We start from the raw sequence: 72,089 nt of genomic DNA on the forward strand, positions 1-72,089 counted from the left end.
ATTAGCATGTTTAAAGTGATTTTCATGCTTCCAGGGGCACGGGAAGTTAATTAAATACCATTTGGAGGCATTTAATGTTCAAGCAAAAACAGGTGATTTTTGACAAAAGAGATAACACCCCCCATTACGTCATGCTTCAGAAAGGTGAAAAATGGTCAGTTTTCAAATGTTTTATTTTTGAACGTCAGTTCACATTTGTAGGTAGATCATCAGTTTAAGAGCTAAAATTAGCATGTTTAAAGTGATTTTCATGCTTCCAGGGGCCCTAAACACAAGATTTGTGGAACAGTTAAAAGTGCATGAAAATGGCCAATTTACTCACTCTGAGGTCTCAAAAAGGGTTTCTTCACCCCGGGAAGTGAATTAAATACCATTTGGAGGCATTTAATGTTCAAGCAAAAACAGGTGATTTTTGACAAAAGAGATAACACCCCCCCATTACGTCATGCTTCAGAAAGGTGAAAAATGGTCCGTTTTCAAATGTATTATTTTTGAACGTCAGTTCACATTTGTAGGTAGATCATCAGTTTAAGAGCTAAAATAAGCATGTTTAAAGTGATTTTCATGCTTCCAGGGGCCCAGGAAGTCAATTAAATACCATTTGGAGGCATTTAATGTTCAAGCAAAAACAGGTGATTTTTGACAAAAGAGATAACACCCCCCCATTACGTCATGCTTCAGAAAGGTGAAAAATGGTCCGTTTTCAAATGTTTTATTTTTGAACGTCAGTTTACATTTGTAGGTAGATCATCAGTTTAAGAGCTAAAATTAGCATGTTTAAAGTGATTTTCATGCTTCCAGGGCCCCTAAACACAAGATTTGTGGAACAGTTAAAAGTGCATGAAAATGACCAATATACTCACCCTGAGGTCTCAAAAAGGGTTTCTTCACCCCGGGAAGTGAATTAAATACAATTTGGAGGCATTTAATGTTCAAGCAAAAACAGGTGATTTTTGACAAAAGAGATAACACCCCCCCATTACGTCATGCTTCAGAAAGGTGAAAAATGGTCCGTTTTCAAATGTATTATTTTTGAACGTCAGTTCACATTTGTAGGTAGATCATCAGTTTAAGAGCTAAAATTAGCATGTTTAAAGTGATTTTCATGCTTCCAGGGGCCCAGGAAGTCAATTAAATACCATTTGGAGGCATTTAATGTTCAAGCAAAAACAGGTGATTTTTGACAAAAGAGATAACACCCCCCCATTACGTCATGCTTCAGAAAGGTGAAAAATGGTCCGTTTTCAAATGTTTTATTTTTGAACGTCAGTTCACATTTGTAGGTAGATCATCAGTTTAAGAGCTAAAATTAGCATGTTTAAAGTGATTATCATGCTTCCAGGGGCCTGGGAAGTGAATTAAATACCATTTGGAGGCATTTAATGTTCAAGCAAAAACAGGTGATTTTTGACAAAAGAGATAACACCCCCCCATTACGTCATGCTTCAGAAAGGTGAAAAATGGTCCGTTTTCAAATGTTTTATTTTTGAACGTCAGTTCACATTTGTAGGTAGATCATCAGTTTAAGAGCTAAAATTAGCATGTTTAAAGTGATTATCATGCTTCCAGGGGCCTGGGAAGTGAATTAAATACCATTTGGAGGCATTTAATGTTCAAGCAAAAACAGGTGATTTTTGACAAAAGAGATAACACCCCCCATTACGTCATGCTTCAGAAAGGTGAAAAATGGTCCGTTTTCAAATGTTTTATTTTTGAACGTCAGTTCACATTTGTATGTAGATCATCAGTTTAAGAGCTAAAATTAGCATGTTTAAAGTGATTATCATGCTTCCAGGGGCCTGGGAAGTGAATTAAATACCATTTGGAGGCATTTAATGTTCAAGCAAAAACAGGTGATTTTTGACAAAAGAGATAACACCCCCCCATTACGTCATGCTTCAGAAAGGTGAAAAATGGTCCGTTTTCAAATGTTTTATTTTTGAACGTCAGTTCACATTTGTAGGTAGATCATCAGTTTAAGAGCTAAAATTAGCATGTTTAAAGTGATTATCATGCTTCCAGGGGCCTGGGAAGTGAATTAAATACCATTTGGAGGCATTTAATGTTCAAGCAAAAACAGGTGATTTTTGACAAAAGAGATAACACCCCCCATTACGTCATGCTTCAGAAAGGTGAAAAATGGTCCGTTTTCAAATGTATTATTTTTGAACGTCAGTTCACATTTGTAGGTAGATCATCAGTTTAAGAGCTAAAATTAGCATGTTTAAAGTGATTTTCATGCTTCCAGGGGCCCAGGAAGTCAATTAAATACCATTTGGAGGCATTTAATGTTCAAGCAAAAACAGGTGATTTGTGACAAAAGAGATAACACCCCCCATTACGTCATGCTTCAGAAAGGTGAAAAATGGTCCGTTTTCAAATGTTTTATTTTTGAACGTCAGTTCACATTTGTAGGTAGATCATCAGTTTAAGAGCTAAAATTAGCATGTTTAAAGTGATTATCATGCTTCCAGGGGCCTGGGAATTGAATGAAATACCATTTGGAGGCATTTAATGTTCAAGCAAAAACAGGTGATTTTTGACAAAAGAGATAACACCCCCCCATTACGTCATGCTTCAGAAAGGTGAAAAATGGTCCGTTTTCAAATGTTTTATTTTTGAACGTCAGTTCACATTTGTAGGTAGATCATCAGTTTAAGAGCTAAAATTAGCATGTTTAAAGCGATTATCATGCTTCCAGGGGCCTGGGAAGTGAATTAAATACCATTTGGAGGCATTTAATGTTCAAGCAAAAACAGGTGATTTTTGACAAAAGAGATAACACCCCCCCATTACGTCATGCTTCAGAAAGGTGAAAAATGGTCCGTTTTCAAATGTTTTATTTTTGAACGTCAGTTCACATTTGTAGGTAGATCATCAGTTTAACCGCATGCGTGCGGGCGGAATTCCGCCCGTACGCTGGGTTTTAGGGATTCGCACTTTACATGACGAGCTGGGCTCGTCATGAGCGTGCGAGGAGGCTACCTCATGACGAGCCCAGCTCGTCATGAGCGTCGAAGGGGTTAAGAGCTAAAATTAGCATGTTTAAAGTGATTTTCATGCTTCCAGGGGCACGGGAAGTGAATTAAATACCATTTGGAGGCATTTAATGTTCAAGCAAAAACAAGTGATTTTTGACAAAAGAGATAACACCCCCCATTACGTCATGCTTCAGAAAGGTGAAAAATGGTCAGTTTTCAAATGTTTTATTTTTGAACGTCAGTTCACATTTGTAGGTAGATCATCAGTTTAAGAGCTAAAATTAGCATGTTTAAAGTGATTTTCATGCTTCCAGGGGCCCTAAACACAAGATTTGTGGAACAGTTAAAAGTGCATGAAAATGGCCAATTTACTCACTCTGAGGTCTCAAAAAGGGTTTCTTCACCCCGGGAAGTGAATTAAATACCATTTGGAGGCATTTAATGTTCAAGCAAAAACAGGTGATTTTTGACAAAAGAGATAACACCCCCCCATTACGTCATGCTTCAGAAATGTGAAAAATGGTCCGTTTTCAAATGTATTATTTTTGAACGTCAGTTCACATTTGTAGGTAGATCATCAGTTTAAGAGCTAAAATAAGCATGTTTAAAGTGATTTTCATGCTTCCAGGGGCCCAGGAAGTCAATTAAATACCATTTGGAGGCATTTAATGTTCAAGCAAAAACAGGTGATTTTTGACAAAAGAGATAACACCCCCCCATTACGTCATGCTTCAGAAAGGTGAAAAATGGTCCGTTTTCAAATGTTTTATTTTTGAACGTCAGTTTACATTTGTAGGTAGATCATCAGTTTAAGAGCTAAAATTAGCATGTTTAAAGTGATTTTCATGCTTCCAGGGCCCCTAAACACAAGATTTGTGGAACAGTTAAAAGTGCATGAAAATGGCCAATATACTCACCCTGAGGTCTCAAAAAGGGTTTCTTCACCCCGGGAAGTGAATTAAATACAATTTGGAGGCATTTAATGTTCAAGCAAAAACAGGTGATTTTTGACAAAAGAGATAACACCCCCCCATTACGTCATGCTTCAGAAAGGTGAAAAATGGTCCGTTTTCAAATGTTTTATTTTTGAACGTCAGTTCACATTTGTAGGTAGATCATCAGTTTAAGAGCTAAAATTAGCATGTTTAAAGTGATTTTCATGCTTCCAGGGCCCCTAAACACAAGATTTGTGGAACAGTTAAAAGTGCATGAAAATGGCCAATTTACTCACTCTGAGGTCTCAAAAAGGGTTTCTTCACCCCGGGAAGTGAATTAAATACAATTTGGAGGCATTTAATGTTCAAGCAAAAACAGGTGATTTTTGACAAAAGAGATAACACCCCCCCATTACGTCATGCTTCAGAAAGGTGAAAAATGGTCCGTTTTCAAATGTTTTATTTTTGAACGTCAGTTCACATTTGTAGGTAGATCATCAGTTTAAGAGCTAAAATTAGCATGTTTAAAGTGATTATCATGCTTCCAGGGGCCTGGGAAGTGAATTAAATACCATTTGGAGGCATTTAATGTTCAAGCAAAAACAGGTGATTTTTGACAAAAGAGATAACACCCCCCCATTACGTCATGCTTCAGAAAGGTGAAAAATGGTCCGTTTTCAAATGTATTATTTTTGAACGTCAGTTCACATTTGTAGGTAGATCATCAGTTTAAGAGCTAAAATTAGCATGTTTAAAGTGATTTTCATGCTTCCAGGGCCCCTAAACACAAGATTTGTGGAACAGTTAAAAGTGCATGAAAATGACCAATATACTCACCCTGAGGTCTCAAAAAGGGTTTCTTCACCCCGGGAAGTGAATTAAATACAATTTGGAGGCATTTAATGTTCAAGCAAAAACAGGTGATTTTTGACAAAAGAGATAACACCCCCCCATTACGTCATGCTTCAGAAAGGTGAAAAATGGTCCGTTTTCAAATGTATTATTTTTGAACGTCAGTTCACATTTGTAGGTAGATCATCAGTTTAAGAGCTAAAATTAGCATGTTTAAAGTGATTTTCATGCTTCCAGGGGCCCAGGAAGTCAATTAAATACCATTTGGAGGCATTTAATGTTCAAGCAAAAACAGGTGATTTTTGACAAAAGAGATAACACCCCCCCATTACGTCATGCTTCAGAAAGGTGAAAAATGGTCCGTTTTCAAATGTTTTATTTTTGAACGTCAGTTCACATTTGTAGGTAGATCATCAGTTTAAGAGCTAAAATTAGCATGTTTAAAGTGATTATCATGCTTCCAGGGGCCTGGGAAGTGAATTAAATACCATTTGGAGGCATTTAATGTTCAAGCAAAAACAGGTGATTTTTGACAAAAGAGATAACACCCCCCCATTACGTCATGCTTCAGAAAGGTGAAAAATGGTCCGTTTTCAAATGTTTTATTTTTGAACGTCAGTTCACATTTGTAGGTAGATCATCAGTTTAAGAGCTAAAATTAGCATGTTTAAAGTGATTATCATGCTTCCAGGGGCCTGGGAAGTGAATTAAATACCATTTGGAGGCATTTAATGTTCAAGCAAAAACAGGTGCTTTTTGACAAAAGAGATAACACCCCCCATTACGTCATGCTTCAGAAAGGTGAAAAATGGTCCGTTTTCAAATGTTTTATTTTTGAACGTCAGTTCACATTTGTATGTAGATCATCAGTTTAAGAGCTAAAATTAGCATGTTTAAAGTGATTATCATGCTTCCAGGGGCCTGGGAAGTGAATTAAATACCATTTGGAGGCATTTAATGTTCAAGCAAAAACAGGTGATTTTTGACAAAAGAGATAACACCCCCCCATTACGTCATGCTTCAGAAAGGTGAAAAATGGTCCGTTTTCAAATGTTTTATTTTTGAACGTCAGTTCACATTTGTAGGTAGATCATCAGTTTAAGAGCTAAAATTAGCATGTTTAAAGTGATTATCATGCTTCCAGGGGCCTGGGAAATGAATTAAATACCATTTGGAGGCATTTAATGTTCAAGCAAAAACAGGTGATTTTTGACAAAAGAGATAACACCCCCATTACGTCATGCTTCAGAAAGGTGAAAAATGGTCCGTTTTCAAATGTATTATTTTTGAACGTCAGTTCACATTTGTAGGTAGATCATCAGTTTAAGAGCTAAAATTAGCATGTTTAAAGTGATTTTCATGCTTCCAGGGGCCCAGGAAGTCAATTAAATACCATTTGGAGGCATTTAATGTTCAAGCAAAAACAGTTGATTTTTGACAAAAGAGATAACACCCCCCATTACGTCATGCTTCAGAAAGGTGAAAAATGGTCCATTTTCAAATGTTTTATTTTTGAACGTCAGTTCACATTTGTAGGTAGATCATCAGTTTAAGAGCTAAAATTAGCATGTTTAAAGTGATTATCATGCTTCCAGGGGCCTGGGAAGTGAATTAAATACCATTTGGAGGCATTTAATGTTCAAGCAAAAACAGGTGATTTTTGACAAAAGAGATAACACCCCCCCATTACGTCATGCTTCAGTAAGGTGAAAAATGGTCCGTTTTCAAATGTTTTATTTTTGAACGTCAGTTCACATTTGTAGGTAGATCATCAGTTTAAGAGCTAAAATTAGCATGTTTAAAGTGATTATCATGCTTCCAGGGGCCTGGGAAGTGAATTAAATACCATTTGGAGGCATTTAATGTTCAAGCAAAAACAGGTGATTTTTGACAAAAGAGATAACACCCCCCCATTACGTCATGCTTCAGAAAGGTGAAAAATGGTCCGTTTTCAAATGTTTTATTTTTGAACGTCAGTTCACATTTGTAGGTAGATCATCAGTTTAACCGCATGCGTGCGGGCGGAATTCCGCCCGTACGCTGGGTTTTAGGGATTCGCACTTTACATGACGAGCTGGGCTCGTCATGAGCGTGCGAGGAGGCTACCTCATGACGAGCCCAGCTCGTCATGAGCGTCGAAGGGGTTAAGAGCTAAAATTAGCATGTTTAAAGTGATTTTCATGCTTCCAGGGGCACGGGAAGTGAATTAAATACCATTTGGAGGCATTTAATGTTCAAGCAAAAACAGGTGATTTTTGACAAAAGAGATAACACCCCCCATTACGTCATGCTTCAGAAAGGTGAAAAATGGTCAGTTTTCAAATGTTTTATTTTTGAACGTCAGTTCACATTTGTAGGTAGATCATCAGTTTAAGAGCTAAAATTAGCATGTTTAAAGTGGTTTTCATGCTTCCAGGGGCCCTAAACACAAGATTTGTGGAACAGTTAAAAGTGCATGAAAATGGCCAATTTACTCACTCTGAGGTCTCAAAAAGGGTTTCTTCACCCCGGGAAGTGAATTAAAAACCATTTGGAGGCATTTAATGTTCAAGCAAAAACAGGTGATTTTTGACAAAAGAGATAACACCCCCCCATTACGTCATGCTTCAGAAAGGTGAAAAATGGTCCGTTTTCAAATGTATTATTTTTGAACGTCAGTTCACATTTGTAGGTAGATCATCAGTTTAAGAGCTAAAATAAGCATGTTTAAAGTGATTTTCATGCTTCCAGGGGCCCAGGAAGTCAATTAACTACCATTTGGAGGCATTTAATGTTCAAGCAAAAACAGGTGATTTTTGACAAAAGAGATAACACCCCCCCATTACGTCATGCTTCAGAAAGGTGAAAAATGGTCCGTTTTAAATTGTTTTATTTTTGAACGTCAGTTTACATTTGTAGGTAGATCATCAGTTTAAGAGCTAAAATTAGCATGTTTAAAGTGATTTTCATGCTTCCAGGGCCCCTAAAGACAAGATTTGTGGAACAGTTAAAAGTGCATGAAAATGGCCAATATACTCACCCTGAGGTCTCAAAAAGGGTTTCTTCACCCCGGGAAGTGAATTAAATACAATTTGGAGGCATTTAATGTTCAAGCAAAAACAGGTGATTTTTGACAAAAGAGATAACACCCCCCCATTACGTCATGCTTCAGAAAGGTGAAAAATGGTCCGTTTTCAAATGTATTATTTTTGAACGCCAGTTCACATTTGTAGGTAGATCATCAGTTTAAGAGCTAAAATTAGCATGTTTAAAGTGATTTTCATGCTTCCAGGGGCCCAGGAAGTCAATTAAATACCATTTGGAGGCATTTAATGTTCAAGCAAAAACCGGTGATTTTTGACAAAAGAGATAACACCCCCCCATTACGTCATGCTTCAGAAAGGTGAAAAATGGTCCATTTTCAAATATTTTATTTTTGAACGTCAGTTCACATTTGTAGGTAGATCATCAGTTTAAGAGCTAAAATTAGCATGTTTAAAGTGATTATCATGCTTCCAGGGGCCTGGGAAGTGAATTAAATACCATTTGGAGGCATTTAATGTTCAAGCAAAAACAGGTGATTTTTGACAAAAGAGATAACACCCCCCCATTACGTCATGCTTCAGAAAGGTGAAAAATGGTCCGTTTTCAAATGTTTTATTTTTGAACGTCAGTTCACATTTGTAGGTAGATCATCAGTTTAAGAGCTAAAATTAGGATGTTTAAAGTGATTATCATGCTTCCAGGGGCCTGGGAAGTTAATTAAATACCATTTGGAGGCATTTAATGTTCAAGCAAAAACAGGTGATTTTTGACAAAAGAGATAACACCCCCCATTACGTCATGCTTCAGAAAGGTGAAAAATGGTCCGTTTTCAAATGTTTTATTTTTGAACGTCAGTTCACATTTGTATGTAGATCATCAGTTTAAGAGCTAAAATTAGCAAGTTTAAAGTGATTATCATGCTTCCAGGGGCCTGGGAAGTGAATTAAATACCATTTGGAGGCATTTAATGTTCAAGCAAAAACAGGTGATTTTTGACAAAAGAGATAACACCCCCCCATTACGTCATGCTTCAGAAAGGTGAAAAATGGTCCGTTTTCAAATGTTTTATTTTTGAACGTCAGTTCACATTTGTAGGTAGATCATCAGTTTAAGAGCTAAAATTAGCATGTTTAAAGTGATTATCATGCTTCCAGGGGCCTGGGAAGTGAATTAAATACCATTTGGAGGCATTTAATGTTCAAGCAAAAACAGGTGATTTTTGACAAGAGAGATAACACCCCCCCATTACGTCATGCTTCAGAAAGGTGAAAAATGGTCCATTTTCAAATGTTTTATTTTTGAACGTCAGTTCACATTTGTAGATAAATCATCAGTTTAAGAGCTAAAATTTGCATGTTTAAAGTGATTTTCATGCTTCCAGGGCCCCTAAACACAAGATTTGTGGAACAGTTAAAAGTGCATGAAAATGGCCAATTTACTCACTCTGAGGTCTAAAAAAGGGTTTCTTCACCCCGGGAAGTCAATTAAATACCATTTGGAGGCATTTAATGTTCAAGCAAAAACTGGTGATTTTTGACAAAAGAGATAACACCCCACCATTACGTCATGCTTCAGAAAGGTGAAAAATGGTCCGTTTTCAAATGTTTTATTTTTGAACGTCAGTTCACATTTGTAGGTAGATCATCAGTTTAAGAGCTAAAATTAGCATGTTTAAAGTGATTTTCATGCTTCCAGGGGCCCTAAACACAAGATTTGTGGAACAGTTAAAAGTGCATGAAAATGGCCAATTTACTCACTCTGAGGTCTAAAAAAGGGTTTCTTCACCCCGGGAAGTCAATTAAATACCATTTGGAGGCATTTAATGTTCAAGCAAAAACTGGTGATTTTTGACAAAAGAGATAACACCCCACCATTACGTCATGCTTCAGAAAGGTGAAAAATGGTCCGTTTTCAAATGTTTTATTTTTGAACGTCAGTTCACATTTGTAGGTAGATCATCAGTTTAAGAGCTAAAATTAGCATGTTTAAAGTGATTATCATGCTTCCAGGGGCCTGGGAAGTGAATTAAATACCATTTGGAGGCATTTAATGTTCAAGCAAAAACAGGTGATTTTTGACAAAAGAAATAACACCCCCCCATTACGTCATGCTTCAGAAAGGTGAAAAATGGTCCGTTTTCAAATGTATTATTTTTGAACGTCAGTTCACATTTGTAGGTAGATCATCAGTTTAAGAGCTAAAATTAGCATGTTTAAAGTGATTATCATGCTTCCAGGGGCCTGGGAAGTGAATTAAATACCATTTGGAGGCATTTAATGTTCAAGCAAAAACAGGTGATTTTTGACAAAAGAGATAACACCCCCCCATTACGTCATGCTTCAGAAAGGTGAAAAATTGTCCATTTTCAAATGTTTTATTTTTATTTTATTTTTTTTAAATTTTTATTTTATTTTGAGGTACATAGGAAAATAAACAAAGGGCTGCGGGAGAACCGCACAGTACCCAAAAGCAAGGTAAAAGCCTTGTATGCACATCAGCAATGACCCAAGCATATTAAACGCATATCCAGTCCAGGCTCAGGACAACATAACAATGAGGATCACTGAACATAGTGTGCTATCAGCTCATCAGTAGGCCGGGCCAACTAAGACGACCAGTGCCGCAATGTGCCGGACCCCAGACCTCCAGGTTCCATACAGGCGATGCAGATAGTCAATTTGTGGATCCTCCACAGCCCAAAAACCCCAAACAGCCAACATTCCCCTTCCACCCCCTCCCTCCCCCCCGGTGGTGACGCCATTCACTCAACACTCATACAGATCCACTTCACACTTGAAAGAGGTGCATCGATCTCACAGAGGCCGGACATACGGCCGAGGGCAATCCCTTAGAGAGAAACGTAACCAGAGGTCCCCACTGATATCGGAAATTCCTATACTGGCCCAAGAAGATGTCCGCCACTCTCTCCAGACTGAGCAACCTCCACAGCCGCGCATGCCACAACGAGATCGCCGGAGCCTCCCTCTTCTTCCAGGCCGCAGCCAGTGTAAGCTTCGCTGCGCCGAGGCACAGCCACAAAATATTTTTATCTGCCCTGGTCTGATAGACGAGGCCAGGATCACGCAGCCCTAGCAGGACACAAGCCATAGAGTCATCAATGGGATAAGTCAATATGTCCTTCATATGGGAAAGGATTTCCTCCCAATACGGACGGATCACCGGGCAGTCCCACCAGATATGGCGGAAATCCCCCAGAAGTCCGCAACCCCTCCAGCACTTATCCGAGGTCCCCGGGAAAATGCGGTGAAGCCTAGTCGGGCACATATACCATTGCATGACCGTTTTGAGGTGGGCTTCCCTCAAATGCAAGGAATGGTTAAAGGACGTCAAGTCGCGCCACAGCGCCGACCATTCCGCGTCCGAGACATCTCGCCCCAACATTTCCTCCCATTGCCCCATGTAGCGAGGTCGAGGAGTGATCGTCGATTGAAGTAACAGCTGGTAAATGAAGGAGATGGCCCCTTTCATGGCAGACGTCCGTAAAATAAAGGCTTCAAAAGGCGTCGGCGGTCTCGTAGCCGCCTCCATCACTCCAGGTGACGTAGCCCAGTGTAGCAGCTGAACATGCCGGAATCGCTCAGTCTGGGGGACCCCATAATCTCTCATACAATTAGCGAAAGTGAGGGTGTCCCGGCCGTGGAACAAATGGGTCAACGCCCGACACCCCCCCTCCCTCCACACCGCAAACGGTCCCTCGTGTAGCGCCAGCGGGAAAGCTGGGTTGTAATGCAAGGGCGTAAACGGCGAAGGGAATGTGGTCCAACGGTCATCTCCCGCCAGTGAGTCCCACACCTTCAATACCGTGCTGGTGGGGGTGCTGATATATGCATTGAGGGGGCGGTCCTTCTTTGGTTTCCAGGCCAGGTCCCAAATTGACCTACCGGCAACGCATCGGTCCATATGGAGCCAGTGTTTCTCGGAGGTCTGTTGCGACCACTCTACCAAAACTCTCAATTGCGCCGCTTTGTAATATAACTGCAGGTCCGGGAGCCCAACCCCACCCTCTGATCTCGGTCGACGGAGAACTGCATATGACACCCGTGCCTGACCCCCCTGCCACACGAAACGCAGTAAGGAAGTCTTGAGGTGCCGAAAGAAATCGCTGCCCATGGGGATAGGCAAGGCTTGGAACAAATATAAGAACTTAGGGAGGAGGACCATCTTCACGGCATGGATTCTGCCCAGCCACGACAGAAACTTCGGCTTCCACCTGTCCAATTCGGCCCGAGATTTCGCCAGCAAGGATGGGAAATTGGCCTGGAACAGCCCGCCCACCGTCGGAGTCAGATGGACCCCCAAATGTTTTATTTTTGAACGTCAGTTCACATTTGTAGGTAGATCATCAGTTTAAGAGCTAAAATTAGCATGTTTAAAGTGATTTTCATGCTTCCAGGGGCACGGGAAGTGAATTAAATACCATTTGGAGGCATTTAATGTTCAAGCAAAAACAGGTGATTTTTGACAAAAGAGATAACACCCCCCCATTACGTCATGCTTCAGAAAGGTGAAAAATGGTCCGTTTTCAAATGTTTTATTTTTGAACGTCAGTTCACATTTGTATGTAGATCATCAGTTTAAGAGCTAAAATTAGCATGTTTAAAGTGATTATCATGCTTCCAGGGGCCTGGGAAGTGAATTAAATACCATTTGGAGGCATTTAATGTTCAAGCAAAAACAGGTGATTTTTGACAAAAGAGATAACACCCCCCCATTACGTCATGCTTCAGAAAGGTGAAAAATGGTCCGTTTTCAAATGTTTTATTTTTGAACGTCAGTTCACATTTGTAGGTAGATCATCAGTTTAAGAGCTAAAATTAGCATGTTTAAAGTGATTATCATGCTTCCAGGGGCCTGGGAAGTGAATTAAATACCATTTGGAGGCATTTAATGTTCAAGCAAAAACAGGTGATTTTTGACAAAAGAGATAACACCCCCCATTACGTCATGCTTCAGAAAGGTGAAAAATGGTCCGTTTTCAAATGTATTATTTTTGAACGTCAGTTCACATTTGTAGGTAGATCATCAGTTTAAGAGCTAAAATTAGCATGTTTAAAGTGATTTTCATGCTTCCAGGGGCCCAGGAAGTCAATTAAATACCATTTGGAGGCATTTAATGTTCAAGCAAAAACAGGTGATTTTTGACAAAAGAGATAACACCCCCCATTACGTCATGCTTCAGAAAGGTGAAAAATGGTCCGTTTTCAAATGTTTTATTTTTGAACGTCAGTTCACATTTGTAGGTAGATCATCAGTTTAAGAGCTAAAATTAGCATGTTTAAAGTGATTATCATGCTTCCAGGGGCCTGGGAAGTGAATTAAATACCATTTGGAGGCATTTAATGTTCAAGCAAAAACAGGTGATTTTTGACAAAAGAGATAACACCCCCCCATTACGTCATGCTTCAGAAAGGTGAAAAATGGTCCGTTTTCAAATGTTTTATTTTTGAACGTCAGTTCACATTTGTAGGTAGATCATCAGTTTAAGAGCTAAAATTAGCATGTTTAAAGTGATTATCATGCTTCCAGGGGCCTGGGAAGTGAATTAAATACCATTTGGAGGCATTTAATGTTCAAGCAAAAACAGGTGATTTTTGACAAAAGAGATAACACCCCCCCATTACGTCATGCTTCAGAAAGGTGAAAAATGGTCCGTTTTCAAATGTTTTATTTTTGAACGTCAGTTCACATTTGTAGGTAGATCATCAGTTTAACCGCATGCGTGCGGGCGGAATTCCGCCCGTACGCTGGGTTTTAGGGATTCGCACTTTACATGACGAGCTGGGCTCGTCATGAGCGTGCGAGGAGGCTACCTCATGACGAGCCCAGCTCGTCATGAGCGTCGAAGGGGTTAAGAGCTAAAATTAGCATGTTTAAAGTGATTTTCATGCTTCCAGGGGCACGGGAAGTGAATTAAATACCATTTGGAGGCATTTAATGTTCAAGCAAAAACAGGTGATTTTTGACAAAAGAGATAACACCCCCCATTACGTCATGCTTCAGAAAGGTGAAAAATGGTCAGTTTTCAAATGTTTTATTTTTGAACGTCAGTTCACATTTGTAGGTAGATCATCAGTTTAAGAGCTAAAATTAGCATGTTTAAAGTGATTTTCATGCTTCCAGGGGCCCTAAACACAAGATTTGTGGAACAGTTAAAAGTGCATGAAAGTGGCCAATTTACTCACTCTGAGGTCTCAAAAAGGGTTTCTTCACCCCGGGAAGTGAATTAAATACCATTTGGAGGCATTTAATGTTCAAGCAAAAACAGGTGATTTTTGACAAAAGAGATAACACCCCCCCATTACGTCATGCTTCAGAAAGGTGAAAAATGGTCCGTTTTCAAATGTATTATTTTTGAACGTCAGTTCACATTTGTAGGTAGATCATCAGTTTAAGAGCTAAAATAAGCATGTTTAAAGTGATTTTCATGCTTCCAGGGGCCCAGGAAGTCAATTAAATACCATTTGGAGGCATTTAATGTTCAAGCAAAAACAGGTGATTTTTGACAAAAGAGATAACACCCCCCCATTACGTCATGCTTCAGAAAGGTGAAAAATGGTCCGTTTTCAAATGTTTTATTTTTGAACGTCAGTTTACATTTGTAGGTAGATCATCAGTTTAAGAGCTAAAATTAGCATGTTTAAAGTGATTTTCATGCTTCCAGGGCCCCTAAACACAAGATTTGTGGAACAGTTAAAAGTGCATGAAAATGGCCAATATACTCACCCTGAGGTCTCAAAAAGGGTTTCTTCACCCCGGGAAGTGAATTAAATACAATTTGGAGGCATTTAATGTTCAAGCAAAAACAGGTGATTTTTGACAAAAGAGATAACACCCCCCCATTACGTCATGCTTCAGAAAGGTGAAAAATGGTCCGTTTTCAAATGTATTATTTTTGAACGTCAGTTCACATTTGTAGGTAGATCATCAGTTTAAGAGCTAAAATTAGCATGTTTAAAGTGATTTTCATGCTTCCAGGGGCCCAGGAAGTCAATTAAATACCATTTGGAGGCATTTAATGTTCAAGCAAAAACAGGTGATTTTTGACAAAAGAGATAACACCCCCCATTACGTCATGCTTCAGAAAGGTGAAAAATGGTCCGTTTTCAAATGTTTTATTTTTGAACGTCAGTTCACATTTGTAGGTAGATCATCAGTTTAAGAGCTAAAATTAGCATGTTTAAAGTGATTATCATGCTTCCAGGGGCCTGGGAAGTGAATTAAATACCATTTGGAGGCATTTAATGTTCAAGCAAAAACAGGTGATTTTTGACAAAAGAGATAACACCCCCCCATTACGTCATGCTTCAGAAAGGTGAAAAATGGTCCGTTTTCAAATGTTTTATTTTTGAACGTCAGTTCACATTTGTAGGTAGATCATCAGTTTAAGAGCTAAAATTAGCATGTTTAAAGTGATTATCATGCTTCCAGGGGCCTGGGAAGTGAATTAAATACCATTTGGAGGCATTTAATGTTCAAGCAAAAACAGGTGATTTTTGACAAAAGAGATAACACCCCCCCATTACGTCATGCTTCAGAAAGGTGAAAAATGGTCCGTTTTCAAATGTTTTATTTTTGAACGTCAGTTCACTTTTGTAGGTAGATCATCAGTTTAACCGCATGCGTGCGGGCGGAATTCCGCCCGTACGCTGGGTTTTAGGGATTCGCACTTTACATGACGAGCTGGGCTCGTCATGAGCGTGCGAGGAGGCTACCTCATGACGAGCCCAGCTCGTCATGAGCGTCGAAGGGGTTAAGAGCTAAAATTAGCATGTTTAAAGTGATTTTCATGCTTCCAGGGGCACGGGAAGTGAATTAAATACCATTTGGAGGCATTTAATGTTCAAGCAAAAACAGGTGATTTTTGACAAAAGAGATAACACCCCCCATTACGTCATGCTTCAGAAAGGTGAAAAATGGTCAGTTTTCAAATGTTTTATTTTTGAACGTCAGTTCACATTTGTAGGTAGATCATCAGTTTAAGAGCTAAAATTAGCATGTTTAAAGTGATTTTCATGCTTCCAGGGGCCCTAAACACAAGATTTGTGGAACAGTTAAAAGTGCATGAAAGTGGCCAATTTACTCACTCTGAGGTCTCAAAAAGGGTTTCTTCACCCCGGGAAGTGAATTAAATACCATTTGGAGGCATTTAATGTTCAAGCAAAAACAGGTGATTTTTGACAAAAGAGATAACACCCCCCCATTACGTCATGCTTCAGAAAGGTGAAAAATGGTCCGTTTTCAAATGTATTATTTTTGAACGTCAGTTCACATTTGTAGGTAGATCATCAGTTTAAGAGCTAAAATAAGCATGTTTAAAGTGATTTTCATGCTTCCAGGGGCCCAGGAAGTCAATTAAATACCATTTGGAGGCATTTAATGTTCAAGCAAAAACAGGTGATTTTTGACAAAAGAGATAACACCCCCCCATTACGTCATGCTTCAGAAAGGTGAAAAATGGTCCGTTTTCAAATGTTTTATTTTTGAACGTCAGTTTACATTTGTAGGTAGATCATCAGTTTAAGAGCTAAAATTAGCATGTTTAAAGTGATTTTCATGCTTCCAGGGCCCCTAAACACAAGATTTGTGGAACAGTTAAAAGTGCATGAAAATGGCCAATATACTCACCCTGAGGTCTCAAAAAGGGTTTCTTCACCCCGGGAAGTGAATTAAATACAATTTGGAGGCATTTAATGTTCAAGCAAAAACAGGTGATTTTTGACAAAAGAGATAACACCCCCCCATTACGTCATGCTTCAGAAAGGTGAAAAATGGTCCGTTTTCAAATGTATTATTTTTGAACGTCAGTTCACATTTGTAGGTAGATCATCAGTTTAAGAGCTAAAATTAGCATGTTTAAAGTGATTTTCATGCTTCCAGGGGCCCAGGAAGTCAATTAAATACCATTTGGAGGCATTTAATGTTCAAGCAAAAACAGGTGATTTTTGACAAAAGAGATAACACCCCCCCATTACGTCATGCTTCAGAAAGGTGAAAAATGGTCCGTTTTCAAATGTTTTATTTTTGAACGTCAGTTCACATTTGTAGGTAGATCATCAGTTTAAGAGCTAAAATTAGCATGTTTAAAGTGATTATCATGCTTCCAGGGGCCTGGGAAGTGAATTAAATACCATTTGGAGGCATTTAATGTTCAAGCAAAAACAGGTGATTTTTGACAAAAGAGATAACACCCCCCCATTACGTCATGCTTCAGAAAGGTGAAAAATGGTCCGTTTTCAAATGTATTATTTTTGAACGTCAGTTCACATTTGTAGGTAGATCATCAGTTTAAGAGCTAAAATTAGCATGTTTAAAGTGATTATCATGCTTCCAGGGGCCTGGGAAGTGAATTAAATACCATTTGGAGGCATTTAATGTTCAAGCAAAAACAGGTGATTTTTGACAAAAGAGATAACACCCCCCATTACGTCATGCTTCAGAAAGGTGAAAAATGGTCCGTTTTCAAATGTTTTATTTTTGAACGTCAGTTCACATTTGTAGGTAGATCATCAGTTTAAGAGCTAAAATTAGCATGTTTAAAGTGATTTTCATGCTTCCAGGGGCACGGGAAGTGAATTAAATACCATTTGGAGGCATTTAATGTTCAAGCAAAAACAGGTGATTTTTGACAAAAGAGATAACACCCCCCATTACGTCATGCTTCAGAAAGGTGAAAAATGGTCCGTTTTCAAATGTTTTATTTTTGAACGTCAGTTCACATTTGTAGGTAGATCATCAGTTTAAGAGCTAAAATTAGCATGTTTAAAGTGATTTTCATGCTTCCAGGGGCATGGGAAGTGAATTTAATACCATTTGGAGGCATTTAATGTTCAAGCAAAAACAGGTGATTTTTGACAAAAGAGATAACACCCCCCATTACGTCATGCTTCAGAAAGGTGAAAAATGATCCGTTTTCAAATGTTTTATTTTTGAACGTCAGTTCACATTTGTAGGTAGATCATCAGTTTAAGAGCTAAAATTAGCATGTTTAAAGTGATTTTCATGCTTCCAGGGGCCCTAAACACAAGATTTGTGGAACAGTTAAAAGTGCATGAAAATGGCCAATTTACTCACTCTGAGGTCTCAAAAAGGGTTTCTTCACCCCGGGAAGTGAATTAAATACCATTTGGAGGCATTTAATGTTCAAGCAAAAACAGGTGATTTTTGACAAAAGAGATAACACCCCCCCATTACGTCATGCTTCAGAAAGGTGAAAAATGGTCCGTTTTCAAATGTTTTATTTTTGAACGTCAGTTCACATTTGTAGGTAGATCATCAGTTTAAGAGCTAAAATTAGCATGTTTAAAGTGATTATCATGCTTCCTGGGGCCTGGGAAGTTAATTAAATACCATTTGGAGGCATTTAATGTTCAAGCAAAAACAGGTGATTTTTGACAAAAGAGATAACACCCCCCCATTACGTCATGCTTCAGAAAGGTGAAAAATGGTCCGTTTTCAAATGTTTTATTTTTGAACGTCAGTTCACATTTGTAGGTAGATCATCAGTTTAAGAGCTAAAATTAGCATGTTTAAAGTGATTTTCATGCTTCCAGGGCCCCTAAACACAAGATTTGTGGAACAGTTAAAAGTGCATGAAAATGGCCAATTTACTCACTCTGAGGTCTCAAAAAGGGTTTCTTCACCCCGGGAAGTGAATTAAATACAATTTGGAGGCATTTAATGTTCAAGCAAAAACAGGTGATTTTTGACAAAAGAGATAACACCCCCCCATTACGTCATGCTTCAGAAAGGTGAAAAATGGTCCGTTTTCAAATGTATTATTTTTGAACGTCAGTTCACATTTGTAGGTAGATCATCAGTTTAAGAGCTAAAATTAGCATGTTTAAAGTGATTTTCATGCTTCCAGGGGCCCAGGAAGTCAATTAAATACCATTTGGAGGCATTTAATGTTCAAGCAAAAACAGGTGATTTTTGACAAAAGAGATAACACCCCCCCATTACGTCATGCTTCAGAAAGGTGAAAAATGGTCCGTTTTCAAATGTTTTATTTTTGAACGTCAGTTCACATTTGTAGGTAGATCATCAGTTTAAGAGCTAAAATTAGCATGTTTAAAGTGATTATCATGCTTCCAGCGGCCTGGGAAGTGAATTAAATACCATTTGGAGGCATTTAATGTTCAAGCAAAAACAGGTGATTTTTGACAAAAGAGATAACACCCCCCCATTACGTCATGCTTCAGAAAGGTGAAAAATGGTCCGTTTTCAAATGTTTTATTTTTAAACGTCAGTTCACATTTGTAGGTAGATCATCAGTTTAAGAGCTAAAATTAGCATGTTTAAAGTGATTATCATGCTTCCAGGGGCCTGGGAAGTGAATTAAATACCATTTGGAGGCATTTAATGTTCAAGCAAAAACAGGTGATTTTTGACAAAAGAGATAACACCCCCCATTACGTCATGCTTCAGAAAGGTGAAAAATGGTCCGTTTTCAAATGTTTTATTTTTGAACGTCAGTTCACATTTGTATGTAGATCATCAGTTTAAGAGCTAAAATTAGCAAGTTTAAAGTGATTTTCATGCTTCCAGGGCCCCTAAACACAAGATTTGTGGAACAGTTAAAAGTGCATGAAAATGGCCAATTTACTCACTCTGAGGTCTCAAAAAGGGTTTCTTCACCCCGGGAAGTGAATTAAATACAATTTGGAGGCATTTAATGTTCAAGCAAAAACAGGTGATTTTTTACAAAAGAGATAACACCCCCCCATTACGTCATGCTTCAGAAAGGTGAAAAATGGTCCGTTTTCAAATGTTTTATTTTTGAACGTCAGTTCACATTTGTAGGTAGATCATCAGTTTAAGAGCTAAAATTAGCATGTTTAAAGTGATTTTCATGCTTCCAGGGGCCCTAAACACAAGATTTGTGGAACAGTTAAAAGTGCATGAAAATGGCCAATTTACTCACTCTGAGGTCTAAAAAAGGGTTTCTTCACCCCGGGAAGTCAATTAAATACCATTTGGAGGCATTTAATGTTCAAGCAAAAACTGGTGATTTTTGACAAAAGAGATAACACCCCACCATTACGTCATGCTTCAGAAAGGTGAAAAATGGTCCGTTTTCAAATGTTTTATTTTTGAACGTCAGTTCACATTTGTAGGTAGATCATCAGTTTAAGAGCTAAAATTAGCATGTTTAAAGTGATTATCATGCTTCCAGGGGCCTGGGAAGTGAATTAAATACCATTTGGAGGCATTTAATGTTCAAGCAAAAACAGGTGATTTTTGACAAAAGAAATAACACCCCCCCATTACGTCATGCTTCAGAAAGGTGAAAAATGGTCCGTTTTCAAATGTATTATTTTTGAACGTCAGTTCACATTTGTAGGTAGATCATCAGTTTAAGAGCTAAAATTAGCATGTTTAAAGTGATTATCATGCTTCCAGGGGCCTGGGAAGTGAATTAAATACCATTTGGAGGCATTTAATGTTCAAGCAAAATCAGGTGATTTTTGACAAAAGAGATAACACCCCCCCATTACGTCATGCTTCAGAAAGGTGAAAAATGGTCCGTTTTCAAATGTTTTATTTTTGAACGTCAGTTCACATTTGTAGGTAGATCATCAGTTTAAGAGCTAAAATTAGCATGTTTAAAGTGATTTTCATGCTTCCAAGGGCACGGGAAGTGAATTAAATACCATTTGGAGGCATTTAATGTTCAAGCAAAAACAGGTGATTTTTGACAAAAGATAACACCCCCCCATTACGTCATGCTTCAGAAAGGTGAAAAATGGTCCGTTTTCAAATGTTTTATTTTTGAACGTCAGTTCACATTTGTAGGTAGATCATCAGTTTAAGAGCTAAAATTAGCATGTTTAAAGTGATTTTCATGCTTCCAGGGGCATGGGAAGTGAATTTAATACCATTTGGAGGCATTTAATGTTCAAGCAAAAACAGGTGATTTTTGACAAAAGAGATAACACCCCCCATTACGTCATGCTTCAGAAAGGTGAAAAATGGTCCGTTTTCAAATGTTTTATTTTTGAACGTCAGTTCACTTTTGTAGGTAGATCATCAGTTTAAGAGCTAAAATTAGCATGTTTAAAGTGATTTTCATGCTTCCAGGGGCCCTAAACACAAGATTTGTGGAACAGTTAAAAGTGCATGAAAATGGCCAATTTACTCACTCTGAGGTCTCAAAAAGGGTTTCTTCACCCCGGGAAGTGAATTAAATACCATTTGGAGGCATTTAATGTTCAAGCAAAAACAGGTGATTTTTGACAAAAGAGATAACACCCCCCCATTACGTCATGCTTCAGAAAGGTGAAAAATGGTCCGTTTTCAAATGTTTTATTTTTGAACGTCAGTTCACATTTGTAGGTAGATCATCAGTTTAAGAGCTAAAATTAGCATGTTTAAAGTGATTATCATGCTTCCTGGGGGCTGGGAAGTTAATTAAATACCATTTGGAGGCATTTAATGTTCAAGCAAAAACAGGTGATTTTTGACAAAAGAGATAACACCCCCCCATTACGTCATGCTTCAGAAAGGTGAAAAATGGTCCGTTTTCAAATGTTTTATTTTTGAACGTCAGTTCACATTTGTAGGTAGATCATCAGTTTAAGAGCTAAAATTAGCATGTTTAAAGTGATTTTCATGCTTCCAGGGCCCCTAAACACAAGATTTGTGGAACAGTTAAAAGTGCATGAAAATGGCCAATTTACTCACTCTGAGGTCTCAAAAAGGGTTTCTTCACCCCGGGAAGTGAATTAAATACAATTTGGAGGCATTTAATGTTCAAGCAAAAACAGGTGATTTTTGACAAAAGAGATAACACCCCCCCATTACGTCATGCTTCAGAAAGGTGAAAAATGGTCCGTTTTCAAATGTATTATTTTTGAACGTCAGTTCACATTTGTAGGTAGATCATCAGTTTAAGAGCTAAAATTAGCATGTTTAAAGTGATTTTCATGCTTCCAGGGGCCCAGGAAGTCAATTAAATACCATTTGGAGGCATTTAATGTTCAAGCAAAAACAGGTGATTTTTGACAAAAGAGATAACACCCCCCATTACGTCATGCTTCAGAAAGGTGAAAAATGGTCCGTTTTCAAATGTTTTATTTTTGAACGTCAGTTCACATTTGTAGGTAGATCATCAGTTTAAGAGCTAAAATTAGCATGTTTAAAGTGATTATCATGCTTCCAGGGGCCTGGGAAGTGAATTAAATACCATTTGGAGGCATTTAATGTTCAAGCAAAAACAGGTGATTTTTGACAAAAGAGATAACACCCCCCCATTACGTCATGCTTCAGAAAGGTGAAAAATGGTCCGTTTTCAAATGTTTTATTTTTGAACGTCAGTTCACATTTGTAGGTAGATCATCAGTTTAAGAGCTAAAATTAGCATGTTTAAAGTGATTTTCATGCTTCCAGGGCCCCTAAACACAAGATTTGTGGAACAGTTAAAAGTGCATGAAAATGGCCAATTTACTCACTCTGAGGTCTCAAAAAGGGTTTCTTCACCCCGGGAAGTGAATTAAATACAATTTGGAGGCATTTAATGTTCAAGCAAAAACAGGTGATTTTTGACAAAAGAGATAACACCCCCCCATTACGTCATGCTTCAGAAAGGTGAAAAATGGTCCGTTTTCAAATGTATTATTTTTGAACGTCAGTTCACATTTGTAGGTAGATCATCAGTTTAAGAGCTAGAATTAGCATGTTTAAAGTGATTATCATGCTTCCAGGGGCCTGGGAAGTGAATTAAATACCATTTGGAGGCATTTAATGTTCAAGCAAAAACAGGTGATTTTTGACAAAAGAGATAACACCCCCCCATTACATAATGCTTCAGAAAGGTGAAAAATGGTCCGTTTTCAAATGTTTTATTTTTGAACGTCAGTTCACATTTGTAGGTAGATCATCAGTTTAAGAGCTAAAATTAGCATGTTTAAAGTGATTTTCATGCTTCCAGGGGCACGGGAAGTGAATTAAATACCATTTGGAGGCATTTAATGTTCAAGCAAAAACAGGTGATTTTTGACAAAAGAGATAACACCCCCCATTACGTCATGCTTCAGAAAGGTGAAAAATGTTCAGTTTTCAAATGTTTTATTTTTGAACGTCAGTTCACATTTGTAGGTAGATCATCAGTTTAAGAGCTAAAATTAGCATGTTTAAAGTGATTTTCATGCTTCCAGGGGCCCTAAACACAAGATTTGTGGAACAGTGAAAAGTGCATGAAAATGGCCAATTTACTCACTCTGAGGTCTCAAAAAGGGTTTCTTCACCCCGGGAAGTGAATTAAATACCATTTGGAGGCATTTAATGTTCAAGCAAAAACAGGTGATTTTTGACAAAAGAGATAACACCCCCCCATTACGTCATGCTTCAGAAAGGTGAAAAATGGTCCGTTTTCAAATGTTTTATTTTTGAACGTCAGTTCACATTTGTAGGTAGATCATCAGTTTAAGAGCTAAAATTAGCATGTTTAAAGTGATTTTCATGCTTCCAGGGCCCCTAAACACAAGATTTGTGGAACAGTTAAAAGTGCATGAAAATGGCCAATTTACTCACTCTGAGGTCTCAAAAAGGGTTTCTTCACCCCGGGAAGTGAATTAAATACAATTTGGAGGCATTTAATGTTCAAGCAAAAACAGGTGATTTTTGACAAAAGAGATAACACCCCCCATTACGTCATGCTTCAGAAAGGTGAAAAATGGTCCGTTTTCAAATGTATTATTTTTGAACGTCAGTTCACATTTGTAGGTAGATCATCAGTTTAAGAGCTAGAATTAGCATGTTTAAAGTGATTATCATGCTTCCAGGGGCCTGGGAAGTGAATTAAATACCATTTGGAGGCATTTAATGTTCAAGCAAAAACAGGTGATTTTTGACAAAAGAGATAACACCCCCCCATTACATAATGCTTCAGAAAGGTGAAAAATGGTCCGTTTTCAAATGTTTTATTTTTGAACGTCAGTTCACATTTGTAGGTAGATCATCAGTTTAAGAGCTAAAATTAGCATGTTTAAAGTGATTTTCATGCTTCCAGGGGCACGGGAAGTGAATTAAATACCATTTGGAGGCATTTAATGTTCAAGCAAAAACAGGTGATTTTTGACAAAAGAGATAACACCCCCCATTACGTCATGCTTCAGAAAGGTGAAAAATGTTCAGTTTTCAAATGTTTTATTTTTTAACGTCAGTTCACATTTGTAGGTAGATCATCAGTTTAAGAGCTAAAATTAGCATGTTTAAAGTGATTTTCATGCTTCCAGGGGCCCTAAACACAAGATTTGTGGAACAGTGAAAAGTGCATGAAAATGGCCAATTTACTCACTCTGAGGTCTCAAAAAGGGTTTCTTCACCCCGGGAAGTGAATTAAATACCATTTGGAGGCATTTAATGTTCAAGCACAAACAGGTGATTTTTGACAAAAGAGATAACACCCCCCCATTACGTCATGCTTCAGAAAGGTGAAAAATGGTCCGTTTTCAAATGTTTTATTTTTGAACGTCAGTTCACATTTGTAGGTAGATCATCAGTTTAAGAGCTAAAATTAGCATGTTTAAAGTGATTATCATGCTTCCAGGGGCCTGGGAAGTGAATTAAATACCATTTGGAGGCATTTAATGTTCAAGCAAAAACAGGTGATTTTTGACAAGAGAGATAACACCCCCCCATTACGTTATGCTTCAGAAAGGTAAAAAATGGTCCGTTTTCAAATGTTTTATTTTTGAACGTCAGTTCACATTTGTAGATAAATCATCAGTTTAAGAGCTAAAATTTGCATGTTTAAAGTGATTTTCATGCTTCCAGGGCCCCTAAACACAAGATTTGTGGAACAGTTAAAAGTGCATGAAAATGGCCAATTTACTCACTCTGAGGTCTCAAAAAGGGTTTCTTCACCCAGGGAAGTGAATTAAATACAATTTGGAGGCATTTAATGTTCAAGCAAAGACAGGTGATTTTTTACAAAAGAGATAACACCCCCCCATTACGTCATGCTTCTGAAAGGTGAAAAATTGTCCGTTTTCAAATGTATTATTTTTGAACGTCAGTTCACATTTGTAGGTAGATCATCAGTTTAAGAGCTAGAATTAGCATGTTTAAAGTGATTTTCATGCTTCCAGGGGCCCTAAACACAAGATTTGTGGAACAGTTAAAAGTGCATGAAAATGGCCAATTTACTCACTCTGAGGTCTAAAAAAGGGTTTCTTCAACCCGGGAAGTGAATTAAATACCATTTGGAGGCATTTAATGTTCAAGCAAAAACAGGTGATTTTTGACAAAAGAGATAACACCCCACCATTACGTCATGCTTCAGAAAGGTGAAAAATGGTCAGTTTTCAAATGTTTTATTTTTGAACGTCAGTTCACATTTGTAGGTAGATCATCAGTTTAAGAGCTAAAATTAGCATGTTTAAAGTGATTTTCATGTTTCCAGGGGCCCTAAACACAAGATTTGTGGAACAGTTAAAAGTGCATGAAAATGGCCAATTTACTCACTCTGAGGTCTCAAAAAGGGTTTCTTCACCCCGGGAAGTGAATTAAATACCATTTGGAGGCATTTAATGTTCAAGCAAAAACAGGTGATTTTTGACAAAAGAGATAACACCCCCCCCCATTACGTCATGCTTCAGAAAGGTGAAAAATGGTCCGTTTTCAAATGTTTTATTTTTGAACGTCAGTTCACATTTGTAGGTAGATCATCAGTTTAAGAGCTAAAATTAGCATGTTTAAAGTGATTATCATGCTTCCTGGGGCCTGGGAAGTTAATTAAATACCATTTGGAGGCATTTAATGTTCAAGCAAAAACAGGTGATTTTTGACAAAAGAGATAACACCCCCCCATTACGTCATGCTTCAGAAAGGTGAAAAATGGTCCGTTTTCAAATGTTTTATTTTTGAACGTCAGTTCACATTTGTAGGTAGATCATCAGTTTAAGAGCTAAAATTAGCATGTTTAAAGTGATTTTCATGCTTCCAGGGCCCCTAAACACAAGATTTGTGGAACAGTTAAAAGTGCATGAAAATGGCCAATTTACTCACTCTGAGGTCTCAAAAAGGGTTTCTTCACCCCGGGAAGTGAATTAAATACAATTTGGAGGCATTTAATGTTCAAGCAAAAACAGGTGATTTTTGACAAAAGAGATAACACCCCCCCATTACGTCATGCTTCAGAAAGGTGAAAAATGGTCCGTTTTCAAATGTATTATTTTTGAACGTCAGTTCACATTTGTAGGTAGATCATCAGTTTAAGAGCTAAAATTAGCATGTTTAAAGTGATTTTCATGCTTCCAGGGGCCCAGGAAGTCAATTAAATACCATTTGGAGGCATTTAATGTTCAAGCAAAAACAGGTGATTTTTGACAAAAGAGATAACACCCCCCCGTTACGTCATGCTTCAGAAAGGTGAAAAATGGTCCGTTTTCAAATGTTTTATTTTTGAACGTCAGTTCATATTTGTAGGTAGATCATCAGTTTAACAGCTAAAATTAGCATGTTTAAAGTGATTTTCATGCTTCCAGGGCCCCTAAACACAAGATTTGTGGAACAGTTAAAAGTGCATGAAAATGGCCAATTTACTCACGCTGAGGTCTCAAAAAGGGTTTCTTCACCCCGGGAAGTGAATTAAATACAATTTGGAGGCATTTAATGTTCAAGCAAAAACAGGTGATTTTTGACAAAAGAGATAACACCCCCCCAATACGTCATGCTTCAGAAAGGTGAAAAATGGTCCGTTTTCAAATGTATTATTTTTGAACGTCAGTTCACATTTGTAGGTAGATCATCAGTTTAAGAGCTAGAATTAGCATGTTTAAAGTGATTATCATGCTTCCAGGGGCCTGGGAAGTGAATTAAATGCCATTTGGAGGCATTTAATGTTCAAGCAAAAACAGGTGATTTTTGACAAAAGAGATAACACCCCCCCATTACATAATGCTTCAGAAAGGTGAAAAATGGTCCGTTTTCAAATGTTTTATTTTTGAACGTCAGTTCACATTTGTAGGTAGATCATCAGTTTAAGAGCTAAAATTAGCATGTTTAAAGTGATTTTCATGCTTCCAGGGGCACGGGAAGTGAATTAAATACCATTTGGAGGCATTTAATGTTCAAGCAAAAACAGGTGATTTTTGACAAAAGAGATAACACCCCCCATTACGTCATGCTTCAGAAAGGTGAAAAATGTTCAGTTTTCAAATGTTTTATTTTTGAACGTCAGTTCACATTTGTAGGTAGATCATCAGTTTAAGAGCTAAAATTAGCATGTTTAAAGTGATTTTCATGCTTCCAGGGGCCCTAAACACAAGATTTGTGGAACAGTGAAAAGTGCATGAAAATGGCCAATTTACTCACTCTGAGGTCTCAAAAAGGGTTTCTTCACCCCGGGAAGTGAATTAAATACCATTTGGAGGCATTTAATGTTTAAGCACAAACAGGTGATTTTTGACAAAAGAGATAACACCCCCCCATTACGTCATGCTTCAGAAAGGTGAAAAATGGTCCGTTTTCAAATGTTTTATTTTTGAACGTCAGTTCACATTTGTAGGTAGATCATCAGTTTAAGAGCTAAAATTAGCATGTTTAAAGTGATTATCATGCTTCCAGGGGCCTGGGAAGTGAATTAAATACCATTTGGAGGCATTTAATGTTCAAGCAAAAACAGGTGATTTTTGACAAGAGAGATAACACCCCCCCATTACGTTATGCTTCAGAAAGGTAAAAAATGGTCCGTTTTCAAATGTTTTATTTTTGAACGTCAGTTCACATTTGTAGATAAATCATCAGTTTAAGAGCTAAAATTTGCATGTTTAAAGTGATTTTCATGCTTCCAGGGCCCCTAAACACAAGATTTGTGGAACAGTTAAAAGTGCATGAAAATGGCCAATTTACTCACTCTGAGGTCTCAAAAAGGGTTTCTTCACCCAGGGAAGTGAATTAAATACAATTTGGAGGCATTTAATGTTCAAGCAAAGACAGGTGATTTTTTACAAAAGAGATAACACCCCCCCATTACGTCATGCTTCTGAAAGGTGAAAAATTGTCCGTTTTCAAATGTATTATTTTTGAACGTCAGTTCACATTTGTAGGTAGATCATCAGTTTAAGAGCTAGAATTAGCATGTTTAAAGTGATTTTCATGCTTCCAGGGGCCCTAAACACAAGATTTGTGGAACAGTTAAAAGTGCATGAAAATGGCCAATTTACTCACTCTGAGGTCTAAAAAAGGGTTTCTTCAACCCGGGAAGTGAATTAAATACCATTTGGAGGCATTTAATGTTCAAGCAAAAACAGGTGATTTTTGACAAAAGAGATAACACCCCACCATTACGTCATGCTTCAGAAAGGTGAAAAATGGTCAGTTTTCAAATGTTTTATTTTTGAACGTCAGTTCACATTTGTAGGTAGATCATCAGTTTAAGAGCTAAAATTAGCATGTTTAAAGTGATTTTCATGTTTCCAGGGGCCCTAAACACAAGATTTGTGGAACAGTTAAAAGTGCATGAAAATGGCCAATTTACTCACTCTGAGGTCTCAAAAAGGGTTTCTTCACCCCGGGAAGTGAATTAAATACCATTTGGAGGCATTTAATGTTCAAGCAAAAACAGGTGATTTTTGACAAAAGAGATAACACCCCCCCCCATTACGTCATGCTTCAGAAAGGTGAAAAATGGTCCGTTTTCAAATGTTTTATTTTTGAACGTCAGTTCACATTTGTAGGTAGATCATCAGTTTAAGAGCTAAAATTAGCATGTTTAAAGTGATTATCATGCTTCCTGGGGCCTGGGAAGTTAATTAAATACCATTTGGAGGCATTTAATGTTCAAGCAAAAACAGGTGATTTTTGACAAAAGAGATAACACCCCCCCATTACGTCATGCTTCAGAAAGGTGAAAAATGGTCCGTTTTCAAATGTTTTATTTTTGAACGTCAGTTCACATTTGTAGGTAGATCATCAGTTTAAGAGCTAAAATTAGCATGTTTAAAGTGATTTTCATGCTTCCAGGGCCCCTAAACACAAGATTTGTGGAACAGTTAAAAGTGCATGAAAATGGCCAATTTACTCACTCTGAGGTCTCAAAAAGGGTTTCTTCACCCCGGGAAGTGAATTAAATACAATTTGGAGGCATTTAATGTTCAAGCAAAAACAGGTGATTTTTGACAAAAGAGATAACACCCCCCCATTACGTCATGCTTCAGAAAGGTGAAAAATGGTCCGTTTTCAAATGTATTATTTTTGAACGTCAGTTCACATTTGTAGGTAGATCATCAGTTTAAGAGCTAAAATTAGCATGTTTAAAGTGATTTTCATGCTTCCAGGGGCCCAGGAAGTCAATTAAATACCATTTGGAGGCATTTAATGTTCAAGCAAAAACAGGTGATTTTTGACAAAAGAGATAACACCCCCCCGTTACGTCATGCTTCAGAAAGGTGAAAAATGGTCCGTTTTCAAATGTTTTATTTTTGAACGTCAGTTCATATTTGTAGGTAGATCATCAGTTTAACAGCTAAAATTAGCATGTTTAAAGTGATTTTCATGCTTCCAGGGCCCCTAAACACAAGATTTGTGGAACAGTTAAAAGTGCATGAAAATGGCCAATTTACTCACGCTGAGGTCTCAAAAAGGGTTTCTTCACCCCGGGAAGTGAATTAAATACAATTTGGAGGCATTTAATGTTCAAGCAAAAACAGGTGATTTTTGACAAAAGAGATAACACCCCCCCAATACGTCATGCTTCAGAAAGGTGAAAAATGGTCCGTTTTCAAATGTATTATTTTTGAACGTCCGTTCACATTTGTAGGTAGATCATCAGTTTAAGAGCTAGAATTAGCATGTTTAAAGTGATTATCATGCTTCCAGGGGCCTGGGAAGTGAATTAAATACCATTTGGAGGCATTTAATGTTCAAGCAAAAACAGGTGATTTTTGACAAAAGAGATAACACCCCCCCATTACATAATGCTTCAGAAAGGTGAAAAATGGTCCGTTTTCAAATGTTTTATTTTTGAACGTCAGTTCACATTTGTAGGTAGATCATCAGTTTAAGAGCTAAAATTAGCATGTTTAAAGTGATTTTCATGCTTCCAGGGGCATGGGAAGTGAATTTAATACCATTTGGAGGCATTTAATGTTCAAGCAAAAACAGGTGATTTTTGACAAAAGAGATAACACCCCCCATTACGTCATGCTTCAGAAAGGTGAAAAATGGTCCGTTTTCAAATGTTTTATTTTTGAACGTCAGTTCACATTTGTAGGTAGATCATCAGTTTAAGAGCTAAAATTAGCATGTTTAAAGTGATTTTCATGCTTCCAGGGGCCCTAAACACAAGATTTGTGGAACAGTTAAAAGTGCATGAAAATGGCCAATTTACTCACTCTGAGGTCTCAAAAAGGGTTTCTTCACCCCGGGAAGTGAATTAAATACCATTTGGAGGCATTTAATGTTCAAGCAAAAACAGGTGATTTTTGACAAAAGAGATAACACCCCCCCATTACGTCATGCTTCAGAAAGGTGAAAAATGGTCCGTTTTCAAATGTTTTATTTTTGAACGTCATTTCACATTTGTAGGTAGATCATCAGTTTAAGAGCTAAAATTAGCATGTTTAAAGTGATTATCATGCTTCCTGGGGCCTGGGAAGTTAATTAAATACCATTTGGAGGCATTTAATGTTCAAGCAAAAACAGGTGATTTTTGACAAAAGAGATAACACCCCCCCATTACGTCATGCTTCAGAAAGGTGAAAAATGGTCCGTTTTCAAATGTTTTATTTTTGAACGTCAGTTCACATTTGTAGGTAGATCATCAGTTTAAGAGCTAAAATTAGCATGTTTAAAGTGATTTTCATGCTTCCAGGGCCCCTAAACACAAGATTTGTGGAACAGTTAAAAGTGCATGAAAATGGCCAATTTACTCACTCTGAGGTCTCAAAAAGGGTTTCTTCACCCCGGGAAGTGAATTAAATACAATTTGGAGGCATTTAATGTTCAAGCAAAAACAGGTGATTTTTGACAAAAGAGATAACACCCCCCCATTACGTCATGCTTCAGAAAGGTGAAAAATGGTCCGTTTTCAAATGTATTATTTTTGAACGTCAGTTCACATTTGTAGGTAGATCATCAGTTTAAGAGCTAAAATTAGCATGTTTAAAGTGATTTTCATGCTTCCAGGGGCCCAGGAAGTCAATTAAATACCATTTGGAGGCATTTAATGTTCAAGCAAAAACAGGTGATTTTTGACAAAAGAGATAACACCCCCCATTACGTCATGCTTCAGAAAGGTGAAAAATGGTCCGTTTTCAAATGTTTTATTTTTGAACGTCAGTTCACATTTGTAGGTAGATCATCAGTTTAAGAGCTAAAATTAGCATGTTTAAAGTGATTATCATGCTTCCAGGGGCCTGGGAAGTGAATTAAATACCATTTGGAGGCATTTAATGTTCAAGCAAAAACAGGTGATTTTTGACAAAAGAGATAACACCCCCCCATTACGTCATGCTTCAGAAAGGTGAAAAATGGTCCGTTTTCAAATGTTTTATTTTTGAACGTCAGTTCACATTTGTAGGTAGATCATCAGTTTAAGAGCTAAAATTAGCATGTTTAAAGTGATTTTCATGCTTCCAGGGCCCCTAAACACAAGATTTGTGGAACAGTTAAAAGTGCATGAAAATGGCCAATTTACTCACTCTGAGGTCTCAAAAAGGGTTTCTTCACCCCGGGAAGTGAATTAAATACAATTTGGAGGCATTTAATGTTCAAGCAAAAACAGGTGATTTTTGACAAAAGAGATAACACCCCCCCATTACGTCATGCTTCAGAAAGGTGAAAAATGGTCCGTTTTCAAATGTATTATTTTTGAACGTCAGTTCACATTTGTAGGTAGATCATCAGTTTAAGAGCTAGAATTAGCATGTTTAAAGTGATTATCATGCTTCCAGGGGCCTGGGAAGTGAATTAAATACCATTTGGAGGCATTTAATGTTCAAGCAAAAACAGGTGATTTTTGACAAAAGAGATAACACCCCCCCATTACATTATGCTTCAGAAAGGTGAAAAATGGTCCGTTTTCAAATGTTTTATTTTTGAACGTCAGTTCACATTTGTAGGTAGATCATCAGTTTAAGAGCTAAAATTAGCATGTTTAAAGTGATTTTCATGCTTCCAGGGGCACGGGAAGTGAATTAAATACCATTTGGAGGCATTTAATGTTCAAGCAAAAACAGGTGATTTTTGACAAAAGAGATAACACCCCCCCAATACGTCATGCTTCAGAAAGGTGAAAAATGGTCCGTTTTCAAATGTATTATTTTTGAACGTCAGTTCACATTTGTAGGTAGATCATCAGTTTAAGAGCTAGAATTAGCATGTTTAAAGTGATTATCATGCTTCCAGGGGCCTGGGAAGTGAATTAAATACCATTTGGAGGCATTTAATGTTCAAGCAAAAACAGGTGATTTTTGACAAAAGAGATAACACCCCCCATTACGTCATGCTTCAGAAAGGTGAAAAATGGTCCGTTTTCAAATGTTTTATTTTTGAACGTCAGTTCACATTTGTAGGTAGATCATCAGTTTAAGAGCTAAAATTAGCATGTTTAAAGTGATTTTCATGCTTCCAGGGGCCCTAAACACAAGATTTGTGGAACAGTTAAAAGTGCATGAAAATGGCCAATTTACTCACTCTGAGGTCTCAAAAAGGGTTTCTTCACCCCGGGAAGTGAATTAAATACCATTTGGAGGCATTTAATGTTCAAGCAAAAACAGGTGATTTTTGACAAAAGAGATAACACCCCCCCATTACGTCATGCTTCAGAAAGGTGAAAAATGGTCCGTTTTCAAATGTTTTATTTTTGAACGTCATTTCACATTTGTAGGTAGATCATCAGTTTAAGAGCTAAAATTAGCATGTTTAAAGTGATTATCATGCTTCCTGGGGCCTGGGAAGTTAATTAAATACCATTTGGAGGCATTTAATGTTCAAGCAAAAACAGGTGATTTTTGACAAAAGAGATAACACCCCCCCATTACGTCATGCTTCAGAAAGGTGAAAAATGGTCCGTTTTCAAATGTTTTATTTTTGAACGTCAGTTCACATTTGTAGGTAGATCATCAGTTTAAGAGCTAAAATTAGCATGTTTAAAGTGATTTTCATGCTTCCAGGGCCCCTAAACACAAGATTTGTGGAACAGTTAAAAGTGCATGAAAATGGCCAATTTACTCACTCTGAGGTCTCAAAAAGGGTTTCTTCACCCCGGGAAGTGAATTAAATACAATTTGGAGGCATTTAATGTTCAAGCAAAAACAGGTGATTTTTGACAAAAGAGATAACACCCCCCCATTACGTCATGCTTCAGAAAGGTGAAAAATGGTCCGTTTTCAAATGTATTATTTTTGAACGTCAGTTCACATTTGTAGGTAGATCATCAGTTTAAGAGCTAAAATTAGCATGTTTAAAGTGATTTTCATGCTTCCAGGGGCCCAGGAAGTCAATTAAATACCATTTGGAGGCATTTAATGTTCAAGCAAAAACAGGTGATTTTTGACAAAAGAGATAACACCCCCCATTACGTCATGCTTCAGAAAGGTGAAAAATGGTCCGTTTTCAAATGTTTTATTTTTGAACGTCAGTTCACATTTGTAGGTAGATCATCAGTTTAAGAGCTAAAATTAGCATGTTTAAAGTGATTATCATGCTTCCAGGGGCCTGGGAAGTGAATTAAATACCATTTGGAGGCATTTAATGTTCAAGCAAAAACAGGTGATTTTTGACAAAAGAGATAACACCCCCCCATTACGTCATGCTTCAGAAAGGTGAAAAATGGTCCGTTTTCAAATGTTTTATTTTTGAACGTCAGTTCACATTTGTAGGTAGATCATCAGTTTAAGAGCTAAAATTAGCATGTTTAAAGTGATTTTCATGCTTCCAGGGCCCCTAAACACAAGATTTGTGGAACAGTTAAAAGTGCATGAAAATGGCCAATTTACTCACTCTGAGGTCTCAAAAAGGGTTTCTTCACCCCGGGAAGTGAATTAAATACAATTTGGAGGCATTTAATGTTCAAGCAAAAACAGGTGATTTTTGACAAAAGAGATAACACCCCCCCATTACGTCATGCTTCAGAAAGGTGAAAAATGGTCCGTTTTCAAATGTATTATTTTTGAACGTCAGTTCACATTTGTAGGTAGATCATCAGTTTAAGAGCTAGAATTAGCATGTTTAAAGTGATTATCATGCTTCCAGGGGCCTGGGAAGTGAATTAAATACCATTTGGAGGCATTTAATGTTCAAGCAAAAACAGGTGATTTTTGACAAAAGAGATAACACCCCCCCATTACATTATGCTTCAGAAAGGTGAAAAATGGTCCGTTTTCAAATGTTTTATTTTTGAACGTCAGTTCACATTTGTAGGTAGATCATCAGTTTAAGAGCTAAAATTAGCATGTTTAAAGTGATTTTCATGCTTCCAGGGGCACGGGAAGTGAATTAAATACCATTTGGAGGCATTTAATGTTCAAGCAAAAACAGGTGATTTTTGACAAAAGAGATAACACCCCCCCAATACGTCATGCTTCAGAAAGGTGAAAAATGGTCCGTTTTCAAATGTATTATTTTTGAACGTCAGTTCACATTTGTAGGTAGATCATCAGTTTAAGAGCTAGAATTAGCATGTTTAAAGTGATTATCATGCTTCCAGGGGCCTGGGAAGTGAATTAAATACCATTTGGAGGCATTTAATGTTCAAGCAAAAACAGGTGATTTTTGACAAAAGAGATAACACCCCCCAATTACATAATGCTTCAGAAAGGTGAAAAATGCTCCGTTTTCAAATGTTTTATTTTTGAACGTCAGTTCACATTTGTAGGTAGATCATCAGTTTAAGAGCTAAAATTAGCATGTTTAAAGTGATTTTCATGCTTCCAGGGGCACGGGAAGTGAATTAAATACCATTTGGAGGCATTTAATGTTCAAGCAAAAACAGGTGATTTTTGACAAAAGAGATAACACCCCCCATTACGTCATGCTTCAGAAAGGTGAAAAATGTTCAGTTTTCAAATGTTTTATTTTTGAACATCAGTTCACATTTGTAGGTAGATCATCAGTTTAAGAGCTAAAATTAGCATGTTTAAAGTGATTTTCATGCTTCCAGGGGCCCTAAACACAAGATTTGTGGAACAGTTAAAAGTGCATGAAAATGGCCAATTTACTCACTCTGAGGTCTCAAAAAGGGTTTCTTCACCCCGGGAAGTGAATTAAATACCATTTGGAGGCATTTAATGTTCAAGCACAAACAGGTGATTTTTGACAAAAGAGATAACACCCCCCCATTATGTCATGCTTCAGAAAGGTGAAAAATGGTCAGTTTTCAAATGTTTTATTTTTGAACGTCAGTTCACATTTGTAGGTAGATCATCAGTTTAAGAGCTAAAATTAGCATGTTTAAAGTGATTATCATGCTTCCAGGGGCCTGGGAAGTGAATTAAATACCATTTGGAGGCATTTAATGTTCAAGCAAAAACAGGTGATTTTTGACAAGAGAGATAACACCCCCCCATTACGTTATGCTTCAGAAAGGTAAAAAAAGGTCCGTTTTCAAATGTTTTATTTTTGAACGTCAGTTCACATTTGTAGATAAATCATCAGTTTAAGAGCTAAAATTTGCATGTTTAAAGTGATTTTCATGCTTCCAGGGCCCCTAAACACAAGATTTGTGGAACAGTTAAAAGTGCATGAAAATGGCCAATTTACTCACTCTGAGGTCTCAAAAAGGGTTTCTTCACCCCGGGAAGTGAATTAAATACAATTTGGAGGCATTTAATGTTCAAGCAAAGACAGGTGATTTTTTACAAAAGAGATAACACCCCCCCATTACGTCATGCTTCTGAAAGGTGAAAAATGGTCCGTTTTCAAATGTATTATTTTTGAACGTCAGTTCACATTTGTAGGTAGATCATCAGTTTAAGAGCTAAAATTAGCATGTTTAAAGTGATTTTCATGCTTCCAGGGCCCCTAAACACAAGATTTGTGGAACAGTTAAAAGTGCATGAAAATGGCCAATTTACTCACTCTGAGGTCTCAAAAAGGGTTTCTTCACCCCGGGAAGTGAATTAAATACAATTTGGAGGCATTTAATGTTCAAGCAAAGACAGGTGATTTTTTACAAAAGAGATAACACCCCCCCATTACGTCATGCTTCTGAAAGGTGAAAAATGGTCCGTTTTCAAATGTATTATGTTTGAACGTCAGTTCACATTTGTAGGTAGATCATCAGTTTAAGAGCTAAAATTAGCATGTTTAAAGTGATTTTCATGCTTCCAGGGGCCCTAAACACAAGATTTGTGGAACAGTTAAAAGTGCATGAAAATGGCCAATTTACTCACTCTGAGGTCTAAAAAAGGGTTTCTTCAACCCGGGAAGTGAATTAAATACCATTTGGAGGCATTTAATGTTCAAGCAAAAACAGGTGATTTTTGACAAAAGAGATAACACCCCCCCATTACGTCATGCTTCAGAAAGGTGAAAAATGGTCCGTTTTCAAATGTTTTATTTTTGAACGTCAGTTCACATTTGTAGGTAGATCATCAGTTTAAGAGCTAAAATTAGCATGTTTAAAGTGATTATCATGCTTCCTGGGGCCTGGGAAGTTAATTAAATACCATTTGGAGGCATTTAATGTTCAAGCAAAAACAGGTGATTTTTGACAAAAGAGATAACACCCCCCCATTACGTCATGCTTCAGAAAGGTGAAAAATGGTCCGTTTTCAAATGTTTTATTTTTGAACGTCAGTTCACATTTGTAGGTAGATCATCAGTTTAAGAGCTAAAATTAGCATGTTTAAAGTGATTTTCATGCTTCCAGGGCCCCTAAACACAAGATTTGTGGAACAGTTAAAAGTGCATGAAAATGGCCAATTTACTCACTCTGAGGTCTCAAAAAGGGTTTCTTCACCCCGGGAAGTGAATTAAATACAATTTGGAGGCATTTAATGTTCAAGCAAAAACAGGTGATTTTTGACAAAAGAGATAACACCCCCCCATTACGTCATGCTTCAGAAAGGTGAAAAATGGTCCGTTTTCAAATGTATTATTTTTGAACGTCAGTTCACATTTGTAGGTAGATCATCAGTTTAAGAGCTAAAATTAGCATGTTTAAAGTGATTTTCATGCTTCCAGGGGCCCAGGAAGTCAATTAAATACCATTTGGAGGCATTTAATGTTCAAGCAAAAACAGGTGATTTTTGACAAAAGAGATAACACCCCCCCCCGTTACGTCATGCTTCAGAAAGGTGAAAAATGGTCCGTTTTCAAATGTTTTATTTTTGAACGTCAGTTCACATTTGTAGGTAGATCATCAGTTTAAGAGCTAAAATTAGCATGTTTAAAGTGATTTTCATGCTTCCAGGGCCCCTAAACACAAGATTTGTGGAACAGTTAAAAGTGCATGAAAATGGCCAATTTACTCACGCTGAGGTCTCAAAAAGGGTTTCTTCACCCCGGGAAGTGAATTAAATACATTTTGGAGGCATTTAATGTTCAAGCAAAAACAGGTGATTTTTGACAAAAGAGATAACACCCCCCCATTACGTCATGCTTCAGAAAGGTGAAAAATGGTCCGTTTTCAAATGTATTATTTTTGAACGTCAGTTCACATTTGTAGGTAGATCATCAGTTTAAGAGCTAAAATTAGCATGTTTAAAGTGATTTTCATGCTTCCAGGGACCCAGGAAGTCAATTAAATACCATTTGGAGGCATTTAATGTTCAAGCAAAAACAAGTGATTTTTGACAAAAGAGATAACACCCCCCCCATTACGTCATGCTTCAGAAAGGTGAAAAATGGTCCGTTTTCAAATGTTTTATTTCTGAATGTCAGTAAACATTTGTAGGTAGATCATCAGTTTAAGAGCTAAAATTAGCATGTTTAATGTGATTATCATGCTTCCAGGGGCCTGGGAAGTGAATTAAATACCATTTGGAGGCATTTAATGTTCAAGCAAAAACAGGTGATTTTTGACAAAAGAGATAACACCCCCCCATTACGTCATGCTTTAAAAAGGTGAAAAATGGTCCGTTTTCAAATGTTTTATTTTTGAACGTCAGTTCACATTTGTAGGTAGATCATCAGTTTAAGAGCTAAAATTAGCATGTTTAAAGTGATTTTCATGCTTCCAGGGGCCCTAAACACAAGATTTGTGGAACAGTTAAAAGTGCATGAAAATGGCCAATTTACTCACTCTGAGGTCTCAAAAAGGGTTTCTTCACCCCGGGAAGTGAATTAAATACCATTTGGAGGCATTTAATGTTCAAGCAAAAACAGGTGATTTTTGACAAAAGAGATAACACCCCCCCCATTACGTCATGCTTCAGAAAGGTGAAAAATGGTCCCTTTTCAAATGTTTTATTTTTGAACGTCAGTTCACATTTGTAGGTAGATCATCAGTTCAAGAGCTAAAATTAGCATGTTTAAAGTGATTATCATGCTTCCAGGGGCCTGGGATGTGAATTAAATACAATTTGGAGGCATTTAATGTTCAAGCAAAAACAGGTGATTTTTGACAAAAGAGATAACACCCCCCCATTACGTCATGCTTCAGAAAGGTGAAAAATGGTCCGTTTTCAAATGTTTTATTTTTGAACGTCAGTTCACATTTGTAGGTAGATCAACAGTTTAAGAGCTAAAATTAGCATGTTTAAAGTGATTTTCATGCTTCCAGGGCCCCCAAACACAAGATTTGTGGAACAGTTAAAAGTGCATGAAAATGGCCAATTTACTCACTCTGAGGTCTCAAAAAGGGTTTCTTCACCCCGGGAAGTGAATTAAATACAATTTAGAGGCATTTAATGTTCAAGCAAAAACAGGTGATTTTTGACAAAAGAGATAACACCCCCCCATTACGTCATGCTTCAGAAAGGTGAAAAATGGTCCGTTTTCAAATGTATTATTTTTGAACGTCAGTTCACATTTGTAGGTAGATCATCAGTTTAAGAGCTAAAATTAGCATGTTTAAAGTGATTTTCATGCTTCCAGGGGCCCAGGAAGTAAATTAAATACCATTTGGAGGCATTTAATGTTCAAGCAAAAACAGGTGATTTTTGACAAAAGAGATAACACCCCCCCATTACGTCATGCTTCAGAAAGGTGAAAAATGGTCCGTTTTCAAATGTTTTATTTTTGAACATCAGTTCAAATTTGTAGGTAGATCATCAGTTTAAGAGCTAAAATGTGCATGTTTAAAGTGATTTTCATGCTTCCAGGGGCATGGGAAGTGAATTTAATACCATTTGGAGGCATTTAATGTTCAAGCAAAAACAGGTGATTTTTGACAAAAGAGATAACACCCCCCATTACGTCATGCTTCAGAAAGGTGAAAAATGGTCAGTTTTCAAATGTTTTATTTTTGAACGTCAGTTCACATTTGTAGGTAGATCATCAGTTTAAGAGCTAAAATTTGCATGTTTAAAGTGATTTTCATGCTTCCAGGGGCCCTAAACACAAGATTTGTGGAACAGTTAAAAGTGCTTGAAAATGGCCAATTTACTCACTCTGAGGTCTCAAAAAGGGGTTCTTCACCCCGGGAAGTGAATTAAATACCATTTGGAGGCATTTAATGTTCAAGCAAAAACAGGTGATTTTTGACAAAAGAGATAACACCCCCCCATTACGTCATGCTTCAGAAAGGTGAAAAATGGTCCGTTTTCAAAGTTTTATTTTTGAACGTCAGTTCACATTTGTAGGTAGATCATCAGTTTAAGAGCTAAAATTTGCATGTTTAAAGTGATTTTCATGCTTCCAGGGCCCCTAAACACAAGATTTGTGGAACAGTTAAAAGTGCATGAAAATGGCCAATTTACTCACTCTGAGGTCTCAAAAAGGGTTTCTTCACCCCGGGAAGTGAATTAAATACCATTTGGAGGCATTTAATGTTCAAGCAAAAACAGGTGATTTTTGACAAAAGAGATAACACCCCCCCATTACGTCATGCTTCAGAAAGGTGAAAAATGGTCCGTTTTCAAATGTTTTATTTTTGAACGTCAGTTCACATTTGTAGGTAGATCATCAGTTTAAGAGCTAAAATTAGCATGTTTAAAGTGATTATCATGCTTCCAGGGGCCTGGGAAGTGAATTAAATACCATTTGGAGGCATTTAATGTTCAAGCAAAAACAGGTGATTTTTGACAAAAGAGATAACACCCCCCATTACGTCATGCTTCAGAAAGGTGAAAAATGGTCCGTTTTCAAATGTTTTATTTTTGAACGTTAGTTCACATTTGTAGGTAGATCATCAGTTTAAGAGCTAAAATTTGCATGTTTAAAGTGATTTTCATGCTTCCAGGGCCCCTAAACACAAGATTTGTGGAACAGTTAAAAGTGCATGAAAATGGCCAATTTACTCACTCTGAGGTCTCAAAAAGGGTTTCTTCACCCCGGGAAGTGAATTAAATACAATTTGGAGGCATTTAATGTTCAAGCAAAAACAGGTGATTTTTGACAAAAGAGATAACACCCCCCATTACGTCATGCTTCAGAAAGGTGAAAAATGGTCTGTTTTCAAATGTATTATTTTTGAACGTCAGTTCACATTTGTAGGTAGATCATCAGTTTAAGAGCTAAAATTAGCATGTTTAAAGTGATTTTCATGCTTCCAGGGGCCCAGGAAGTAAATTAAATACCAATTGGAGGCATTTAATGTTCAAGCAAAAACAGGTGATTTTTGACAAAAGAGATAACACCCCCCCCATTACGTCATGCTTCAGAAAGGTGAAAAATGGTCTGTTTTCAAATGTATTATTTTTGAACGTCAGTTCACATTTGTAGGTAGATCATCAGTTTAAGAGCTAAAATTAGCATGTTTAAAGTGATTTTCATGCTTCCAGGGGCCCGGGAAGTAAATTAAATACCAATTGGAGGCATTTAATGTTCAAGCAAAAACAGGTGATTTTTGACAAAAGAGATAACACCCCCCCATTACGTCATGCTTCAGAAAGGTAAAAAATGGTCCGTTTTCAAATGTTTTATTTTTGAACGTCAGTTCACATTTGTAGGTAGATCATCAGTTTAAGAGCTAAAATTAGCATGTTTAAAGTGATTATCATGCTTCCAGGGGCCTGGGAAGTGAATTAAATACCATTTGGAGGCATTTAATGTTCAAGCAAAAACAGGTGATTTTTGACAAAAGAGATAACACCCCCCATTACGTCATGCTTCAGAAAGGTGAAAAATGGTCCGTTTTCAAATGTTTTATTTTTGAACGTCAGTTCACATTTGTAGGTAGATCATCAGTTTAAGAGCTAAAATTAGCATGTTTAAAGTGATTATCACGCTTCCAGGGGCCTGGGAAGTGAATTAAATACCATTTGGAGGCATTTAATGTTCAAGCAAAAACAGGTGATTTTTGACAAAAGAGATAACACCCCCCATTACGTCATGCTTCAGAAAGGTGAAAAATGGTCCGTTTTCAAATGTTTTATTTTTGAACGTTAGTTCACATTTGTAGGTAGATCATCAGTTTAAGAGCTAAAATTTGCATGTTTAAAGTGATTTTCATGCTTCCAGGGCCCCTAAACACAAGATTTGTGGAACAGTTAAAAGTGCATGAAAATGGCCAATTTACTCACTCTGAGGTCTCAAAAAGGGTTTCTTCACCCCGGGAAGTGAATTAAATACAATTTGGAGGCATTTAATGTTCAAGCAAAAACAGGTGATTTTTGACAAAAGAGATAACACCCCCCCATTACGTCATGCTTCAGAAACGTGAAAAATGGTCTGTTTTCAAATGTATTATTTTTGAACGTCAGTTCACATTTGTAGGTAGATCATCAGTTTAAGAGCTAAAATTAGCATGTTTAAAGTGATTTTCATGCTTCCAGGGGCCCAGGAAGTAAATTAAATACCAATTGGAGGCATTTAATGTTCAAGCAAAAACAGGTGATTTTTGACAAAAGAGATAACACCCCCCCATTACGTCATGCTTCAGAAAGGTGAAAAATGGTCTGTTTTCAAATGTATTATTTTTGAACGTCAGTTCACATTTGTAGGTAGATCATCAGTTTAAGAGCTAAAATTAGCATGTTTAAAGTGATTTTCATGCTTCCAGGGGCCCAGGAAGTAAATTAAATACCAATTGGAGGCATTTAATGTTCAAGCAAAAACAGGTGATTTTTGACAAAAGAGATAACACCCCCCCATTACGTCATGCTTCAGAAAGGTGAAAAATGGTCCGTTTTCAAATGTTTTATTTTTGAACGTCAGTTCACATTTGTAGGTAGATCATCGGTTTAAGAGCTAAAATTAGCATGTTTAAAGTGTTTTTCATGCTTCCAGGGGCATGGGAAGTTAATTTAATACCATTTGGAGGCATTTAATGTTCAAGCAAAAACAGGTGATTTTTGACAAAAGAGATAACACCCCCCATTACGTCATGCTTCAGATAGGTGAAAAATTGTCAGTTTTCAAATGTTTTATTTTTGAACGTCAGGTCACATTTGTAGGTAGATCATCAGTTTAAGAGCTAAAATTAGCATGTTTAAAGTGATTTTCATGCTTCCAGGGGCCCTAAACACAAGATTTGTGGAACAGTTAAAAGTGCATGAAAATGGCCAATTTACTCACTCTGAGGTCTCAAAAAGGGTTTCTTCACCCCGGGAAGTGAATTAAATACCATTTGGAGGCATTTAATGTTCAAGCAAAAACAGGTGATTTTTGACAAAAGAGATAACACCCCCCCCCATTACGTCATGCTTCAGAAAGGTGAAAAATGGTCCGTTTTCAAATCTTTTATTTTTGAACGTCAGTTCACATTTGTAGGTAGATCATCAGTTTAAGAGCTAAAATTAGCATGTTTAAAGTGATTATCATGCTTCCAGGGGCCTGGGAAGTGAATTAAATACCATTTGGAGGCATTTAATATTCAAGCAAAAACACGTGATTTTTGACAAAAGAGATAACACCCCCCATTACGTCATGCTTCAGAAAGGTGAAAAATGGTCCGTTTTCAAATATTTTATTTTTGAACGTCAGTTCACATTTGTAGGTAGATCATCAGTTTAAGAGCAAAAATTAGCATGTTTAAAGTGATTTTCATGCTTCCAGGGCCCCTAAACACAAGATTTGTGGAACAGTTAAAAGTGCATGAAAATGGCCAATTTACTCACTCTGAGGTCTCAAAAAGGGTTTCTTCACCCCGGGAAGTGAATTAAATACAATTTGGAGGCATTTAATGTTCAAGCAAAAACAGGTGATTTTTGACAAAAGAGATAACACCCCCCCATTACGTCATGCTTCAGAAAGGTGAAAAATGGTCCGTTTTCAAATGTTTTATTTTTGAACGTCAGTTCACATTTGTAGGTAGATCATCAGTTTAAGAGATAAAATTAGCATGTTTAAAGTGATTTTCATGCTTCCAGGGCCCCTAAACACAAGATTTGTGGAACAGTTAAAAGTGCATGAAAATGGCCAATTTACTCACTCTGAGGTCTCAAAAAGGGTTTCTTCACCCCGGGAAGTGAATTAAATACAATTTGGAGGCATTTAATGTTCAAGCAAAAACAGGTGATTTTTGACAAAAGAGATAACACCCCCCCATTACGTCATGCTTCAGAAAGGTGAAAAATGGTCCGTTTTCAAATGTTTTATTTTTGAACGTCAGTTCACATTTGTAGGTAGATCATCAGTTTAAGAGCTAAAATTAGCATGTTTAAAGTGATTTTCATGCTTCCAGGGGCACGGGAAGTGAATTAAATACCATTTGGAGGCATTTAATGTTCAAGCAAAAACAGGTGATTTTTGACAAAAGAGATAACACCCCCCATTACGTCATGCTTCAGAAAGGTGAAAAATGGTCAGTTTTCAAATGTTTTATTTTTGAACGTCAGTTCACATTTGTAGGTAGATCATCAGTTTAAGAGCTAAAATTAGCATGTTTAAAGTGATTTTCATGCTTCCAGGGGCCCTAAACACAAGATTTGTGGAACAGTTAAAAGTGCATGAAAATGGCCAATTTACTCACTCTGAGGTCTCAAAAGGGGTTTCTTCACCCCGGGAAGTGAATTAATACCATTTGGAGGCATTTAATGTTCAAGCAAAAACAGGTGATTTTTGACAAAAGAGATAACACCCCCCCATTACGTCATGCTTCAGAAAGGTGAAAAATGGTCCGTTTTCACATGTTTTATTTTTGAACGTCAGTTCACATTTGTAGGTAGATCATCAGTTTAAGAGCTAAAATTAGCATGTTTAAAGTGATTATCATGCTTCCAGGGGCCTGGGAAGTGAATTAAATACCATTTAGAGGCATTTGATGTTCAAGCAAAAACAGGTGATTTTTGACAAAAGAGATAACACCCCCCCATTACGTCATGCTTCAGAAAGGTGAAAAATGGTCCGTTTTCAAATGTTTTATTTTTGAACGTCAGTTCACATTTGTAGGTAGATCATCAGTTTAAGAGCTAAAATTAGCATGTTTAAAGTGATTATCATGCTTCCAGGGGCCTGGGAAGTGAAATAAATACCATTTGGAGGCATTTAATGTTCAAGCAAAAACAGGTGATTTTTGACAAAAGAGATAACACCCCCCCATTACGTCATGCTTCAGAAAGGTGAAAAATGGTCCGTTTTCAAATGTTTTATTTTTGAACGTCAGTTCACATTTGTAGGTAGATCATCAGTTTAAGAGCTAAAATTAGCATGTTTAAAGTGATTTTCATGCTTCCAGGGCCCCTAAACACAAGATTTGTGGAACAGTTAAAAGTGCATGAAAATGGCCAATTTACTCACTCTGAGGTCTCAAAAAGGGTTTCTTCACCCCGGGAAGTGAATTAAATACAATTTGGAGGCATTTAATGTTCAAGCAAAAACAGGTGATTTTTGACAAAAGAGATAACACCCCCCCATTACGTCATGCTTCAGAAAGGTGAAAAATGGTCCGTTTTCAAATGTATTATTTTTGAACGTCAGTTCACATTTGTAGGTAGATCATCAGTTTAAGAGCTAAAATTAGCATGTTTAAGGTGATTTTCATGCTTCCAGGGGCCCAGGAAGTCAATTAAATACCATTTGGAGGCATTTAATGTTCAAGCAAAAACAGGTGATTTTTGACAAAAGAGATAACACCCCCCCATTACGTCATGCTTCAGAAAGGTGAAAAATGGTCCGTTTTCAAATGTTTTATTTTTGAACGTCAGTTCACATTTGTAGGTAGATCATCAGTTTAAGAGCTAAAATTAGCATGTTTAAAGTGATTTTCATGCTTCCAGGGCCCCTAAACACAAGATTTGTGGAACAGTTAAAAGTGCATGAAAATTGCCAATTTACTCACGCTGAGGTCTCAAAAAGGGTTTCTTCACCCCGGGAAGTGAATTAAATACAATTTGGAGGCATTTAATGTTCAAGCAAAAACAGGTGATTTTTGACAAAAGAGATAACACCCCCCCATTACGTCATGCTTCAGAAAGGTGAAAAATGGTCCGTTTTCAAATGTATTATTTTTGAACGTCAGTTCACATTTGTAGGTAGATCATCAGTTTAAGAGCTCAAATTAGCATGTTTAAAGTGATTTTCATGCTTCCAGGGGCCCAGGAAGTCAATTAAATACCATTTGGAGGCATTTAATGTTCAAGCAAAAACAAGTGATTTTTGACAAAAGAGATAACACCCCCCCCCATTACGTCATGCTTCAGAAAGGTGAAAAATGGTCCGTTTTCAAATGTTTTATTTCTGAACGTCAGTAAACATTTATAGGTAGATCATTAGTTTAAGAGCTAAAATTAGCATGTTTAAAGTGATTATCATGCTTCCAGGGGCCTGGGAAGTGAATTAAATACCATTTGGAGGCATTTAATGTTCAAGCAAAAACAGGTGATTTTTGACAAAAGAGATAACACCCCCCCATTACGTCATGCTTCAAAAAGGTGAAAAATGGTCCGTTTTCAAATGTTTTATTTTTGAACGTCAGTTCACATTTGTAGGTAGATCATCAGTTTAAGAGCTAAAATTAGCATGTTTAAAGTGATTTTCATGCTTTCAGGGGCCCTAAACACAAGATTTGTGGAACAGTTAAAAGTGCATGAAAATGGCCAATTTACTCACTCTGAGGTCTCAAAAAGGGTTTCTTCACCCCGGGAAGTGAATTAAATACCATTTGGAGGCATTTAATGTTCAAGCAAAAACAGGTGATTTTTGACAAAAGAGATAACACCCCCCCATTACGTCATGCTTCAGAAAGGTGAAAAATGGTCCGTTTTCAAATGTTTTATTTTTGAACGTCAGTTCACATTTGTAGGTAGATCATCAGTTTAAGAGCTAAAATTAGCATGTTTAAAGTGATTATCATGCTTCCAGGGGCCTGGGATGTGAATTAAATACCATTTGGAGGCATTTAATGTTCAAGCAAAAACAGGTGATTTTTGACAAAAGAGATAACACCCCCCCATTACGTCATGCTTCAGAAAGGTGAAAAATGGTCCGTTTTCAAATGTTTTATTTTTGAACGTCAGTTCACATTTGTAGGTAGATCATCAGTTTAAGAGCTAAAATTAGCATGTTTAAAGTGATTTTCATGCTTCCAGGGCCCCTAAACACAAGATTTGTGGAACAGTTAAAAGTGCATGAAAATGGCCAATTTACTCACTCTGAGGTCTCAAAAAGGGTTTCTTCACCCCGGGAAGTGAATTAAATACAATTTGGAGGCATTTAATGTTCAAGCAAAAACAGGTGATTTTTGACAAAAGAGATAACACCCCCCCATTACGTCATGCTTCTGAAAGGTGAAAAATGGTCCGTTTTCAAATGTATTATTTTTGAACGTCAGTTCACATTTGTAGGTAGATCATCAGTTTAAGAGCTAAAATTAGCATGTTTAAAGTGATTTTCATGCTTCCAGGGGCCCAGGAAGTAAATTAAATACCATTTGGAGGCATTTAATGTTCAAGCAAAAACAGGTGATTTTTGACAAAAGAGATAACACCCCCCCATTACGTCATGCTTCAGAAAGGTGAAAAATGGTCCGTTTTCAAATGTTTTATTTTTGAACGTCAGTTCACATTTGTAGGTAGATCATCAGTTTAAGAGCTAAAATTTGCATGTTTAAAGTGATTTTCATGCTTCCAGGGGCATGGGAAGTGAATTTAATACCATTTGGAGGCATTTAATGTTCAAGCAAAAACAGGTGATTTTTGACAAAAGAGATAACACCCCCCATTACGTCATGCTTCAGAAAGGTGAAAAATGGTCAGTTTTCAAATGTTTTTTTTTTGAACGTCAGTTCACATTTGTAGGTAGATCATCAGTTTAAGAGCTAAAATTAGCATGTTTAAAGTCATTTTCATGCTTCCAGGGGCCCTAAACACAAGATTTGTGGAACAGTTAAAAGTGCATGAAAATGGCCAATTTACTCACTCTGAGGTCTCAAAAAGGGTTTCTTCCCCCCGGGAAGTGAATTAAATACAATTTGGAGGCATTTAATGTTCAAGCAAAAACAGGTGATTTTTGACAAAAGAGATAACACCCCCCCATTACGTCATGCTTCAGAAAGGTGAAAAATGGTCCGTTTTCAAATGTATTATTTTTGAACGTCAGTTCACATTTGTAGGTAGATCATCAGTTTAAGAGCTAAAATTAGCATGTTTAAAGTGATTTTCATGCATCCAGGGGCCCAGGAAGTCAATTAAATACCATTTGGAGGCATTTAATGTTCAAGCAAAAACAGGTGATTTTTGACAAAAGAGATAACACCCCCCCATTACGTCATGCTTCAGAAAGGTGAAAAATGGTCCGTTTTCAAATGTTTTATTTTTGAACGTCAGTTCACATTTGTAGGTAGATCATCAGTTTAAGAGCTAAAATTAGCATGTTTAAAGTGATTATCACGCTTCCAGGGGCCTGGGAAGTGAATTAAATACCATTTGGAGGCATTTAATGTTCAAGCAAAAACAGGTGATTTTTGACAAAAGAGATAACACCCCCCATTACGTCATGCTGCAGAAAGGTGAAAAATGGTCAGTTTTCAAATGTTTTATTTTTGAACGTCAGTTCACATTTGTAGGTAGATCATCAGTTTAAGAGCTAAAATTAGCATGTTTAAAGTGATTTTCATGCTTCCAGGGCCCCTAAACACAAGATTTGTGGAACAGTTAAAAGTGCATGAAAATGGCCAATTTACTCACTCTGAGGTCTCAAAAAGGGTTTCTTCACCCCGGGAAGTGAATTAAATACAATTTGGAGGCATTTAATGTTCTAGCAAAAACAGGTGATTTTTGACAAAAGAGATAACACCCCCCCATTACGTCATGCTTCAGAAAGGTGAAAAATGGTCTGTTTTCAAATGTATTATTTTTGAACGTCAGTTCACATTTGTAGGTATATCATCAGTTTAAGAGCTAAAATTAGCATGTTTAAAGTGATTTTCATGCTTCCAGGGGCCCAGGAAGTAAATTAAATACCAATTGGAGGCATTTAATGTTCAAGCAAAAACAGGTGATTTTTGACAAAAGAGATAACACCCCCCCATTACGTCATGCTTCAGAAAGGTGAAAAATGGTTGGTTTTCAAATGTTTTATTTTTGAACGTCAGTTCACATTTGTAGGTAGATCATCGGTTTAAGAGCTAAAATTAGCATGTTTAAAGTGATTTTCATGCTTCCAGGGGCATGGGAAGTTAATTTAATACCATTTGGAGGCATTTAATGTTCAAGCAAAAACAGGTGATTTTTGACAAAAGAGATAACACCCCCCATTACGTCATGCTTCAGAAAGGTGAAAAATGGTCAGTTTTCAAATGTTTTATTTTTGAACGTCAGTTCACATTTGTAGGTAGATCATCAGTTTAAGAGCTAAAATTAGCATGTTTAAAGTGATTTTCATGCTTCCAGGGGCCCTAAACACAAGATTTGTGGAACAGTTAAAAGTGCATGAAAATGGCCAATTTACTCACTCTGAGGTCTCAAAAAGGGTTTCTTCACCCCGGGAAGTGAATTAAATACCATTTGGAGGCATTTAATGTTCAAGCAAAAACAGGTGATTTTTGACAAAAGAGATAACACCCCCCCCCCATTACGTCATGCTTCAGAAAGGTGAAAAATGGTCCGTTTTCAAATGTTTTATTTTTGAACGTCAGTTCACATTTGTAGGTAGATCATCAGTTTAAGAGCTAAAATTAGCATGTTTAAAGTGATTATCTTGCTTCCAGGGGCCTGGGAAGTGAATTAAATACCATTTGGAGGCATTTAATATTCAAGCAAAAACAGGTGATTTTTGACAAAAGAGATAACACCCCCCATTACGTCATGCTTCAGAAAGGTGAAAAATGGTCCGTTTTCAAATATTTTATTTTTGAACGTCAGTTCACATTTGTAGGTAGATCATCAGTTTAAGAGCTAAAATTAGCATGTTTAAAGTGATTTTCATGCTTCCAGGGCCCCTAAACACAAGATTTGTGGAACAGTTAAAAGTGCATGAAAATGGCCAATTTACTCACTCTGAGGTCTCAAAAAGGGTTTCTTCACCCCGGGAAGTGAATTAAATACAATTTGGAGGCATTTAATGTTCAAGCAAAAACAGGTGATTTTTGACAAAAGAGATAACACCCCCCCATTACGTCCTGCTTCAGAAAGGTGAAAAATGGTCCGTTTTCAAATGTTTTATTTTTGAACGTCAGTTCACATTTGTAGGTAGATCATCAGTTTAAGAGCTAAAATTAGCATGTTTAAAGTGATTTTCATGCTTCCAGGGCCCCTAAACACAAGATTTGTGGAACAGTTAAAAGTGCATGAAAATTGCCAATTTACTCACGCTGAGGTCTCAAAAAGGGTTTCTTCACCCCGGGAAGTGAATTAAATACAATTTGTAGGCATTTAATGTTCAAGCAAAAACAGGTGATTTTTGACAAAAGAGATAACACCCCCCCATTACGTCATGCTTCAGAAAGGTGAAAAATGGTCCATTTTCAAATGTTTTATTTTTGAACGTCAGTTCACATTTGTAGGTAGATCATCAGTTTAAGAGCTAAAATTAGCATGTTTAAAGTGATTATCATGCTTCCAGGGGCCTGGGATGTGAATTAAATACCATTTGGAGGCATTTAATGTTCAAGCAAAAACAGGTGATTTTTGACAAAAGAGATAACACCCCCCCATTACGTCATGCTTCAGAAAGGTGAAAAATGGTCCGTTTTCAAATGTTTTATTTTTGAACGTCAGTTCACATTTGTAGGTAGATCATCAGTTTAAGAGCTAAAATTAGCATGTTTAAAGTGATTTTCATGCTTCCAGGGCCCCTAAACACAAGATTTGTGGAACAGTTAAAAGTGCATGAAAATGGCCAATTTACTCACTCTGAGGTCTCAAAAAGGGTTTCTTCACCCCGGGAAGTGAATTAAATACAATTTGGAGGCATTTAATGTTCAAGCAAAAACAGGTGATTTTTGACAAAAGAGATAACACCCCCCCATTACGTCATGCTTCTGAAAGGTGAAAAATGGTCCGTTTTCAAATGTATTATTTTTGAACGTCAGTTCACATTTGTAGGTAGATCATCAGTTTAAGAGCTAAAATTAGCATGTTTAAAGTGATTTTCATGCTTCCAGGGGCCCAGGAAGTAAATTAAATACCATTTCGAGGCATTTAATGTTCAAGCAAAAACAGGTGATTTTTGACAAAAGAGATAACACCCCCCCATTACGTCATGCTTCAGAAAGGTGAAAAATGGTCCGTTTTCAAATGTTTTATTTTTGAACGTCAGTTCACATTTGTAGGTAGATCATCAGTTTAAGAGCTAAAATTTGCATGTTTAAAGTGATTTTCATGCTTCCAGGGGCATGGGAAGTGAATTTAATACCATTTGGAGGCATTTAATGTTCAAGCAAAAACAGGTGATTTTTGACAAAAGAGATAACACCCCCCATTACGTCATGCTTCAGAAAGGTGAAAAATGGTCCGTTTTCAAATGTTTTATTTTTGAACGTCAGTTCACATTTGTAGGTAGATCATCAGTTTAAGAGCTAAAATTAGCATGTTTAAAGTGATTATCATGCTTCCAGGGGCCTGGGAAGTGAATTAAATACCATTTGGAGGCATTTAATGTTCAAGCAAAAACAGGTGATTTTTGACAAAAGAGATAACACCCCCCCATTACGTCATGCTTCAGAAAGGTGAAAAATGGTCCGTTTTCAAATGTTTTATTTTTGAACGTCAGTTCACATTTGTAGGTAGATCATCAGTTTAAGAGCTAAAATTAGCATGTTTAAAGTGATTATCACGCTTCCAGGGGCCTGGGAAGTGAATTAAATACCATTTGGAGGCATTTAATGTTCAAGCAAAAACAGGTGATTTTTGACAAAAGAGATAACACCCCCCATTACGTCATGCTGCAGAAAGGTGAAAAATGGTCCGTTTTCAAATGTTTTATTTTTGAACGTCAGTTCACATTTGTAGGTATATCATCAGTTTAAGAGCTAAAATTAGCATGTTTAAAGTGATTTTCATGCTTCCAGGGGCCCAGGAAGTAAATTAAATACCAATTGGAGGCATTTAATGTTCAAGCAAAAACAGGTGATTTTTGACAAAAGAGATAACACCCCCCCATTACGTCATGCTTCAGAAAGGTGAAAAATGGTCCGTTTTCAAATGTTTTATTTTTGAACGTCAGTTCACATTTGTAGGTAGATCATCGGTTTAAGAGCTAAAATTAGCATGTTTAAAGTGATTTTCATGCTTCCAGGGGCATGGGAAGTTAATTTAATACCATTTGGAGGCATTTAATGTTCAAGCAAAAACAGGTGATTTTTGACAAAAGAGATAACACCCCCCATTACGTCATGCTTCAGAAAGGTGAAAAATGGTCAGTTTTCAAATGTTTTATGTTTGAACGTCAGTTCACATTTGTAGGTAGATCATCAGTTTAAGAGCTAAAATTAGCATGTTTAAAGTGATTTTCATGCTTCCAGGGGCCCTAAACACAAGATTTGTGGAACAGTAAAAAGTGCATGAAAATGGCCAATTTACTCACTCTGAGGTCTCAAAAAGGGTTTCTTCACCCCGGGAAGTGAATTAAATACCATTTGGAGGCATTTAATGTTCAAGCAAAAACAGGTGATTTTTGACAAAAGAGATAACACCCCCCCCCATTACGTCATGCTTCAGAAAGGTGAAAAATGGTCCGTTTTCAAATGTTTTATTTTTGAACGTCAGTTCACATTTGTAGGTAGATCATCAGTTTAAGAGCTAAAATTAGCATGTTTAAAGTGATTATCTTGCTTCCAGGGGCCTGGGAAGTGAATTAAATACCATTTGGAGGCATTTAATATTCAAGCAAAAACAGGTGATTTTTGACAAAAGAGATAACACCCCCCATTACGTCATGCTTCAGAAAGGTGAAAAATGGTCCGTTTTCAAATATTTTATTTTTGAACGTCAGTTCACATTTGTAGGTAGATCATCAGTTTAAGAGCTAAAATTAGCATGTTTAAAGTGATTTTCATGCTTCCAGGGCCCCTAAACACAAGATTTGTGGAACAGTTAAAAGTGCATGAAAATGGCCAATTTACTCACTCTGAGGTCTCAAAAAGGGTTTCTTCACCCCGGGAAGTGAATTAAATACAATTTGGAGGCATTTAATGTTCAAGCAAAAACAGGTGATTTTTGACAAAAGAGATAACACCCCCCCATTACGTCATGCTTCAGAAAGGTGAAAAATGGTCCGTTTTCAAATGTTTTATTTTTGAACGTCAGTTCACATTTGTAGGTAGATCATCAGTTTAAGAGCTAAAATTAGCATGTTTAAAGTGATTTTCATGCTTCCAGGGCCCCTAAACACAAGATTTGTGGAACAGTTAAAAGTGCATGAAAATGGCCAATTTACTCACTCTGAGGTCTCAAAAAGGGTTTCTTCACCCCGGGAAGTGAATTAAATACAATTTGGAGGCATTTAATGTTCAAGCAAAAACAGGTGATTTTTGACAAAAGAGATAACACCCCCCCATTACGTCATGCTTCAGAAAGGTGAAAAATGGTCCGTTTTCAAATGTTTTATTTTTGAACGTCAGTTCACATTTGTAGGTAGATCATCAGTTTAAGAGCTAAAATTAGCATGTTTCAAGTGATTTTCATGCTTCCAGGGGCACGGGAAGTGAATTAAATACCATTTGGAGGCATTTAATGTTCAAGCAAAAACAGGTGATTTTTGACAAAAGAGATAACACCCCCCATTACGTCATGCTTCAGAAAGGTGAAAAATGGTCAGTTTTCAAATGTTTTATTTTTGAACGTCAGTTCACATTTGTAGGTAGATCATCAGTTTAAGAGCTAAAATTAGCATGTTTAAAGTGATTTTCATGCTTCCAGGGGCCCTAAACACAAGATTTGTGGAACAGTTAAAAGTGCATGAAAATGGCCAATTTACTCACTCTGAGGTCTCAAAAGGGGTTTCTTCACCCCGGGAAGTGAATTAAATACCATTTGGAGGCATTTAATGTTCAAGCAAAAACAGGTGATTTTTGACAACAGAGATAACACCCCCCCATTACGTCATGCTTCAGAAAGGTGAAAAATTGTCCGTTTTCAAATGTTTTATTTTTGAACGTCAGTTCACATTTGTAGGTAGATCATCAGTTTAAGAGCTAAAATTAGCATGTTTAAAGTGATTATCATGCTTCCAGGGGCCTGGGAAGTGAATTGAATACCATTTAGAGGCATTTGATGTTCAAGCAAAAACAGGTGATTTTTGACAAAAGAGATAACACCCCCCCATTACGTCATGCTTCAGAAAGGTGAAAAATGGTCCGTTTTCAAATGTTTTATTTTTGAACGTCAGTTCACATTTGTAGGTAGATCATCAGTTTAAGAGCTAAAATTAGCATGTTTAAAGTGATTATCATGCTTCCAGGGGCCTGGGAAGTGAAATAAATACCATTTGGAGGCATTTAATGTTCAAGCAAAAACAGGTGATTTTTGACAAAAGAGATAACACCCCCCCATTACGTCATGCTTCAGAAAGGTGAAAAATGGTCCGTTTTCAAATGTTTTATTTTTGAACGTCAGTTCACATTTGTAGGTAGATCATCAGTTTAAGAGCTAAAATTAGCATGGTTAAAGTGATTTTCATGCTTCCAGGGCCCCTAAACACAAGATTTGTGGAACAGTTAAAAGTGCATGAAAATTGCCAATTTACTCACGCTGAGGTCTCAAAAAGGGTTTCTTCACCCCGGGAAGTGAATTAAATACAATTTGGAGGCATTTAATGTTCAAGCAAAAACAGGTGATTTTTGACAAAAGAGATAACACCCCCCCATTACGTCATGCTTCAGAAAGGTGAAAAATGGTCCGTTTTCAAATGTATTATTTTTGAACGTCAGTTCACATTTGTAGGTAGATCATCAGTTTAAGAGCTCAAATTAGCATGTTTAAAGTGATTTTCATGCTTCCAGGGACCCAGGAAGTCAATTAAATACCATTTGGAGGCATTTAATGTTCAAGCAAAAACAAGTGATTTTTGACAAAAGAGATAACACCCCCCCCCATTACGTCATGCTTCAGAAAGGTGAAAAATGGTCCGTTTTCAAATGTTTTATTTCTGAACGTCAGTAAACATTTGTAGGTAGATCATCAGTTTAAGAGCTAAAATTAGCATGTTTAAAGTGATTATCATGCTTCCAGGGGCCTGGGAAGTGAATTAAATACCATTTGGAGGCATTTAATGTTCAAGCAAAAACAGGTGATTTTTGACAAAAGAGATAACACCCCCCCATTACGTCATGCTTCAAAAAGGTGAAAAATGGTCCGTTTTCAAATGTTTTATTTTTGAACGTCAGTTCACATTTGTAGGTAGATCATCAGTTTAAGAGCTAAAATTAGCATGTTTAAAGTGATTTTCATGCTTCCAGGGGCCCTAAACACAAGATTTGTGGAACAGTTAAAAGTGCATGAAAATGGCCAATTTACTCACTCTGAGGTCTCAAAAAGGGTTTCTTCACCCCGGGAAGTGAATTAAATACCATTTGGAGGCATTTAATGTTCAAGCAAAAACAGGTGATTTTTGACAAAAGAGATAACACCCCCCCCATTACGTCATGCTTCAGAAAGGTGAAAAATGGTCCGTTTTCAAATGTTTTATTTTTGAACGTCAGTTCACATTTGTAGGTAGATCATCAGTTTAAGAGCTAAAATTAGCATGTTTAAAGTGATTATCATGCTTCCAGGGGCCTGGGATGTGAATTAAATACCATTTGGAGGCATTTAATGTTCAAGCAAAAACAGGTGATTTTTGACAAAAGAGATAACACCCCCCCATTACGTCATGCTTCAGAAAGGTGAAAAATGGTCCGTTTTCAAATGTTTTATTTTTGAACGTCAGTTCACATTTGTAGGTAGATCATCAGTTTAAGAGCTAAAATTTGCATGTTTAAAGTGATTTTCATGCTTCCAGGGGCATGGGAAGTGAATTTAATACCATTTGGAGGCATTTTAATGTTCAAGCAAAAACAGGTGATTTTTGACAAAAGAGATAACACCCCCCATTACGTCATGCTTCAGAAAGGTGAAAAATGGTCAGTTTTCAAATGTTTTATTTTTGAACGTCAGTTCACATTTGTAGGTAGATCATCAGTTTAAGAGCTATAATTAGCATGTTTAAAGTGATTTTCATGCTTCCAGGGGCCCTAAACACAAGATTTGTGGAACAGTTAAAAGTGCATGAAAATGGCCAATTTACTCACTCTGAGGTCTCAAAAAGGGTTTCTTCACCCCGGGAAGTGAATTAAATACCATTTGGAGGCATTTAATGTTCAAGCAAAAACAGGTGATTTTTGACAAAAGAGATAACACCCCCCCATTACGTCATGCTTCAGAAAGGTGAAAAATGGTCCGTTTTCAAATGTTTTATTTTTGAACCTCAGTTCACATTTGTAGGTAGATCATTAGTTTAAGAGCTAAAATTTGCATGTTTAAAGTGATTTTCATGCTTCCAGGGCCCCTAAACACAAGATTTCTGGAACAGTTAAAAGTGCATGAAAATGGCCAATTTACTCACTCTGAGGTCTCAAAAAGGGTTTCTTCACCCCGGGAAGTGAATTAAATACCATTTGGAGGCATTTAATGTTCAAGCAAAAACAGGTGATTTTTGACAAAAGAGATAACACCCCCCCATTACGTCATGCTTCAGAAAGGTGAAAAATGGTCCGTTTTCAAATGCTTTATTTTTGAACGTCAGTTCACATTTGTAGGTAGATCATCAGTTTAAGAGCTAAAATTAGCATGTTTAAAGTGATTATCATGCTTCCAGGGGCCTGGGAAGTGAATTAAATACCATTTGGAGGCATTTAATGTTCAAGCAAAAACAGGTGATTTTTGACAAAAGAGATAACACCCCCCCATTACGTCATGCTTCAGAAAGGTGAAAAATGGTCCGTTTTCAAATGTTTTATTTTTGAACGTCAGTTCACATTTGTAGGTAGATCATCAGTTTAAGAGCTAAAATTAGCATGTTTAAAGTGATTATCACGCTTCCAGGGGCCTGGGAAGTGAATTAAATACCATTTGGAGGCATTTAATGTTCAAGCAAAAACAGGTGATTTTTGACAAAAGAGATAACACCCCCCATTACGTCATGCTGCAGAAAGGTGAAAAATGGTCCGTTTTCAAATGTTTTATTTTTGAACGTCAGTTCACATTTGTAGGTAGATCATCAGTTTAAGAGCTAAAATTAGCATGTTTAAAGTGATTTTCATGCTTCCAGGGCCCCTAAACACAAGATTTGTGGAACAGTTAAAAGTGCATGAAAATGGCCAATTTACTCACTCTGAGGTCTCAAAAAGTGTTTCTTCACCCCGGGAAGTGAATTAAATACAATTTGGAGGCATTTAATGTTCAAGCAAAAACAGGTGATTTTTGACAAAAGAGATAACACCCCCCCATTACGTCATGCTTCAGAAAGGTGAAAAATGGTCTGTTTTCAAATGTATTATTTTTGAACGTCAGTTCACATTTGTAGGTATATCATCAGTTTAAGAGCTAAAATTAGCATGTTTAAAGTGATTTTCATGCTTCCAGGGGCCCAGGAAGTAAATTAAATACCAATTGGAGGCATTTAATGTTCAAGCAAAAACAGGTGATTTTTGACAAAAGAGATAACACCCCCCCATTACGTCATGCTTCAGAAAGGTGAAAAATGGTCCGTTTTCAAATGTTTTATTTTTGAACGTCAGTTCACATTTGTAGGTAGATCATCGGTTTAAGAGCTAAAATTAGCATGTTGAAAGTCATTTTCATGCTTCCAGGGGCATGGGAAGTTAATTTAATACCATTTGGAGGCATTTAATGTTCAAGCAAAAACAGGTGATTTTTGACAAAAGAGATAACACCCCCCATTACGTCATGCTTCAGAAAGGTGAAAAATGGTCAGTTTTCAAATGTTTTATTTTTGAACGTCAGTTCACATTTGTAGGTAGATCATCAGTTTAAGAGCTAAAATTAGCATGTTTAAAGTGATTTTCATGCTTCCAGGGGCCCTAAACACAAGATTTGTGGAACAGTTAAAAGTGCATGAAAATGGCCAATTTACTCACTCTGAGGTCTCAAAAAGGGTTTCTTCACCCCGGGAAGTGAATTAAATACCATTTGGAGGCATTTAATGTTCAAGCAAAAACAGGTGATTTTTGACAAAAGAGATAACACCCCCCCCCATTACGTCATGCTTCAGAAAGGTGAAAAATGGTCCGTTTTCAAATGTTTTATTTTTGAACGTCAGTTCACATTTGTAGGTAGATCATCAGTTTAAGAGCTAAAATTAGCATGTTTAAAGTGATTATCTTGCTTCCAGGGGCCTGGGAAGTGAATTAAATACCATTTGGAGGCATTTAATATTCAAGCAAAAACAGGTGATTTTTGACAAAAGAGATAACACCCCCCATTACGTCATGCTTCAGAAAGGTGAAAAATGGTCCGTTTTCAAATATTTTATTTTTGAACGTCAGTTCACATTTGTAGGTAGATCATCAGTTTAAGAGCTAAAATTAGCATGTTTAAAGTGATTTTCATGCTTCCAGGGCCCCTAAACACAAGATTTGTGGAACAGTTAAAAGTGCATGAAAATGGCCAATTTACTCACTCTGAGGTCTCAAAAAGGGTTTCTTCACCCCGGGAAGTGAATTAAATACAATTTGGAGGCATTTAATGTTCAAGCAAAAACAGGTGATTTTTGACAAAAGAGATAACACCCCCCCATTACGTCATGCTTCAGAAAGGTGAAAAATGGTCCGTTTTCAAATGTTTTATTTTTGAACGTCAGTTCACATTTGTAGGTAGATCATCAGTTTAAGAGCTAAAATTAGCATGTTTAAAGTGATTTTCATGCTTCCAGGGCCCCTAAACACAAGATTTGTGGAACAGTTAAAAGTGCATGAAAATGGCCAATTTACTCACTCTGAGGTCTCAAAAAGGGTTTCTTCACCCCGGGAAGTGAATTAAATACAATTTGGAGGCATTTAATGTTCAAGCAAAAACAGGTGATTTTTGACAAAAGAGATAACACCCCCCCATTACGTCATGCTTCAGAAAGGTGAAAAATGGTCAGTTTTCAAATGTTTTATTTTTGAACGTCAGTTCACATTTGTAGGTAGATCATCAGTTTAAGAGCTAAAATTAGCATGTTTAAAGTGATTTTCATGCTTCCAGGGGCCCTAAACACAAGATTTGTGGAACAGTTAAAAGTGCATGAAAATGGCCAATTTACTCACTCTGAGGTCTCAAAAGGGGTTTCTTCACCCCGGGAAGTGAATTAAATACCATTTGGAGGCATTTAATGTTCAAGCAAAAACAGGTGATTTTTGACAACAGAGATAACACCCCCCCATTACGTCATGCTTCAGAAAGGTGAAAAATGGTCCGTTTTCAAATGTTTTATTTTTGAACGTCAGTTCACATTTGTAGGTAGATCATCAGTTTAAGAGCTAAAATTAGCATGTTTAAAGTGATTATCATGCTTCCAGGGGCCTGGGAAGTGAATTAAATACCATTTAGAGGCATTTGATGTTCAAGCAAAAACAGGTGATTTTTGACAAAAGAGATAACACCCCCCCATTACGTCATGCTTCAGAAAGGTGAAAAATGGTCCGTTTTCAAATGTTTTATTTTTGAACGTCAGTTCACATTTGTAGGTAGATCATCAGTTTAAGAGCTAAAATTAGCATGTTTAAAGTGATTATCATGCTTCCAGGGGCCTGGGAAGTGAAATAAATACCATTTGGAGGCATTTAATGTTCAAGCAAAAACAGGTGATTTTTGACAAAAGAGATAACACCCCCCCATTACGTCATGCTTCAGAAAGGTGAAAAATGGTCCGTTTTCAAATGTTTTATTTTTGAACGTCAGTTCACATTTGTAGGTAGATCATCAGTTTAAGAGCTAAAATTAGCATGTTTAAAGTGATTTTCATGCTTCCAGGGCCCCTAAACACAAGATTTGTGGAACAGTTAAAAGTGCATGAAAATGGCCAATTTACTCACTCTGAGGTCTCAAAAAGGGTTTCTTCACCCCGGGAAGTGAATTAAATACAATTTGGAGGCATTTAATGTTCAAGCAAAAACAGGTGATTTTTGACAAAAGAGATAACACCCCCCCATTACGTCATGCTTCAGAAAGGTGAAAAATGGTCCGTTTTCAAATGTATTATTTTTGAATGTCAGTTCACATTTGTAGGTAGATCATCAGTTTAAGAGCTAAAATTAGCATGTTTAAGGTGATTTTCATGCTTCCAGGGGCCCAGGAAGTCAATTAAATACCATTTGGAGGCATTTAATGTTCAAGCAAAAACAGGTGATTTTTGACAAAAGAGATAACACCCCCCCATTACGTCATGCTTCAGAAAGGTGAAAAATGGTCCGTTTTCAAATGTTTTATTTTTGAACGTCAGTTCACATTTGTAGGTAGGTCATCAGTTTAAGAGCTAAAATTAGCATGTTTAAAGTGATTTTCATGCTTCCAGGGCCCCTAAACACAAGATTTGTGGAACAGTTAAAAGTGCATGAAAATGGCCAATTTACTCACTCTGAGGTCTCAAAAAGGGTTTCTTCACCCCGGGAAGTGAATTAAATACAATTTGGAGGCATTTAATGTTCAAGCAAAAACAGGTGATTTTTGACAAAAGAGATAACACCCCCCCATTACGTCATGCTTCTGAAAGGTGAAAAATGGTCCGTTTTCAAATGTATTATTTTTGAACGTCAGTTCATATTTGTAGGTAGATCATCAGTTTAAGAGCTAAAATTAGCATGTTTAAAGTGATTTTCATGCTTCCAGGTGCCCAGGAAGTAAATTAAATACCATTTGGAGGCATTTAATGTTCAAGCAAAAACAAGTGATTTTTGACAAAAGAGATAACACCCCCCCATTACGTCATGCTTCAGAAAGGTGAAAAATGGTCCGTTTTCAAATGTTTTATTTCTGAACGTCAGTTCACATTTGTAGGTAGATCATCAGTTTAAGAGCTAAAATTTGCATGTTTAAAGTGATTTTCATGCTTCCAGGGGCATGGGAAGTGAATTTAATACCATTTGGAGGCATTTAATGTTCAAGCAAAAACAGGTGATTTTTGACAAAAGAGATAACACCCCCCATTACGTCATGCTTCAGAAAGGTGAAAAATGGTCAGTTTTCAAATGTTTTATTTTTGAACGTCAGTTCACATTTGTAGGTAGATCATCAGTTTAAGAGCTATAATTAGCATGTTTAAAGTGATTTTCATGCTTCCAGGGGCCCTAAACACAAGATTTGTGGAACAGTTAAAAGTGCATGAAAATGGCCAATTTACTCACTCTGAGGTCTCAAAAAGGGTTTCTTCACCCCGGGAAGTGAATTAAATACCATTTGGAGGCATTTAATGTTCAAGCAAAAACAGGTGATTTTTGACAAAAGAGATAACACCCCCCATTACGTCATGCTTCAGAAAGGTGAAAAATGGTCCGTTTTCAAATGTTTTATTTTTGAACCTCAGTTCACATTTGTAGGTAGATCATTAGTTTAAGAGCTAAAATTTGCATGTTTAAAGTGATTTTCATGCTTCCAGGGCCCCTAAACACAAGATTTGTGGAACAGTTAAAAGTGCATGAAAATGGCCAATTTACTCACTCTGAGGTCTCAAAAAGGGTTTCTTCACCCCGGGAAGTGAATTAAATACCATTTGGAGGCATTTAATGTTCAAGCAAAAACAGGTGATTTTTGACAAAAGAGATAACACCCCCCCCATTACGTCATGCTTCAGAAAGGTGAAAAATGGTCCGTTTTCAAATGTTTTATTTTTGAACGTCAGTTCACATTTGTAGGTAGATCATCAGTTTAAGAGCTACAATTAGCATGTTTAAAGTGATTATCATGCTTCCAGGGGCCTGGGAAGTGAATTAAATACCATTTGGAGGCATTTAATGTTCAAGCAAAAACAGGTGATTTTTGACAAAAGAGATAACACCCCCCCATTACGTCATGCTTCAGAAAGGTGAAAAATGGTCCGTTTTCAAATGTTTTATTTTTGAACGTCAGTTCACATTTGTAGGTAGATCATCAGTTTAAGAGCTAAAATTAGCATGTTTAAAGTGATTATCACGCTTCCAGGGGCCTGGGAAGTGAATTAAATACCATTTGGAGGCATTTAATGTTCAAGCAAAAACAGGTGATTTTTGACAAATGAGATAACACCCCCCATTACGTCATGCTGCAGAAAGGTGAAAAATGGTCCGTTTTCAAATGTTTTATTTTTGAACGTCAGTTCACATTTGTAGGTAGATCATCAGTTTAAGAGCTAAAATTAGCATGTTTAAAGTGATTTTCATGCTTCCAGGGCCCCTAAACACAAGATTTGTGGAACAGTTAAAAGTGCATGAAAATGGCCAATTTACTCACTCTGAGGTCTCAAAAAGGGTTTCTTCACCCCGGGAAGTGAATTAAATACAATTTGGAGGCATTTAATGTTCAAGCAAAAACAGGTGATTTTTGACAAAAGAGATAACACCCCCCCATTACGTCATGCTTCTGAAAGGTGAAAAATGGTCCGTTTTCAAATGTATTATTTTTGAACGTCAGTTCACATTTGTAGGTAGATCATCAGTTTAAGAGCTAAAATTAGCATGTTTAAAGTGATTTTCATGCTTCCAGGGGCCCAGGAAGTAAATTAAATACCATTTGGAGGCATTTAATGTTCAAGCAAAAACAAGTGATTTTTGACAAAAGAGATAACACCCCCCCATTACGTCATGCTTCAGAAAGGTGAAAAATGGTCCGTTTTCAAATGTTTTATTTCTGAACGTCAGTTCACATTTGTAGGTAGATCATCAGTTTAAGAGCTAAAATTTGCATGTTTAAAGTGATTTTCATGCTTCCAGGGGCATGGGAAGTGAATTTAATACCATTTGGAGGCATTTAATGTTCAAGCAAAAACAGGTGATTTTTGACAAAAGAGATAACACCCCCCATTACGTCATGCTTCAGAAAGGTGAAAAATGGTCAGTTTTCAAATGTTTTATTTTTGAACGTCAGTTCACATTTGTAGGTAGATCATCAGTTTAAGAGCTATAATTAGCATGTTTAAAGTGATTTTCATGCTTCCAGGGGCCCTAAACACAAGATTTGTGGAACAGTTAAAAGTGCATGAAAATGGCCAATTTACTCACTCTGAGGTCTCAAAAAGGGTTTCTTCACCCCGGGAAGTGAATTAAATACCATTTGGAGGCATTTAATGTTCAAGCAAAAACAGGTGATTTTTGACAAAAGAGATAACACCCCCCATTACGTCATGCTTCAGAAAGGTGAAAAATGGTCCGTTTTCAAATGTTTTATTTTTGAACCTCAGTTCACATTTGTAGGTAGATCATTAGTTTAAGAGCTAAAATTTGCATGTTTAAAGTGATTTTCATGCTTCCAGGGCCCCTAAACACAAGATTTGTGGAACAGTTAAAAGTGCATGAAAATGGCCAATTTACTCACTCTGAGGTCTCAAAAAGGGTTTCTTCACCCCGGGAAGTGAATTAAATACCATTTGGAGGCATTTAATGTTCAAGCAAAAACAGGTGATTTTTGACAAAAGAGATAACACCCCCCCCATTACGTCATGCTTCAGAAAGGTGAAAAATGGTCCGTTTTCAAATGTTTTATTTTTGAACGTCAGTTCACATTTGTAGGTAGATCATCAGTTTAAGAGCTACAATTAGCATGTTTAAAGTGATTATCATGCTTCCAGGGGCCTGGGAAGTGAATTAAATACCATTTGGAGGCATTTAATGTTCAAGCAAAAACAGGTGATTTTTGACAAAAGAGATAACACCCCCCCATTACGTCATGCTTCAGAAAGGTGAAAAATGGTCCGTTTTCAAATGTTTTATTTTTGAACGTCAGTTCACATTTGTAGGTAGATCATCAGTTTAAGAGCTAAAATTAGCATGTTTAAAGTGATTATCACGCTTCCAGGGGCCTGGGAAGTGAATTAAATACCATTTGGAGGCATTTAATGTTCAAGCAAAAACAGGTGATTTTTGACAAATGAGATAACACCCCCCATTACGTCATGCTGCAGAAAGGTGAAAAATGGTCCGTTTTCAAATGTTTTATTTTTGAACGTCAGTTCACATTTGTAGGTAGATCATCAGTTTAAGAGCTAAAATTAGCATGTTTAAAGTGATTTTCATGCTTCCAGGGCCCCTAAACACAAGATTTGTGGAACAGTTAAAAGTGCATGAAAATGGCCAATTTACTCACTCTGAGGTCTCAAAAAGGGTTTCTTCACCCCGGGAAGTGAATTAAATACAATTTGGAGGCATTTAATGTTCAAGCAAAAACAGGTGATTTTTGACAAAAGAGATAACACCCCCCCATTACGTCATGCTTCAGAAAGGTGAAAAATGGTCTGTTTTCAAATGTATTATTTTTGAACGTCAGTTCACATTTGTAGGTAGATCATCAGTTTAAGAGCTAAAATTAGCATGTTTAAAGTGATTTTCATGCTTCCAGGGGCCCAGGAAGTAAATTAAATACCAATTGGAGGCATTTAATGTTCAAGCAAAAACAGGTGATTTTTGACAAAAGAGATAACACCCCCCCATTACGTCATGCTTCAGAAAGGTGAAAAATGGTCCGTTTTCAAATGTTTTATTTTTGAACGTCAGTTCACATTTGTAGGTAGATCATCGGTTTAAGAGCTAAAATTAGCATGTTTAAAGTGATTTTCATGCTTCCAGGGGCCTGGGAAGTGAATTAAATACCATTTGGAGGCATTTAATGTTCAAGCAAAAACAGGTGATTTTTGACAAAAGAGATAACACCCCCCCATTACGTCATGCTTCAGAAAGGTGAAAAATGGTCCGTTTTCAAATGTTTTATTTTTGAACGTCAGTTCACATTTGTAGGTAGATCATCAGTTTAAGAGCTAAAATTAGCATGTTTAAAGTGATTATCACGCTTCCAGGGGCCTGGGAAGTGAATTAAATACCATTTGGAGGCATTTAATGTTCAAGCAAAAACAGGTGATTTTTGACAAAAGAGATAACACCCCCCATTACGTCATGCTGCAGAAAGGTGAAAAATGGTCCGTTTTCAAATGTTTTATTTTTGAACGTCAGTTCACATTTGTAGGTAGATCATCAGTTTAAGAGCTAAAATTAGCATGTTTAAAGTGATTTTCATGCTTCCAGGGCCCCTAAACACAAGATTTGTGGAACAGTTAAAAGTGCATGAAAATGGCCAATTTACTCACTCTGAGGTCTCAAAAAGGGTTTCTTCACCCCGGGAAGTGAATTAAATACAATTTGGAGGCATTTAATGTTCAAGCAAAAACAGGTGATTTTTGACAAAAGAGATAACACCCCCCCCATTACGTCATGCTTCAGAAAGGTGAAAAATGGTCTGTTTTCAAATGTATTATTTTTGAACGTCAGTTCACATTTGTAGGTATATCATCAGTTTAAGAGCTAAAATTAGCATGTTTAAAGTGATTTTCATGCTTCCAGGGGCCCAGGAAGTAAATTAAATACCAATTGGAGGCATTTAATGTTCAAGCAAAAACAGGTGATTTTTGACAAAAGAGATAACACCCCCCCATTACGTCATGCTTCAGAAAGGTGAAAAATGGTCCGTTTTCAAATGTTTTATTTTTGAACGTCAGTTCACATTTGTAGGTAGATCATCGGTTTAAGAGCTAAAATTAGCATGTTTAAAGTGATTTTCATGCTTCCAGGGGCATGGGAAGTTAATTTAATACCATTTGGAGGCATTTAATGTTCAAGCAAAAACAGGTGATTTTTGACAAAAGAGATAACACCCCCCATTACGTCATGCTTCAGAAAGGTGAAAAATGGTCAGTTTTCAAATGTTTTATTTTTGAACGTCAGTTCACATTTGTAGGTAGATCATCAGTTTAAGAGCTAAAATTAGCATGTTTAAAGTGATTTTCATGCTTCCAGGGGCCCTAAACACAAGATTTGTGGAACAGTTAAAAGTGCATGAAAATGGCCAATTTACTCACTCTGAGGTCTCAAAAAGGGTTTCTTCACCCCGGGAAGTGAATTAAATACCATTTGGAGGCATTTAATGTTCAAGCAAAAACAAGTGATTTTTGACAAAAGAGATAACACCCCCCCCCATTACGTCATGCTTCAGAAAGGTGAAAAATGGTCCGTTTTCAAATGTTTTATTTTTGAACGTCAGTTCACATTTGTAGGTAGATCATCAGTTTAAGAGCTAAAATTAGCATGTTTAAAGTGATTTTCATGCTTCCAGGGGCACGGGAAGTGAATTAAATACCATTTGGAGGCATTTAATGTTCAAGCAAAAACAGGTGATTTTTGACAAAAGAGATAACACCCCCCATTACGTCATGCTTCAGAAAGGTGAAAAATGGTCAGTTTTCAAATGTTTTATTTTTGAACGTCAGTTCACATTTGTAGGTAGATCATCAGTTTAAGAGCTAAAATTAGCATGTTTAAAGTGATTTTCATGCTTCCAGGGCCCCTAAACACAAGATTTGTGGAACAGTTAAAAGTGCATGAAAATGGCCAATTTACTCACTCTGAGGTCTCAAAAGGGGTTTCTTCACCCCGGGAAGTGAATTAAATACCATTTGGAGGCATTTAATGTTCAAGCAAAAACAGGTGATTTTTGACAACAGAGATAACACCCCCCCATTACGTCATGCTTCAGAAAGGTGAAAAATGGTCCGTTTTCAAATGTTTTATTTTTGAACGTCAGTTCACATTTGTAGGTAGATCATCAGTTTAAGAGCTAAAATTAGCATGTTTAAAGTGATTATCATGCTTCCAGGGGCCTGGGAAGTGAATTAAATACCATTTAGAGGCATTTGATGTTCAAGCAAAAACAGGTGATTTTTGACAAAAGAGATAACACCCCCCCATTACGTCATGCTTCAGAAAGGTGAAAAATGGTCCGTTTTCAAATGTTTTATTTTTGAACGTCAGTTCACATTTGTAGGTAGATCATCAGTTTAAGAGCTAAAATTAGCATGTTTAAAGTGATTATCATGCTTCCAGGGGCCTGGGAAGTGAAATAAATACCATTTGGAGGCATTTAATGTTCAAGCAAAAACAGGTGATTTTTGACAAAAGAGATAACCCCCCCCATTGCGTCATGCTTCAGAAAGGTGAAAAATGGTCCGTTTTCAAATGTTTTATTTTTGAACGTCAGTTCACATTTGTAGGTAGATCATCAGTTTAAGAGCTAAAATTAGCATGTTTAAAGTGATTTTCATGCTTCCAGGGCCCCTAAACACAAGATTTGTGGAACAGTTAAAAGTGCATGAAAATGGCCAATTTACTCACTCTGAGGTCTCAAAAAGGGTTTCCTCACCCCGGGAAGTGAATTAAATACAATTTGGAGGCATTTAATGTTCAAGCAAAAACAGGTGATTTTTGACAAAAGAGATAACACCCCCCCATTACGTCATGCTTCAGAAAGGTGAAAAATGGTCCGTTTTCAAATGTATTATTTTTGAACGTCAGTTCACATTTGTAGGTAGATCATCAGTTTAAGAGCTAAAATTAGCATGTTTAAGGTGATTTTCATGCTTCCAGGGGCCCAGGAAGTCAATTAAATACCATTTGGAGGCATTTAATGTTCAAGCAAAAACAGGTGATTTTTGACAAAAGAGATAACACCCCCCCATTACGTCATGCTTCAGAAAGGTGAAAAATTGTCCGTTTTCAAATGTTTTATTTTTGAACGTCAGTTCACATTTGTAGGTAGATCATCAGTTTAAGAGCTAAAATTAGCATGTTTAAAGTGATTTTCATGCTTCCAGGGCCCCTAAACACAAGATTTGTGGAACAGTTAAAAGTGCATGAAAATGGCCAATTTACTGACGCTGAGGTCTCAAAAAGGGTTTCTTCACCCCGGGAAGTAAATTAAATACAATTTGGAGGCATTTAATGTTCAAGCAAAAACAGGTGATTTTTGACAAAAGAGATAACACCCCCCATTACGTCATGCTTCAGAAAGGTGAAAAATGGTCCGTTTTCAAATGTATTATTTTTGAACGTCAGTTCACATTTGTAGGTAGATCATCAGTTTAAGAGCTCAAATTAGCATGTTTAAAGTGATTTTCATGCTTCCAGGGGCCCAGGAAGTCAATTAAATACCATTTGGAGGCATTTAATGTTCAAGCAAAAACAAGTGATTTTTGACAAAAGAGATAACACCCCCCCCATTACGTCATGCTTCAGAAAGGTGAAAAATGGTCCGTTTTCAAATGTTATATTTCTGAACGTCAGTAAACATTTGTAGGTAGATCATCAGTTTAAGAGCTAAAATTAGCATGTTTAAAGTGATTATCATGCTTCCAGGGGCCTGGGAAGTGAATTAAATACCATTTGGAGGCATTTAATGTTCAAGCAAAAACAGGTGATTTTTGACAAAAGAGATAACACCCCCCCCATTACGTCATGCTTCAAAAAGGTGAAAAATGGTCTGTTTTCAAATGTTTTATTTTTGAACGTCAGTTCACATTTTTAGGTAGATCATCAGTTTAAGAGCTAAAATTAGCATGTTTAAAGTGATTTTCATGCTTCCAGGGGCCCTAAACACAAGATTTGTGGAACAGTTAAAAGTGCATGAAAATGGCCAATTTACTCACTCTGAGGTCTCAAAAAGGGTTTCTTCACCCCGGGAAGTGAATTAAATACCATTTGGAGGCATTTAATGTTCAAGCAAAAACAGGTGATTTTTGACAAAAGAGATAACACCCCCCCCATTACGTCATGCTTCAGAAAGGTGAAAAATGGTCCGTTTTCAAATGTTTTATTTTTGAACGTCAGTTCACATTTGTAGGTAGATCATCAGTTTAAGAGCTAAAATTAGCATGTTTAAAGTGATTATCATGCTTCCAGGGGCCTGGGATGTGAATTAAATACCATTTGGAGGCATTTAATGTTCAAGCAAAAACAGGTGATTTTTGACAAAAGAGATAACACCCCCCCATTACGTCATGCTTCAGAAAGGTGAAAAATGGTCCGTTTTCAAATGTTTTATTTTTGAACGTCAGTTCACATTTGTAGGTAGATCATCAGTTTAAGAGCTAAAATTAGCATGTTTAAAGTGATTTTCATGCTTCCAGGGCCCCTAAACACAAGATTTGTGGAACAGTTAAAAGTGCATGAAAATGGCCAATTTACTCACTCTGAGGTCTCAAAAAGGGTTTCTTCACCCCGGGAAGTGAATTAAATACAATTTGGAGGCATTTAATGTTCAAGCAAAAACAGGTGATTTTTGACAAAAGAGATAACACCCCCCCATTACGTCATGCTTCTGAAAGGTGAAAAATGGTCCGTTTTCAAATGTATTATTTTTGAACGTCAGTTCACATTTGTAGGTAGATCATCAGTTTAAGAGCTAAAATTAGCATGTTTAAAGTGATTTTCATGCTTCCAGGGGCCCAGGAAGTAAATTAAATACCATTTGGAGGCATTTAATGTTCAAGCAAAAACAGGTGATTTTTGACAAAAGAGATAACACCCCCCCATTACGTCATGCTTCAGAAAGGTGAAAAATGGTCCGTTTTCAAATGTTTTATTTTTGAACCTCAGTTCACATTTGTAGGTAGATCATTAGTTTAAGAGCTAAAATTTGCATGTTTAAAGTGATTTTCATGCTTCCAGGGCCCCTAAACACAAGATTTGTGGAACAGTTTAAAGTGCATGAAAATGGCCAATTTACTCACTCTGAGGTCTCAAAAAGGGTTTCTTCACCCCGGGAAGTGAATTAAATACCATTTGGAGGCATTTAATGTTCAAGCAAAAACAGGTGATTTTTGACAAAAGAGATAACACCCCCCCATTACGTCATGCTTCAGAAAGGTGAAAAATGGTCCGTTTTCAAATGTTTTATTTTTGAACGTCAGTTCACATTTGTAGGTAGATCATCAGTTTAAGAGCTAAAATTAGCATGTTTAAAGTGATTATCATGCTTCCAGGGGCCTGGGAAGTGAATTAAATACCATTTGGAGGCATTTAATGTTCAAGCAAAAACAGGTGATTTTTGACAAAAGAGATAACACCCCCCCATTACGTCATGCTTTAGAAAGGTGAAAAATGGTCCGTTTTCAAATGTTTTATTTTTGAACGTCAGTTCACATTTGTAGGTAGATCATCAGTTTAAGAGCTAAAATTAGCATGTTTAAAGTGATTATCACGCTTCCAGGGGCCTGGGAAGTGAATTAAATACCATTTGGAGGCATTTAATGTTCAAGCAAAAACAGGTGATTTTTGACAAAAGAGATAACACCCCCCCATTACGTCATGCTGCAGAAAGGTGAAAAATGGTCCGTTTTCAAATGTTTTATTTTTGAACGTCAGTTCACATTTGTAGGTAGATCATCAGTCTAAGAGCTAAAATTAGCATGTTTAAAGGGATTTTCATGCTTCCAGGGCCCCTAAACACAAGATTTGTGGAACAGTTAAAAGTGCATGAAAATGGCCAATTTACTCACTCTGAGGTCTCAAAAAGGGTTTCTTCACCCCGGGAAGTGAATTAAATACAATTTGGAGGCATTTAATGTTCAAGCAAAAACAGGTGATTTTTGACAAAAGAGATAACACCCCCCCATTACGTCATGCTTCAGAAAGGTGAAAAATGGTCTGTTTTCAAATGTATTATTTTTGAACGTCAGTTCACATTTCTAGGTATATCATCAGTTTAAGAGCTAAAATTAGCATGTTTAAAGTGATTTTCATGCTTCCAGGGGCCCAGGAAGTAAATTAAATACCAATTGGAGGCATTTAATGTTCAAGCAAAAACAGGTGATTTTTGACAAAAGAGATAACACCCCCCCATTACGTCATGTTTCAGAAAGGTGAAAAATGGTCCGTTTTCAAATGTTTTATTTTTGAACGTCAGTTCACATTTGTAGGTAGATCATCGGTTTAAGAGCTAAAATTAGCATGTTTAAAGTGATTTTCATGCTTCCAGGGGCATGGGAAGTTAATTTAATACCATTTGGAGGCATTTAATGTTCAAGCAAAAACAGGTGATTTTTGACAAAAGAGATAACACCCCCCATTACGTCATGCTTCAGAAAGGTGAAAAATGGTCAGTTTTCAAATGTTTTATTTTTGAACGTCAGTTCACATTTGTAGGCAGATCTTCAGTTTAAGAGCTAAAATTAGCATGTTTAAAGTGATTTTCATGCTTCCAGGGGCCCTAAACACAAGATTTGTGGAACAGTTAAAAGTGCATGAAAATGGCCAATTTACTCACTCTGAGGTCTCAAAAAGGGTTTCTTCACCCCGGGAAGTGAATTAAATACCATTTGGAGGCATTTAATGTTCAAGCAAAAACAGGTGATTTTTGACAAAAGAGATAACACCCCCCCCATTACGTCATGCTTCAGAAAGGTGAAAAATGGTCCGTTTTCAAAAGTTTTATTTTTGAACGTCAGTTCACATTTGTAGGTAGATCATCAGTTTAAGATCTAAAATTAGCATGTTTAAAGTGATTATCATGCTTCCAGGGGCCTGGGAAGTGAATTAAATATCATTTGGAGGCATTTAATATTCAAGCAAAAACAGGTGATTTTTGACAAAAGAGATAACACCCCCCATTACGTCATGCTTCAGAAAGGTGAAAAATGGTCCGTTTTCAAATATTTTATTTTTGAACGTCAGTTCACATTTGTAGGTAGATCATCAGTTTAAGAGCTAAAATTAGCATGTTTAAAGTGATTTTCATGCTTCCAGGGCCCCTAAACACAAGATTTGTGGAACAGTTAAAAGTGCATGAAAATGGCCAATTTACTCACTCTGAGGTCTCAAAAAGGGTTTCTTCACCCCGGGAAGTGAATTAAATACAATTTGGAGGCATTTAATGTTCAAGCAAAAACAGGTGATTTTTGACAAAAGAGATAACACCCCCCCATTACGTCATGCTTCAGAAAGGTGAAAAATGGTCCGTTTTCAAATGTTTTATTTTTGAACGTCAGTTCACATTTGTAGGTAGATCATCAGTTTAAGGGCTAAAATTAGCATGTTTAAAGTGATTTTCATGCTTCCAGGGCCCCTAAACACAAGATTTGTGGAACAGTTAAAAGTGCATGAAAATGGCCAATTTACTCACTCTGAGGTCTCAAAAAGGGTTTCTTCACCCCGGGAAGTGAATTAAATACAATTTGGAGGCATTTAATGTTCAAGCAAAAACAGGTGATTTTTGACAAAAGAGATAACACCCCCCCATTACGTCATGCTTCAGAAAGGTGAAAAATGGTCCGTTTTCAAATGTATTATTTTTGAACGTCAGTTCACATTTGTAGGTAGATCATCAGTTTAAGAGCTAAAATTAGCATGTTTAAAGTGATTTTCATGCTTCCAGGGGCCCAGGAAGTCAATTAAATACCATTTGGAGGCATTTAATGTTCAAGCAAAAACAGGTGATTTTTGACAAAAGAGATAACACCCCCCCATTACGTCATGCTTCAGAAAGGTGAAAAATGGTCCGTTTTCAAATGTTTTATTTTTGAACGTCAGTTCACATTTGTAGGTAGATCATCAGTTTAAGAGCTAAAATTAGCATGTTTAAAGTGATTATCATGCTTCCAGGGGCCTGGGAAGTGAATTAAATACCATTTGGAGGCATTTAATGTTCAAGCAAAAACAGGTGATTTTTGACAAAAGAGATAACACCCCCCCATTACGTCATGCTTCAGATAGGTGAAAAATGGTCCGTTTTCAAATGTTTTATTTTTGAACGTCAGTTCACATTTGTAGGTAGATCATCAGTTTAAGAGCTAAAATTAGCATGTTTAAAGTGATTATCATGCTTCCAGGGGCCTGGGAAGTGAATTAAATACCATTTGGAGGCATTTA

The sequence above is a fragment of the Lissotriton helveticus genome, chromosome 4_1 (assembly GCF_964261635.1).
Source record: "Lissotriton helveticus chromosome 4_1, aLisHel1.1, whole genome shotgun sequence".
In the NCBI taxonomy this organism is placed as follows: Eukaryota; Metazoa; Chordata; class Amphibia; order Caudata; family Salamandridae; genus Lissotriton; species Lissotriton helveticus.